The following is a 54,772-nucleotide window of genomic DNA, read 5'->3' on the forward strand; positions in this document are numbered from 1 at the left end:
TTGGACACACTCGTCTCCATCAAGGACGGTCACCTCAGCACCTCGCTTTACCGCAAGCCCACAGATAATCTCACGATGCTCCACTTCTCCAGCTTTCACCCGAAACACATTAAAGAAGCCATCCCCTATGGACAAGCCCTCCGTATACACAGGATCTGCTCAGACAAGGAGGAGCGCAACAGACACCTACAGATGCTGAAAGATGCCCTCGTACGAACGGGATATGGCGCTCGACTCATTGATCGACAGTTCCACCGCGCCACAGCAAAAAACCGCACCGACCTCCTCAGAAGACAAACACGGGACACCACTGACAGAGTACCCTTCGTCGTCCAGTACTTTCCTGGGGCGGAGAAACTACGACATCTTCTTCGCAGCCTCCAACACATCATCAGCGAGGATGGACATCTTGCCAAGGTCATCCCCACACCCCCACTACTCGCCTTCAAACAACCGCGCAACCTCAAACAAACCATTGTTTGCAGCAAATTACCCAGCCTTCAGAACAGCAACCACAACACCACAAAACCCTGCCAGGGAAATCTCTGCAAGACATGCCAGATCATCGACATGGACACCACCATTACACGTGGAAACACCACCCACCAGGTACGCGGCGCATACTCGTGCGACTCGACCAATGTAGTCTACCTCATACGCTGCAGGAAAGGATGTCCCGAAGCGTGGTACATTGGCAAGACCATGCAGACACTGCGACAACGAATAAACGGGCATCGTGCGACTATCAACAGGCAGGACTGTTCCCTTCCAGTTGGGGAACACTTCAGCAGTCAAGGACATTCAGCCTCTGATCTCCGGGTCAGCATTCTACAAGGAGGCCTTCAGGAGACGCGACAACGCAAAATTGCTGAGCAAAAAGTTATAGCTAAGTTCCGCACGCATGAATGCGGACTCAACCGGGATCTGGGATTCATGTCGCATTACATTCGGCCCCCACCAACAAGCCTGGACTTGCAGAGGCCTACCGACTGAACTGGCTTGGGACAATTCACACCTCTTTAACCTGGAGTTACCTCTCTCTCTGCATCTTTGATGATTTGATTGCCTGCAGGTGCTCGCATTCCGGGGCATCTCTGACTGTGTCTATATAAACATTTCTGGAACAAGCCTTTCCATTCACCTGAAGAAGGAGCCGTGCTCCGAAAGCTCGTGTTTGAAACAAACCTGTTGGACTTTAACCTGGTGTTGTAAGACTTCTTACTGTAATATATATATATAGCAGTCCCTATCAATTTACATGAAATTTCTTTCTTTAATAACAATTACAGCTCTTCAATGCAATATTGTTTTGCTGCATTGGTAACAATTTTCCCGCCGTGGTATCAAGCTACAAAAATTCTTAAACGATTGTCATTTATCATGTTGGGGTTCCTCGTCAGTCGCTGCTGTCTGCCGAGACCCTTAATAATTCCACCGTGTAGTACATACCCCGTGGAGACCACAGATCATCCATCAGCTAATGGCCAGTTAGAGATGTCTGACCGGAGGTTTCACTGTTCAGTAATAATTTGATATTTTGATTTGTTTCTAACCCGTAAAGATTTCCTCCGGGCTCTTTCATTTAATTCCCTCAAATTTGTAGCCAATTGTATCATTAGATTTCCCCCAATCCTGTCTAAAAGATTCTTCTCTGGAGCGTAGTTCTCTTTCTTCTTGTAAACTGGTTCGTTATTTTTTTTCCACCTGAAAAATCAAATGAACAGATCAAGGGTGGAGAGGGCCCTATTCTTTAATTTGTACCTTCTGTTTTCATTTGGTTAACCCAGAAGTGCCCTCTCCAGGACTTCCGGATTTCTTTTGCCACCATTTCTTTTTGAACTGGTTTATTTTCCATATCCTTGATGTACATCATACAATTAAGGCCTGTTAAGCCTCCTCCTTCTGTCATTGCACCCCTGAGTGAGATGCGAAGAATCTCAACCTCCTCTTTTGCTCACCCAGTGATCCAATCTGGTCAAAACCATACCCTGATACATTCCTGACATTGCTACTGTATTTACTTTAATTACTTTATTTTGATTACGACTGGATTTTTATGAAAGTAAGATCCAAACATGACATTTGAACTTTATCATCTGTCCAATCAATGCTGCTAACAGGTTTTAATTCACTGTCTTTCCACCAATTGGGTCATGTGTTTTAATTGTGATACAATTTCTTTTGCTCCAGACACCATGCTTCTCTAATTCAACCGTATGTATACCCAGAATCTGAACAATCTTGTCTTTACATTTTACAGCTTCACGGATGATTTTCCCTGCAGTCTTAGTTGGTAGCTTCACCCAAACTTCGTCTCCTACTTGATAATTCCCAGATTCACTTGGGTCCCCTTGTCCCTGGGAGACAGAGGTTCCGAGATTACTATTAAGATCAAATACTATTCTTTCAAAGTCTTTATCCCAGCCTTTATCATTCTGATTCTTTATGATCCAATCCTTTACTTTTCTTACAGACCTCTCAGCCATTCCATTACTCTCAGGTGCATACTTCACGGCCCAATTGATTGTTATTCCTCTGTCAGCACAAAAGTTAATAACAGTATTATTTCTAAAGTGCGGCGCATTGTCCATCCGGATCGATTCTGGTCTACCTCTGGAGGTCATCATTTCTGCCAATACCCTTTTGGTCGTGGCTCCATCTGCTTTGCTGGTTGCTCTAAGGTCAATTTCTCCTGTGCAGCTATCAGTTTTGACTAAAAAGTACAAATTACCTTTGCTGCTTCTGGGAAAAAGTGGTCCTGCATAATCTAATGACCATTCTTGCATTGGTTTCTCAGTTTTTATGCTCCCATATGTTTTATTCCCTCTCTGTCCTCCACAGGCCATACATCTCTCACATTTTCTCCTTACTGCAGTTAAATGTTGCCTCCAATAGGCTATTTTAATTCCCAACTTTTTCAACTCCCTTGCGACTACAACATGACTCCCATGTCCTGTGGCTTTATGTAGTTGCTTAATTACCATTTGAAGGTCGGCTGCTGAGTTCCCAAGAGTCCCCAAGATTATCGTCCTAAGTCTGGCTAATTCATCCACTTCCTGATTCCCCTTACACAGTTCCCCAGTTCCTTTTGTGTGTGCTTTTTGATGAATTGTCTGGATTTCCATATCGGCTAAAATTTTATCTATCTCTTCCCACTGTTCTTTCTGTTCCAGTAGTTTATTTCTACCGTTCGTCCAACCGTTTAGTTTCCAAAACTTCAAATCTTTCTCCAATCCTTGCTGCACGAAAAAGCTGTCGGTTACAACGGTTACTTCCTGCAGCTTTCTCTGCTGACACTGCTTTAACCCTTGCAATACTCCCTCTACCTCAGCTATCTGAGCTGATCCAATGATTATTCCCTGTTCCTCCACTACTATTTTTCCTGATTTTTAAAAAATAATTGCCCATCTGGCTTGTTCTTCGTCCTTCTTGACTTTACTACAATCAGTATATAATACCCAAGCATTCGCCAACTCCGTTTTACGAACTGGTTCATCAAGTTTCTGTCCCTTTTTAATGTTATGAATAAACATTAAGTCAGAGTTTAGAAGAATGGTTTCCTATCTTTCCCATCGAGCTGTATTCGCGCCTTGCTGGCAAATCTGTCCCTTGGTTAGCTCCTTTAATTCCAAAAACTCAGTTGTGACATAAATTTTCTTACCACCCGACAAGTTTTCTATCTCTGCTATTCTCTTTGTTATAGCTGCTAGACATTTCTCGATGTCTGAAAACTTTTGTTCAGCTCTCGACCAGTTTCCTGTCAGATGTTTGATAGGTGTCTGATTGCTATGATTAGCAAGCACCATACCATATCCATTTTTATATATGTCTAATTTAATGCTTAAATCATCCTCTTCTCGTCTCCCAACTAATGGTCCCGATATCGCAACTGCTGTCTTTAACTGATCTAACCCTCTCTGGGCCTCGCTGGTCCAAATAAAATCCCCTTTCAATGTTTCATAAATGGGTTTAGCATAAAGACTAAAGTCCTTCACTACTGGCCTTAAATATCCTAATATTCCCATTATTTTTTTAACCCCTTTTTTCGAAACAGGCGCAGTAATTTCAGCTACCTTCTTCCTCATTTCAATACTGGCCTCTCTACCTTCCTTCGATACTGAATAACCTAAATAGTTGACTTCGCTTCTCCCAATTTGACATTTCTTGAGCCCTATTTTAAAGCCTGCTTCACTAAGTGTCTTAATAATCCTGGCCACTCTTTCCACATGTTTGTCCTGATCGTCATCTCCAATTAATATATCATCGATATATACTAAAGCCAAATCAACTTTAATCAGTTCCCTGATTATTGCCTGAAAGTGATTCGGAGAATTAACATATCCCTGTGGCAGTCTACAATATACATAATGCTTCGTTCCAAAGGTGAATGCTGTTTTCTCCCTGCTGTCTGGGTCTAATGGAGCACTCCAGAATCCTTTCGCCAAATCTATACTAGTTAAGTAAGTTTTTCCGCGACTTGCTCTAAGGTAGCTTGTGGATTTATTAAATATCTCTTGTCCTTCTTTGTGACTTTATTTAGAGCTGTGTAATTTGTTACCATCCTAAATGTACCATCTGGTTTTTTTACTACCTGAAGTGGACTATTTGTTGAGGCATATGTGACCCCTTGAATAATCCCCTGCTGCTCCAACTCCTTGATTATTATCTCCAGCTCGCTCTTAGCTCGTCGGGTCAATGGATACTGTTTTTGAGGTCTGTGTTGTCCACCGTGAATTGTGTGTTGGAACCGCTTGCTAATTAAACCTGTGTCATTCTTGCCTATCGCTAGGTTTGCTCCCATGAATACTTCTTCCATCTTCTTCCAAGCTTCGTCATGTGAAATACTTTTCTCTTTCTGTTGCCTTATTTCCTCTATGTTATCAATTGGTTTTAATATCCTTATTTTTCCAGTATCTATTTTTATTAAATCTTTTCCTGCCATCAGATTCTCATTTCCTGATATTGCAAGTAATTCTCCCAATCTAATTTCTGGTCTAATATCCTTATTCTCTAATGCTCCTTCTACTATGTATTGTTTTCCTGTAAGATTTCCAGCTTCTTCCCTTATCATTGATATCTCAGCCCCTGTGTCCACTATAAATCATTTCCCCCTGTATCCTACTACTAATTCTCCGTTTTCTGTTTCTGTTGCTTGATTTTGGATAGCCTGTTTAAGGGGAGAAGCCGAATCCGTTCAATTTATACAGGGGCCTCCTCTGCCTCTTCCTCGGAATCCCCCTCGCGAGGGTCCCGAGTGCCACTCTGGTGGTTCATTTCTACCTTGCTCAATCCTCCCCTGACCAGCTGCTCTTCTTCTTCTATCCTCAATGAATCTGTCTCTTTCCTCCCGACTGAGGGCTAGGAATTGTTCCCTTGGTAAGTAATTTAGATTTTGTGGTGGAGGTGGCCCTTGTGACCGCAGATTATACCCGTATTGTGGCATTGCTGGTTGGGCTAGATTTTGTTCCGATTTGTCGGGTATCTGTCGATTTGGTGGTCTAGTTAGAGCCTTTTGTGTTGAAACATTATTTTGGGCAGCTGCTGCTCTTTTTTGTTCCCCTTTTGTGTGTTTATCCTTAAATGCTTTGCCTGCCAAATCAAATTTCACCAGTTCTCTTCCTATTTCTCTTCTGGAGGTCGTTATCAGTATTGTTGAGAAGCTATTTCCTCCTGGAATCTTGGGTCCTAATTCCCTCAGGAATCTGACTTAATCGGCCCCCTCTTCCTTATTAACCTCATATATTTGGTCAACATATGTTGTGAGGTGTTCCCCTGCACATGCTGCCTCTGTCATTTCTTTCATTAAGTTAGCGCTCTCATTTCCCAAATCTAACTCATTTATTAAATCTGAGACTTCGCCTGTAACTATTTCTCCCAATGTATGTAAATCAATCAATTTGGTGGATTCTCCTGATGCCCCCATTTTCTTCGCTAACTGTTTTAACCGCTGTGAATACTCAATTCTACTCTCCCATGTTTCTTTGGGCCTGCTGTCTTCATTACGGCTGCTACTATTTTATACGGTACCATACCTCCCTGTCCTTCCTCTGGACCTGGTGTAAATGACTGAACTACTTTCTAACTTCTGGGGCATGGTGTTCTTAAAGGGGCACCTCTATCTCGTTTCCTATATTCTGAGAAATGTATCTGTCGTTGTACCGTTTCTTCCTCAAAATAGGGGGTACCATGTTGTTCAAAATCTTCCACCGGTTCTATATATTTATCAAACATTGCAATTGGTACTTGGCTATCCCGTGGAGCATAACTTGCCCTATCCATAGGAGTAGGAACAGTTATTCGGGGTCTTGGAAGATTATGTATCCTTTCTTGTGGTCTTAATGCTGCTATTATCTGGCCTTGTGTTTCTGTGCTGTTCCTTACTCTACTCATGGCTCTTCCGAAACTGTCATACCCTTTGCTAATTTGCCAAATTTTAGCGTTGGGGGTAACGTTTGGTAATCCCAGTAATTTTGTAGAATCAATTTGTTGACTTCCTCCTAATATTTCTCCTATTTTAAGTCCCCTAGATATAACCTCTCTTTCCCATCCTTCCTGATTTCTATGGCGTACCATTTTTGCTTCTGGATTATACATATAATACGGTAAATCCTTATTTATTGGTCGATAAGTGGAAGGTTGTTGTTGTTTCCAGTAATCACTATAATCCCCTATTTCTAATGGTTTAGAATTTTTTCTATTCCCTATTCTTCTCCTTGGTTTTAATATCTCCTCATTCTCTGATGAGGATGATAATTCTTCCTGTCCCAGCGCAGGAGGCGCAATAATCCCAACTAGGCTTTGTTCCTCTTCACTTTCTTGTGTTTCAAAAAAATAATCGATAAAAGCTCCTTTTTTATGTGTGGCAGATTGCCTAGGCCAATTTTCTTCCTGAAACGGACTTGGATCTGGGTATTGAAAATTGTATCCCTTTGGGAAATTTTCAAAGGGGTCCGAATTCTCTTGGCTATCTGAAGCACTGGGACATGTTTTTTCTATCTCTAACAGGGGTGCTGGCATTTAGTTGAATTGAAATTCAGATTGCTGTCTTGTTCCTGCTGTGTCTAAAAGGAATTGTGGCCATTGCTCTCGCCAAATTTTAATTATCTGACCTGCCCGAGCTGGAGGGGTTAATGCACATATCTTTATTATTGCTCTCAGAGATTCCCTTGAGTTATTTTTGTATATTCCGTCTCCTAATAATGTCATATCAATATCTCTCCCTACACTATGTCTCAGGATCCCTTCCATGTTCGCTTGATTTACTTCTGTCTCCTCCATGACACCATACTGCTGTCCGGAATTGTTTAGTGATACCACATGTATAACCATTGTCCCATGGCTCAGAGTTGTGGCTCTAACTATCCCTTCTTTAAATTCTCCTCTTAGAACTACCTTCTCATCCATTTTTAGCTGTAACTCCGGATTGTATCTATGAGCCAATACCCCGGAAATTCTTGCCCCTAATTTCCCTTTTCTAGTGGAAGGATTAACTTGTACGTCCTTTTGGGCATTTGTAAAATCTCCTTCCACTAAGTGGATCTGCTTTCCTCCTATGTATAATTTTTTTATAAGTCTCGTCTGTTACCATTCATCTGCACTTTTACTTGGCACATTTATTTGAAACCCTACTGTTTTTACTGTGCTATCTGATTCTAGGACTGATTCCTCGTCATTTTCCATTTCTAATGCTTAATTTTTCTGCAGTTGTTTTATATATTTGTTTGCCACTTCAGACTTACTTTTGTGTTCACTAGGAATCTGTATTATTTCTTTCATGTTTTCTTCGTCAATGATTTTACCCAGTTTGGAGCACACTTTGCCCACTTGAGCAGCTGCATGCTTCTGTCTGTGTCCGAACAAGATAGTGATTCAGCTTGCTTTTCAAATGCAAATTTACAAAGTGCTTTAAGAATCCCTACTGGATCTGTATATTGCAGGGCTTTAGGCACTCTAACAAAGAAGGAAATATCTCCGTCTGGATACATCTCTCTATTCCAGGATCTTTTTAGCTCTTTTAATTTCTTCCATTCTTGTTTCATTGCTACATCTCTCTTGACTGTATTCCAGGGCAAGAGAATTACCCTAATTGCCATTTTTCGGATTTTTAACTTCTGTTTCTGGTTGTTCCTTTCAGGTGCATTCTGAAATTAAGGATAAGTACCCTTTCTGGGCCCTATCCAAGGCTGACTAAGGCACTATCTTCCTGTTTTAGTTAAGGGTCGATTGGTTATTGGTTTCTGAAGATTCTAAGCATCCCTATTTTCCAGAAAATATCCGCACAATCTGCCTTACTCTGAGGATGATTTATTCTTTGGCCTCTTTTACCAGTAATGGATGCATGATTTTAGTGCTATCACCAAAATGTCTTGCAGACTTTTTCTCAGGGTCAGTACCTTCTGGTCTACTGATTTTTCACACCCAAACTGAGCTTCAGTCCCCTCGATCCACAGAATACCCTTACAAAAGCCAATCACACATGACTTTCCAAACTAAACTCGGCAGGTAAAGTTTGACTCACACAGACTAGAAACTTCTAATATTCTAGCCTTTGTGCCGGTTAGAAACTTCTAATATTCCAACCGTTTCTTGGGAACTAGAAACTTCTCATATTCTAGCACCTACTCTGCTTAACTAGAAACTTCTAATATGCTAGCCTCGCTTTATCTAGAAACTTCTAATATTCTAGGCCTCCACGCTGGGCGCCATGAATTTAAAACTCACCATTATTCTTAGAATTCCCCCTATACCAAATAAAGGTCGATATTCTAAACGGTGAACATGAATTCTCACTCCCTGACTCCGATGCAGGCTTCGGTGGGTGCTATTTAGGTCAAACTATATTTTCAAGTTATCCCCCAGTATAACCCATACCTTCACCGAAGAATTTTACCTACTTACCCCTTAGTAGCATCGATGTCCTGGGTCCTGCGTTGTTAAGGAAGTAAAGTAGGCTAATGACCACTTTTTCAGGTTAAGTTATTTTATTATTATATTTTTTCTTTTAAAAGCTGCAAACACTTTTTTTACAGAAAGGAAAAAAGATCTTGCTTCGGGATCCTTCTTGTTGGTTGAAGGGACCTTCAGGCCCTGGCCTTGACAATCGATCTTCTTAAAATCTTGTCTTCTTGAGTTGTATTCGCTGGTGAACTCGGTTGCTGTGTCCTATCCTTCCCATGCACCGAGCTGTGAGAGCTGGCTCTGGTGGCTGTCCCCTTTCTTCAGATTTATATTCTCTTTCTAAGAGTCAACAAGTTTTAACGACTTTATTGTAAATGAGCTTGTTTCATTTTGATTGTCAAAAAGTATCCTTGATGCAAACATCCAAATACAACCAACTATTCACTTTGCGCACAACGTCACCTTTCAGATCTGATTTAAAAAACGCCCCGGTTTCAATAGGTGTTACCTCCACTTCCTGCTTTTGAATCGCTTAATTTTCCAATTGCCCCCAGCTCATAACTTTGCCTTTGATTTTGACTTCAAATTGTGTCTCCCCTAGACAGGTCGTCTCCAATTTTCTTTTAATTGACTTGATGTCCATAGAATTTTACACTTTAGAATTTACACCAAATTCGACTGAGCATCTTCCATCCTTTCCAGCTGTTTACTAAGAGTTTATTTCAATTAAGGTGTGAGACTTTGCTTTTAGCTGTATGCTAAAATTTAACTGAAAGACCTGCCTGTTTTAAACATTCGTCAATTGAAACTCTCATCCATGCCTTTCCAGATACTTCCTGAGATAGTTACATTCCATGAAGGTGTGAGACATTGTTTTAGCTTACCACATGAAACCTGTGTGTTTGATAATCTGCATTTTACAATCCTGCTCTTTGCAGCTGCTATTAACCCTTTGTGGGATCTTTCCCTGTACCCTCTCAGACCAGATATTGCCAGACTTCCATGTTGGAAATGACACATTTTTTCTGTATTTTCAAGAACAATGGTGTTCCTGGAGCGAGGGAGGGATAGAGGCGGGCTGGCGCTGCCCAACCTTCTGGGGTACTATTGGGCGGCCAATGTGTCAATGGTGCGTAACTGGGTGATGGAGGGGGGAGGAGCGGCGTGGAAAAGAATGGAGATGGCGTCATGTAGAGATACGAGCCTGGGTGCCATGGTAACGGCGCCGTTGTCGCTCTCCCCTAAGAGGTTTACCACGAGCCCGGTGGTGGCGGCGACCCTACGAATCTGGGGACAGTGGAGGCGGCACGGGGGGAAACAGGGGGCTCGATGGAGGCTCCACTGGGTGGCAATCATTGGTTCATCCCAGGGAACAGGGATGGGGGATTTAGGGGGTGGCAAAGGCGGGCATCAGCAAATTGATGGACATGTTTATTGGCGGGAGGTTTGCGGGCCTGGGGAACTGGAAGATAAATTTGGCCTTTCCCAAGGTAACATGTTCAGATTCTTGCAGGTAAATTCGTTTGCTAGGTGACAGGTAGAGGGATTCCCTTTGCTGCCCTCGCAGGGGACGATGGACAGAGTGCTTTCGTGGGTGTGGGTCGGAGAGGGGAAGGTGTCTGACATCTATATGGTAATGCAGGAGGTGGAGGAGTCGTCAGTGGAGGAGCTGAAGGCTAAATGGGAGGAGGAACTCGGGGAGCAGATAGAGGACGGGACTTGGGCGGATGCCTTGGAGGGAGTCAACTCTTCCTCCTCATGTGCGAGGCTTAGCCTCATCCAATTTAAGGTGCTGCACCGGGCCCACATGTCTGGGACTAGGATGAGTAGGTTCTTTGGGGGTGAGGATAGGTGCACCAGGTGTTCGGGGAGTCCAGCGAACCACGCCCATATGTTCTGGGCATGCCCAGCACTGGAGGAATTCTGGAAGGGGGTGGCGGGGACGGTGTCGAGGGTGGTTCGATCCAGGGTCAAACCAGGGTGGGGACTCGCGATTTTTGGAGTTGCGGTAGATCCGGGAGTGCAGGAGGCGAAAGAGGCCGGTGTCCTGGCCTTTGCATCCCTAGTAGCCCGTCGAAGGATTCTGCTACAGTGGAAGGATGCAAGGCCCCCAAGTGTGGAGACCTGGATCAGTGACATGGCGGGATTTATAAAACTGGAAAGGGTCAAATTTGCCCTGAGAGGATCAATACAAGGGTTCTATGGCAGCCTTTTCTGGACTTCCTGGCTCAAAGATAGGTATCTTGGTCAATAGCAGCAGCAACCCGGGGGGGGGGGGGGGGGAGGTGGGGGGAGGGGTGTTCCTTATTGTAATGTCTATTCTGTAACTTTATATTGTGTTAATTTGCGTTGTTGTTAAAATGCTGTGTTGTTCATGGAGGTGGGGCCAATGTTTATGATTGTTAATATTATTGTTATTTTTGGTATTTTACTAAGGTGCGTTATTTTTGTATAAATTCAAAAATTTTCAATAAAAATTATTTTAAAAAAAGAAACATGTCTGGCTGAATCTCTCTGAGTGGATGGGAATGGGATGAGGCAGAGATTGAGAAGCAGAGAGGGAATCCGGGCTCTGTTCAACTCATTGTTCCACCCACACACTGCTGGGGGGACAGACCCCTTGTGACCTCAGCAGTCAATGACGAACTGAGACTGTTCTTCGCTTATCAATCAGTTCAGCGAGATTCTTAATTGTAGTGGTAACGATTTTAAGACGTTTAATGAAACGGATCAGATGTAATTGTTTCAATCAGCAGAACATTCGATAATCCATGCACGCCAGGTTATGAGAGAGAAAAGCAGGGAAATATCACATTCACTTATTACACTGCCATGTGTTCAAATCTGGACATAATATTCAATAGCAACGTTAAAAATGAAATTATATGTATCTTGAACAAAAAAAATCAGGTATATATGCAAAATGCGTGAATGAAAAATGGTTTGGTTAATTATTCCAATTGTCTCAGTCGGTGCTCCAAGATTCAATGATTCTCGCTGCTTTATGTCCTTCCTGCTCTAGTTCTTCTCAGTCTCTTGAACATTGAGCAGGTGCAGGATGGTCACAGTCTTCTGCATATTCTCTATTTCCGCTCCTAGTACAGCTGAGAGTCACCGAGTGTGCGGTATCCCGTCTACAGCTTCCGGTTGCTGCTGTCGCTCTGACCCAATTGTGTTAATGGAGAAATTGTTGGCTCTGCCATTGGTCGATCAGCAGCGCAGTGTGACGGGGATCCGTATTTCTGTCTCTGACAGAGGATTCCTCTCACTGCAGAGTTCCAGACTCAGGAAGGATGATGGGAAACCGAGTCGCTCAGATGCTCACCATTATCTCACTTCTCAGAAAGTATTTCCTTCCCAGTAAAATTCCATTCTCCTCCTGACTGATGTAACCCTGATGTTATTGTTGGTAAACATAATAGTGGTGGTGAAAATTAAGTTGATCTACTTGGGGCTCATATTGATTGTTGTTCTTAATATATTATTATGTCAGATTGGAGCCACCAGGACACAGTGGAGCAGCCGGATGCTGAAATAAAGATCGAAGAGGAAAGTAATGTCACACAAACCTGCAACTTGAAGACAAGCGCTTCGAACCCGTACGTGTACTGGTACAGTCAGAGTCCCAGGAAGGCTCCACAATACATTCTTCATGTTCTGGGAAAGAACATTTACAGACACCCTGACATCACCGATCGTGTTTCAGCTACCTTAAATCAAACTGCCAAGATTAGCGAGCTAATGATGGGCAACACACTGATGTCTGATAGTGCACTGTATCTTTGTGCCTTGCAGCCCACACTGCTACAGATATAGCGGGTCCCGTACAAAAGCCTAACAGTCAGGGTTCCAGTTAATGCTCAGCAAAGAAACAATAATCCGGCCTCCACGATGACAGTCACAGTAGGAGACCATTAGAAAATTGCAAAACATCGCGCCCTACTGCACAATATTCCAGATGTGATCCCATCCATACCCTGTATAACTGAAGCATAACCTCCATGTTTTTGTGATGAATTCACCTCACAATAAACAACAATATTCTCATTATTTGCTACACCTGTACACTGGAGTTTGTGATTCAAGCACTAGGAAACCCAGACAGAAAGAGGTGTCACTCTAACCTGCACCAATACCGACAATGCTTTATACTTATTCTGGTACCGTCAGTACCCAGACAAACAATCCGCGTTTGCAGTCCGGAAGGACACGGACGGCCGTTCTGAATTGAAGACGCATTTCGCTCAGGACCGGTTTTCAGATACAGTTCAGCAGTCAAACAAGTTGTACCGATTGACCATCTCGGAGATGCGGCTGTCTGACACCGCGGTCTATTATTGCGCACAGACTCTCACAGTGATGGGAACGAGGGAAAGCCTCGTCCAAAAGCTGCCGGAGGTTTGTGGATCACAGCTGCTGTCTGGTGCGAGCTGGTTTTCACAGCGGCTCAGACACTGAAACGTGAATGTTTCCTGTGAGCACAGACCCCCGAGCACAATCCACATAAACACCATCTAAAATGATTCACATCGAAGACAGATTCAGTCCCATTATCGCATTTACTGGGAGCAGAAATAGTTAATGCTGATGTGAGGAGATTTGTGAACTCGTCGCAACCATTGAGAAAACAAACTGAAGGTGGTCGAGAACTATTTATATCACTGACCGTGAATCAGGAAATCTCTGAAGGACCAGTAATTTTGGGTTTGAAATATGAGTCTGTAGTGCAAACCAATGCCCACCGGGTGAGGAAAATCTTAATAATCATAATAACCCGATTTCTCAATGTTAATGTCACTGACATATATTAAAACTGAGAATGCTTAATATGGCTGAAAAAATCCATTTTGAAATGAAAAATGAAATGAAAATCGCTTATTGTCACGAGTAGGCTTCAATGAAGTTACTGTGAAAAGCCCCTAGTCGCCACATTCCGGCGCCTGTCCGGGGAGGCTGGTTCGGGAATCAAACCGTGCTGTTGGCCTGCTTTAAAAGCCAGCGATTTAGCTGAGTGAGCTAAATCAGCCCCTTTTCGATTGTTTCCCCTGACATTGCTGTTCTTACCATTGTCCTGACGAGTACAGGACGATAAACGTCCTGCAATGCTCAGGTCTGTGCTCACAAACAATCAATCCTTAATTTAGAAAATGTACAGGAGTTATTTTCCGTACATGATTAGAAGTTGATGAATAATGCTAAATAAGTAAATTATCCTTAAGGTCAGATTCTAGACACCTCGACTAATGGTAACTTCAAAAGTCAAATGGAAAAGAACATCAGAAAGCACCAGGAGCGCGGTAGCGAATCTGAACACACCGGACAAGACTTTACGCACAAAGTTTTTGTACTTTTGTCCTGAGCTCCACTCAGTGTTATATGCCTGCTACTGCATTTACGCTGTGTGTATCGCTGCTTTAAAGACTGGAACACAATATCAAATATTTTCATAGCATTTTTGTCGCAATATATTTAATTTGGAAACTGGAACAAATGCTCTAAACATATCATAACGTTATGCTCAGAATGTATTCGATGTAAAATGGAGCAGAGGAAACCTCCTCAGCGCTGCCCGGACAGGCGCCAGAGTGTGACGACTAGGGAATTTTCACAGTAACTTCATTGCAGTGTTAATGAAAGCCTACTTGTGACAATAAAGATTATTATTATTATCTATTGCTTGTCAATCATTTGGATTTATTTCAAATCATAAAAATCTGCTGATTGGTTCGCAAAGTCCAGCTTTTCGCCCTTAGCCCTCTGTTCTCTTTGTCACACTGCGGCAGTGTTTTTGTACGAGGCTCTCTCGAGTTGTTGTCACTGTGTCTCTCAGTCCGCAGAAATACACCGCGCTATCAGACAGCCGCAGCTCCCGGATGGTGAAATTCCCCTCACTTTTCGAAGTGTTTATTGATGCAGAAAATCGAGACTCCACACCCACTGCTCTGGGAACGTCTCCGTAGTTATAGATGTAGATCAATAATGCGGGGGCTTTGTTCCTGTCCTGACGGTACAGCTGTAAATAATATGAAGCAGCTGTGATCAAATACCTGTAATTAATGGTCACCGAGTCTCCTTCAAATTGTGTCACTGCAAGCGGCTCCTGAGAGACCGAATCTTCACTTCTGACCGCTGAAAACATTTAGAAATAGAAGACTTTATTTTTTAATTGTCACGATTGTTTCAAGTTAAGGCAATAGATTGCAAACGGAGGGGAGATGCATTTAAATGATGATTTATATGTCGATATCACGAGCAAAGTGAAAATGGTGCAACTTCGGAACTTACCAGTTAAGAGAACTGCGGCTGCGAGAAATGTGTAAAAGATAACAGCCAACATGTTCACAGAGCTGGTGGTGGATTTAAACAGAGTGAGTTGAAGCTGAATTGTTTCAGATAAGACTTGACAAGATGTTGAGTCATATCCCACCTCACGACTGATTGGTTCGTTCCTGACAGAGTCTAAAGACGGCACCCAATCAGCCCTGAGCTCCTGTGCCCTAAATTTCATCCAATCAACTCAAAGTTTCTTTGTTCTCAACTCCATGACGTCAGAACAAGGGTCCTGGAACCACGTGAAACTGTTCTCAGAACAATGAACTGAACTGAATAGCTTCAGAGAATAAGAAACAGGAGCTGCAGGGGACCATTTTCTCCTTCACTTGGGCCTGGTCTGTCATTCAATAAGATCATGGCTGTTCTACCTCACATCTACCCTCCTGCACTATCCACAACTGTCTATTTGCCTTAATATCCGCAGATCTTTGGAACCATCCTTGAAGAAACTCAGCGACTGAACAACTACGTTCTCTGTGCTACAGACTAATAATAAAACGAGCATTAAAACAAATGTTGGTTCTTTATCGGGGTTAACATTCGAGATGGTGCACGGATTGTAACAGTTCATGTTGTTCTGATAACAGAATCAGAGCCTCCCATTTACAGAGCCGCTCGGAGTCCAGTAAATCGGAATGACAAACATTCAGCACCACAGAAAAAGATCATTCGGGCAAGCTGTCATTTATAATATTGTTTTATTAATATTAGCAGTTCACAATTCTACTGACAGATCTGATTCCGTGAAGAGGAGGTGAGAGTGCATTGCAGGTTTTTGTACGGGTTGACTGTGCCTCTGCAACAGTGTGGGGCTCAGAGCACAGAGATACACGGCAGAGTCAGAGACACGGACCCCGGTGATATTTAAAGGAACTGTTTTCCTATCCTGGTCCAAATCAGCAGAAAACCGGTCAGAGAACTCTGGTGACTTATCACCCTGTCCCTTGCTGAACATTTTCAGTAAATATCTCGGAGCTTTCCCCGGGTACTGGATATACCAGAAAAGAGTTGGAGAGGAGAATTGTGCTTTGTAACTGCAGTTCAACATTGCTGTCTGTTCTTCCTGAACCATTAATTCAGGCGGCTCCTGGGAAACTGAATCTTGGCCACTCGTTCCTGTAACAACATATAGAATGTGTCAGAAATCTGGGAGTAAATATAACCCATGAAACACAGACTGAGGATTTGAGTTCCGACTCACCGGGCAGCAAGACCATTATTATCAGTAAAGCACACAGCGAGCACATGGTTCCTGGTTGTAAAATGAACAGCAACACTGTTTCAAATATGTTGGTGCTTCTAGTCTCATGTCACAGAGTAAACTCAGATCAGAGGCAGATTTCACTTACTGGGAATTTGAGGGACGTTCCTCCGTGCTACGATTGGCTTGTCTCGCAGCTTTTATGTCAGCTGTGGACCAGCCTGTTAGTTGAGGACTAAACACAACTAATTCTGTCCAATCAGATTCCACCCCCGGTTGTGTTTTTCAGTTTGTTCCCTTTTCTCTGTCTCATATTATCCGTCATTTTGTCTTTTTCTGGGTGTAACTCGTTTTTCTTCAAAATTAATATTGATCTATTTGTTTCGGTAGATCTTTATCTCTAATCAAGCTGGAAGGTAAAATAAATCATTTTAGATCAGCCTAATGCACAATAATGAACGATTAATGCAATCCAGTGCATGAGCATTATTAATAGTTACTGTTTTGAGGAGACCAGGGATAAATAGTGAATCAACTCCACACCGAGATGCGGTTCCACTCGGGTTACCTTTGTAAAGTACTGATTTCCGTCATTATTTTTACGACAGGATCTTTACAATATGATAACTCTGACTGTGCCATTAGCTCACATTTCGAAGATGCCAACTGACAAATAGGCACCAGACCCAGAGCTTTTGCAAGTACAGCTTTGTGACGTTGTGCGCCAATTCACGTACCCTGAACATCTTTGGTTTGTGGGAATGAGACCCACGCAAACATGGAGAGAATGTGCAAACTCCACACAGCCAGTAACCCGGGGCCGGATTGAACCCAGGTCTTCAATGCCATGCGACAGCAGTGCTAACCACTGCGCTACCCAGTGTTTATACCGAGTTGATACTATTTGCTATTATCTGCGAGTTTATGTGGAATCTCCCATCTAGACACTACATAGATATTACCGATCGTTAATTATATTTTGGCCCATGACTCCTAATAGTTAGTCCGGTTTGATGAGCATTACTCAATGTGCCACAGCGCCGCCAGTATTGCCAGAAACATTTCCAACTTAATCCCTCTCAGTGAATTGGACTGGACTCAGTCAAAGATTGGGCAGGAGAAAGCGAACCAGGGCTCTATTCAGCTCAGTGCAGTGCGCGAGTTGTGGAGGGGAAGTCTATTGTGATCTCATTCGCCTCCCATCCCACCGGAGTTTGTGAGTTTGTGAAGCCCGTGCATGAATTTGGCGCCCTCTGCTGCTGGATTCAGTTAACTCTGCGTCAGAATTCGGCTACTGAGTGGATTCAGAGTTTACTGCAATACACACCAGGGCGGGAAACCGAGCCAGAAATCTACATTTTAAGCTGTTTAGACACTATTGTTGTTACTGTGGGTGTTTTAAATCAGACAATGATGCTTAATTTGTGCAAATGACCGTTGGAGTTCTCTGTTTAGCCCTGGGAGGACGAAGTCAAAAGAATGCCAAGAATTTGGAGGACAGGCGGAGGTTATAAATCAGAATGATAACAGGGCTGAACAGACTAGTTTTGTTCATTTTGATCATAACGAAGCTACAAAAGCGAGTAAACGGATGCTCTCAGAATTTTGTTTTTATCAGAGACTCGATTGTACAGAATTGTTTAATTAGCTGAAAGCACAACGTCCTAAAAAGAAGATAGGAAGGGGTGAATGACAGTTCATGTTTGTGGGCGATAATGAAGCATGACAGATAATTTTCAATGTATCAGTACAAAGTGTTGACGGGGTTAACGCAGCCGCACCGAGGCACAGGCAAGACTTAAACCCGCGACTTTTGGTTTACAAAACCAACGTTTTCCTTCTTGGCCACCGCACCATGCACTATTAAACAGCATTTATTGTACTGTGATTTGATACAATTTGGCGTCTGGCGCCGAAATTGAAGAGGGAAGAAGAATCAATAGAACATGTCAACAGGTAGGAACTTGAGAACGGAAAACATCACGGGGTTGAAATGCAGGGTAAAAAGGGCAGTAGAAAAAGCTCTTTCAAATAGGCATATGTAGTATCAGTTGAATCTGGCCCCTTACGGCCCTTCCGACACAATATTGTTCTCAGTGAGTTGAGCCGTGAGCAGATGCAGGATGGTCAAAGGCGGTTGGATACTCAATTGTCGCTATTTCCGCTCCATCACTTGTGACTGCAGCTGATCATCGCCGCACACATTTTGAACTTTGAGTCTGCGGTGTCCCTGGTCACAGTTTCCGTTTGCTGGTCGCACTCCAACATCATTGTGATACTCGCGACTCTTGTGTCTGGTTGGATCAGCAGTGCAGTGGGACCTGAATCTCAGCTCTGACAGATAATTGCCTGCCCTGAAGAGCGATTGGATCAGGAACTATCGCGGGGAACAGCTTCGCCGCTCTCCTCGTTATGATCTCGCTACTCAGTGTTTTCTTCACGGCAAAACCCCCATTCTCCACTCACTGTGGAACCAGGTATTATTGTTCATTAAATTGTAATGATGCTGCTGCAGGTGAACGTGATGTTGGTCGACATGAGGCTGATTGTGAATTTTGCAAGTATTTTAATTTTCTGTTCGTTTCTATCAGACTGGAGCCACCAAGACCCAGTGGAGCAGTTGGATACTGAAATGTGAGTTGAAGAGGATATTAACGCCACACATCAAGTTTTGGTCTCCTTACTTGAGAAAGGACATACTGGCACTGGAGGGTGTGCAGAGGAGATTCACTAGGTTAATCCCAGAGTTGAAGGGGTTGGATTCTGAGGAGAGGTTGAGTAGACTGGGACTGTACTCGTTGGAATTTAGAAGGATGGGGGGGGGGGGGCGGATCTTATAGAAACATTTAAAATTATGAAGGGAATAGATAGGATAGATGCGGGCAGATTGTTTCCACTGGCGGGTGAAAGCAGAACTAGGGGACATAGCCTCAAAATAAGGGGAAGTAGATTTAGGACTGAGTTTAGGAGGAACTTCTTCACCCAAAGGGTTGTGAATCTATGGAATTCCTTGTCCAGTGAAGCAGTTGAGGCTCCTTCTTTAAATGTTTTTAAGGTAAAGATAGATAGTTTTTTGAAGAATAAAGGGATTAAGGGTTAAGGTGTTCGGGCCGGAAACTGGACTGAGTCCAGAAAACATCATCCATGATCTCATTGAATGGCGGAGCAGGCTCGAGGGGCCAGATGGCCTACTCCTGCTCCTAGTTCTTATGTTCTTATGTAATCGATCCTGATCCTGATACAGAGTCAACATCCGGGCAGCCTGCACGGTTCATGTTCCATCTGATTGTAGAGAATCTGTGTCGCAGCAAATGCAGACGTGATCTCTGACACACTGCCTACCTTTGTTCTGCCATTAACACATTCTGACCGCTTGATGCGCCATCAGCACCTTTCATCGCCTTGATTAGCCTCATTTACATTCCCTTTTTCTTTCTGCCCGAGACATTTTCGTCATTTCCCACCTATTGCTAGCCCTCTATCGAGGCCCAATACAGCACTCCACGACCCCCACCCCCCACCCACTGAATTGAACATTAAGGCCCAAGCACTGAATTTTCGGCAGGCAATGAGAGGTGAAGAATTTTCATACATTGGCACAGCTCGGATATTAGCAGCTAGTTCATCCACAACAGAACTTCAGCGATTTCCAAATGAACATATTTAATCACCATCTCAAACATGTCTAAATGTGTGACAAATGCAACTTACTGCGGATGCTTCAAACGGAAACAAAAACAGAAAATACTGGACAATCTCAGCAGGTCTGACAGCCTCTGGGGAGCGAAATGGCAGCTGTCGTTTCCAGTCAAGTGGACTCTTTGTCAAAGCTGGAGAACTGGAATTGGAGATTCAGACGATTGTGGGTGGGGGGGGGGGGGGGGTGGAGTGCTGTATTGGGCCTCGATAGAGGGCGAGCAATAGGTGGGAAAAGACGAAAATGTCTCGGGCAGAAAGAAAAAGGATAAGTTGATGGAAAAAAACATGTGGTGGAGGGGGAAGTGAGAGTTCACAGTCTGAAGTTGTTGAACTGATAAAATGAAAGGGACAGAGAGCTGTCTGAGTCCACCAGAATTAGTCAATAGAAATGTGAATGCCCACACATAGACAAACTTCTTGGGAACGAATTGGTTCCATGCAGTTTGAGCTCAGCTTCTCAAAGCAAACCCAATGTGAATGAATCCCGCCGTCTGCGCCGCAAAGAAATGAAGAAAACATGCGGTTTGACCAACGGAAAACCTCATCGAAGGGCTCGTCCGAGATTTGAACCCGGGACCTCTCGCAAATTCCGACAGCGGCACACCCAAAGCGAGAATCATACCCCTAGACCAACGAGCCCCGCAAAAAGAGTCAAAGCATACTGTCATTGCCATCGAAAATCAAGCTAACATCTGCGGAGAACGCCAAAAGTACTGCAACATCTCAGGGAGTCAGGCAGCATTTGTCGACAGGACAACAAAGTTCGTCTTTCACCATCACCTTTCATTAAAACCGGGACAGGTTAGAAACGTCTTAACCAAGTGAATTACCGCAGGAAGGAAACAGAACAACAGGAAAGGGCTCTAATGGGGGGCAAGTCAGGAGAGATTAAATGAAAAGAGGCCTTGGGACCCTGGCCACAGAGTTAGATTAGCATCAAATCAGAGAATAATGACACCACAGTATGAGGCCATTCCGGCCGCCGTGTCTGTGCCAGCTCTCTGTTAGCGCAATGGAAGAAACAAAGAAACAAAAGATATGTCTGGAGGAGCTATCGATGGCAGATTGATCGACAACTACCGCCCGGACATAAAGAACAAGTGGAAACAAGATTGAAACCCAAATCTGCGATGGAAGGACACACAAAATGGGTGCAGCATTTACAGTGTGAAACTACTGAACACACACTGAGTGTGAAAGCTGTATTGAGCCCAGTGGAAAGATGCGCTGCTGTTCCTCGAGTGGCTGTTGAGCTTCTTTGGAAAATTTCTCGACGCCGAGGTCCGGGAGGTCAGCGTTAAGATCCAGCTCTCCAGTCAGTTCAATTCTCCACTTTGGCTCTGTGGATTAGATGGGTCACGTCTCTGTGGTCAACACAGATCTGGAGCATCAATTTTATCCAAACGCACTCCAGCTCAGACACTGTCTCTCTCTCTCGAGCATCATCTGTGGGGAGAGAAACGACGTAAACATTCCGAGTCCTGAGAAATCCTTTTCAGAGTGGGCCAATGTAAATCAACACCGCCGTCAGCATCGCAAACAATTCATAATCCCTGACCTGGAGTAAAGAGCCTGTCCTGGATTTAAACCCACGACCACTCCCATAGGCATTGATTGAAAATCCTTAAACGAGAACCAGACCTCGAGAACAAAGGGCACAAATTTAAGACCGACATTAAGCAAAACATAACTTATGTTAATTTCGATATAATTTCTACAGCTCACGGCTTTATATGTTCAGACATCTGTTAATTTAAGAAACAGCTGTCGCTTGCAACAAGGGACCTGGCCTCTCAAACAGACCATCAGAATCTGCAGCAACACAGTGAGGTTGTATATTCCGCACGTCCACTGATTGCCTGCGGTTTCTGTAGTGTAGTGGTTATCACATTCGCCTCACACGCGAAAGGTCCCCGGTTCGAAACCGGGCAGCAAACATTTAGCATTTCGTGTGAGAAAAGTTTGCACAATTATTGGGCACAAAATAATTCTGTTTCCTGAATGTTGCCGGAATCTCGTGTGTTCCAGGACTATGAAATTTCGTCTCACATGAGCCACTACACTGAATTGAACATTAAGGCCCAAGCACTGAATTTTCGGCAGGCAATGAGAGGTGAAGAATTTTCATATCTTGGCACACCTCGGATATTAGCAACTCGTTCATCCACAACATAGTTTCAGCGATTTACAAATGAACATATTTAAGCACCATCTCAAACATGTCTAAATGTATGACAAATGCAATTTACTGCGGATGCTTCAAACGGAAACAAAAACAGAAAATACTGGATAATCTCGGCAGGTCTGACAGCCTCTGGGGAGCGAAATGGCAGCTGTCGTTTCCAGTCAAGTGGACTCTTTGTCAAAGCTGGAGAACTGGAACTGGAGATTCAGACGATTGTGGGTGGAGGAAAGCAAACCCAATGTGAATGAATCCCGCAGTCGACGCCGCAAAGAAATCATGTTGCTTGACCAATGGAAAACCTTATCGAAGGGCTCGTCCGGGATTTGAACCCGGGACCTCTCGCAAATTCCGGCAGCGAATCAGCCAAAGCGAGAATCATACCCTCGACCAACGAGTCGCGCGAAAAGAGTCAAAGCATACTGTCATTGCCATCGAAAATTAATCTAACATCTGCAGAGAACGCCAAAAGTACTGCACCATCTCAGGTAGTCAGGCGGCATTTGTCGACAGGACAACAAAGTTCGTCTTTCACCATCACCTTTCATAAAAACCGGGACAGGTTAGATATCAGAAGGGGGTTCAGTGCAGTTAGATTGCGAATATACAGACCGGACCATGTACCACATACTATGGTATCAGCAAAAGCCGGCACAGCCGCCGAGATTGGTCATCATTAACATATTGACGATGAAGAAAGAGGAGATCTCAGGGCGACATCTGGCGGCTGCCAACAAGTCTAAAAAGAATGGTTATCTCAATATAAACGCGCTCAGTGTGGAGGATGGGGCGGTCTATTACTGTGTAATGAGCACAGTGTCACAAAGCAGCTACAACCACGTACGAAAGCCTCAGAGAGTATTTTCAATTCCAGTAAATTTGCGTTCCTGCCCTTATACCGGAGGATGGTTTGATCTGGATTCAGAAAAATACTCAGGTCTATTTCTCCACAATTGCATTGCCGTCTCTGTCCTTGTATAGGTCAATAGAGGAGCCGTTTCGGATTCGTGAGATTAATCAGCATGTCGCGATGCACAGTAAATTTAAGCTTGGAATATCCACTTCCGAGCAGCAGTAATGAAAGTTCTCAGATGTGGGGATAATAAAATCTTCCAGGACCGTTAACTTAGGTCGACCTTATGCCAACGAGTCTGAGCCCCTAGTAGTCTTCAGCGGAACATCGACTTTCTGATCGAAAATACATCAGATCTATGTTGACACTTCCTGCTTTCTGTTATGGAGGTTCCCGGATAAGGGGCGTGTTTCAAAGAAAGTGTGGTGCTGTCCAAGTGAGTTCTGTAAAATCCACGGGCCTGTGATGATTCCACGTCTCACAAATGTCCATGCCCGCGGGACCATGTGTACGGTCCTTCCAGATATTTTCCGCACTGCCTCAGGGGACCAATATTACCAGCATTCTCATTCGATCCCTGGCAATCAGAGGATTGGCCGTCACTGTTGAAATGCACAGAGTTGTGATCCTGTTTTCGTCTCCGTGGCGCAATCGGTTAGCGCGTTCGGCTGTTAACCGAAAGGTTGGTGGTTCGATCCCACCCAGAGCCGAATTGTTGTTCCACTCCTGGATGATATGTTTTTAGGGGCTGTTTAGGACAGGGCTAAATCGCTGGCTTTGAAAGCAGACCAAGCAGGCCAGCAGCACGGTTCGATTCCCGTAACAGCCTCCCCGAACAGGCGCCGGAAGGTGACGACTCGGGGATTTTCACAGTAACTTAATTTGAAGCCGACTCGTGACAATAAGCGATTTTCCTGTTCTGATGACACGTACCGTGCTCCGGCTGCGGCATGGAATTACCTCTGTCGCTGTAATATCCTTCATAGCGCCGAGCTGGGGAATAGCTCAACGATGCTGTGTCTCCCTCGATAACAAACACCAACTCAGGAGATTGTGACACCTCCTCACGGACCTGCTAACAGACGAATGTTGAGCAGGAGTTGGTTATTCATCCCCTTGAGCCTTCTCCAACATTCAATAAGTTCGTGACAGATGCGAACGTGACCTCAGATTCACATTTCACCTACCCCGGATAACCTTTGATTACCTTTTCAGTTGAGAATCCAACCACATCTGTCTTAAAATCTTCAACGGGCCTATCTCAGCGGTCTCTGGAGAAGAATCCCTCAGAAAAAAAGCCCAAAGATCTACATAACCGGGCCGGGTCGAGCAGTATCTCTGGCCATGATGTGGAGATGCCGGCGTTGGAATGGGGTGAGCACAGTAAGAAGTCTTACAACACCAGGTTAAATGATTCTGTTTTGTGATTCACCTGAGGAAGGAGCTGCGCTCCGAAAGCTCGTGTTTGAAACAAACCTGTTGTACTTTAACCTGATGTTGTAAGACTTCTTACTGTATCTCTGGCAGCAGCGCATCCCTTCCCGATGAACTTAATGCATTCTATGCTCGGTTTGAGCAGGTAACCAACAATCCGCTGTCAAGTGCCCCAGCAGCCCTTAATTCACCCATACCCACCATCACAGTTTCCGAAGTCAGATCGGCTTTCCGGAAAGTGAACCCACGGAAGGCGACTGGCCCGGACGGGATCCCTGGTCGTGCACTCAGAGCCTGAGCATACCAGCTGGCAGAGGTATTCACGGACATCTTTAACCTATCCCTACTCCACTCCGAGGTCCCCACCTGCTTCAAGAAGTCCACCATCATACCGGTACCAAAGAAGAACGAAGCAACATTCCTCAATGACTACCCTCCGGCGGCCCTGACATCAGTTGTAATGAAGTGCTTCGAGAGGCTGATCATGAAGCGCATCACCTCCATACTCCCGGAACGCCTTGACCTATTTCAATTCGCATACCGTCGCAACTGGTCCACATCAGACGGCATTTTCCTGGCCCTACACTCATCCCTAGAGCATCTCGAAAACAAGGACTCCTACATCAGACTCCTATTTATTGACTACAGCTCCGCCTTCAACACCATAATCCCAGCCAAGCTCATATCACAGCTCCAAGACCTAGGACTTGGCTCTCCACTCTGCAACTGGATCCTTGACTTTCTGACCAACAGACCACAATCAGTAAGAATGAACACCAAAACCTCCTCCACAATAGTCCTCAACACCGGTGCCCCGCAAGGCTGCGTACTTAGCCCCCTACTCTACTCCCTGTACACACACAACTGCGTGGCAAAACTTGGTTCCAACTCCATCTCCAAGTTGGCTGACGATACGACCATAGTGGGCCGGATCTCGAATAACTACGAGTCCGAATACAGGAGGGAGATAGAGAACCTAGTGGAGTTGTGTAACGACAACAATCTCTCCCTCAATGGCAGCAAAAGTAAAGAGCTGGTCATCGACTTCAGGAAGCAAAGTACTGTACACACCCGTGTCAGCATCAACGTGGACGAGGTGGAGATGGTTAGCAGTTTCAAATTCCTAGGGGTGCACATCACCAAAAATCTGTCCTGGTCCACTCACTTCGATGCTATCACCAAGAAAGCACAACAGCGCCTATACTTCCTCAGGAAACTAAGGAAATTCGGCATGTCCACATTAACCCGTACCAACTTTTACAGATGCACTATAGAGAGCATCCTATCAGGCTGCATCACAGCCTGGTATGGCAACTGCTCGGCCCAGGACCGCAGGGAACTTCAGAGAGTCGTGAATAGTGCCCAGTCCATCACACGAACCTGCCTCCCATCCATGGACTCCATCTACACCTCCCGCTGCCGGGGGAAAGCGGGCAGCATAATCAAGGATCCCTCCCACCCGCCTTACTCACTTTTCCAACTTCTTCCATCAGGCAGGAGATTCAGAAGTCTGAGAACAAGCACGAACAGACTCAAAAACAGCTTGTTCCCCACTGTCACCAGACTCCGAAATGACTCTCTTATTGACTGACCTCATTAACACTACACCCTGTATGCTTCAACCGATGCCAATGCATATGTAGTTACATTGTATATCTTGTGTTGCCCTATTATGTAGTCACATGTATTTTCTTGTATTTTCTTGAAATTTGTTTAATTCCCTTTTCTTCCATGTACTGAGTGATCTGTTGAGCTGCTTGCAGAAAAATACTTTTCACTGTACCTCGGTAATAAACAAATCCAATCCAACAACCCGTCTTGCTCCATTTTCACATAATAATAAATGGCGATGGTCTTTCTGACCGCCCTCTCGCATCCACCTTGAGAGATGAATATCATGAATATCACCCCCCCCCCCCCCACCACACACACACACACACATATACCCCTACACCTCTTGGTGTCGGTTTGTTTCTGGGACCCACTGCCTTTCTGCTAGAATGTGTTTGACGGCACAGACACATATGGGGATCTCTATATTTGTGTGCTGGTATTTCTCTATATATGTGTCATATTGCGATCATTTCTACATTTGCTGCTACGCAGATTCTCACCAATCAGACGGAATATGAACCGTGCAGGCTGCCCGGATGCTGACTGTGTATCAGGATCGTCAGTATCGATTGTACTGCTGTGTGGCGTCAGTATCCTCTTCAACCCTCATTTCAGCGTCCAGATGTTCCACTGGGTCTTCGTGGCTCCAGTCTGATAGAAACGAACAGAAAACAATAATAATCTCAAAATTCAGAATCAGCCTCATATTGACCAACGTAACGGTCACCTGCACCATACTCATTATTATTTAATTAACAATAATATCTGGTTACTCAGTAAGGGGAGAATGGGGGTTTTGCAGTGAAGGAAATACTGAGTAGCGAGATCATAACGAAGAGGGTGACGAGGCAGTTCCCCGCGATCGTTCCTGAATCAATCGCTCTTTAGCGCAGGCAATTATCTGTCAGAGCAGTAATCCAGATTCAGGTCCCACTGCATTGCTGATCCAACCAATGACAGGAATCGAGCAGCGGCAGCAGTATATTCCAATGTTGGAGCGAGGGTATCAAACGGAAACTGTGACCGGGTCACCGCAGACTCAAAGCTGAAAATTGTGGGGCGGTTATCAGCTGCAGTCACAAGTGATGGAGCGGAAATAGCGACAGTTGAGCATCCAGCAGCCCGTGACCATCCTGCACCTGCTCAACTCACTGAGAACAATATAGTGTCGGAGGGGTGGGGGCAGATTGAACTGACGCTACCTGCGCCTATTTGAAATAACTTTTTCTATTGCCCTTTTTACCCTGCATTTAAATCCCGCGGGGTTTTCCGTTCTCAAGTTCTGACAATGCTTTTTGAAATTTTCTATTGATTCTTCTTCTCTCATCAATTGTTGCGCCAGACTCCAAATGATAACAACTCACAGTGCAATCAACCTCACTTGCTTGCATGAGGTGCGGTGGCCAAGAGGAAAGGCGTTGGGTTCGTAAACCAAAAATCGCGGGTTCAAATCCCGCCCGTGCCTCGGTGCTGATCCATTCAAAGACGTTTCATTGTCTCGCAAACGCTTGCAGCATGAAATATCATTCACCTATCTTCTTTATAGGACATTTAACCTAATGAAAGTCAATCTGGTCTCTGAAAAAAGCGATGTTCAGAGCAGTTCCCCTTTTGTACCTTCTTCGTCAGAACCACAATAAACTGCTATTATTCTGAGTTCTAACCTCCGCATGTCCACCAAAATCTTGGCATTCTTTCGACTTCATCGCATCCATGGTGTGAACCGAGAACTACAGATTAAGCATCATTTTTTGATTAGAAACACCTATAATGACAAAGATAGTGTATTAACAGCTGAAATTTAGATTTCTGTCCAGGTTTCTCGCCCTGATATGCATTGCACTGAATCCACTCAACAGCCGAATTCTAACACGGAGTAAACCGAATCCGGCAGCAGAGGGCGCCAAATTCAAGCACGGGCGTCAGAAACTCACCTGATGGTGTCGGCCAAACCGATAGGATGGGAGGCGAGTGATGTCACAATAGACCCTCTCCCTGCACTGCACTAAGTTCCCTCTCTCCTACAATCTATTTCAGTTCACTGGGAGAGATTCAGTCAGACATGTTAGTGATAATACTGGCGGCGCTTTGGCACAGTAAGTAGTTACAGTGTTAATTAAACCAGATTAGCACATTAATACACATAGGCTATGTGTAATTAACGATCGGGAATGTCTATGAAGTGCCTGCATCAGAGGTCCCAAAAAATGCCGCAGATAGAAGTAGATTTATATCAACTCTGTTTAAACTCAGGGCGGCACGGTAGCGCAATGGTTGGCACTGCTGCCTCGTTGCACTGAGGACAAGGGTTCGATCCCGGTCCCAGATCACTGCCCGTGTGGCGTTTGAACATTCTCACTCCCACAACCTAGATGTACAGGCTAAGTGGACTAGCCACGCTAAAAAGCACCTCTTAATTGAAAACAACTCTAACTTTATAAAGGAACAACAATCTGTTCATTTCATTCCTTCACTTTCGCAGGCCGGCTATATGTAATCCAGTAGCCCAGTCAGCAGTGACAATAACTGTCCCAGAAGTGGGTTCGGTGAAGTTAAATTGCCAATATAAAGGCCCCAACATGTACAAAATGCAATGATATCAGGAGAAACCGGCACAGCCACCGAGATTGATTATCACCAACACCTTAGTAATGAAGAAAGATGTTGGTTCAGGACGATATCTGGCGGTTGCTGACAAATCTAAACAGAACAGTTACATCAGTATAAGCGCATTCGATGCGCTTATACTGAGGACGGGGTGGTCTATTACTGCTCACCGAGGAACAGCGTTAGAGAAAACCTAAAGCCCCGTACACAACGCTGAGTGAGTGTTTACAGCATCACTGAGGTTCCTTTCCGAGAAGGAATTGATCCCAGGCTCAGGCAAGCAATCATGTCTATTTACCGGACATGTCTCTGTCCTTGCGTAGATCGACAGAGGAATAGTTTGGGAAATCCTGAGAGCTTTGGCTGAAAATATCAGCCATGATTGAATGGCGAAGCACACTCGATGGGCCAAGTGGCCTAATTCTGCTCCTGTGTCTAATGGCCTTATCATCTTATTATTGTCTATTATACTGCACATTTTATTGTAACTTTAAAACCGGGGGATCTAACTACCAGCAGAGGGAGGCACTCAAATGAGGAGTTGAGATGGACGAAAATCATGGCCTGCTCTCGCAGATGAGTCCAAGGGCAAAGACGCCTCGTTACCCGTTCCTGTAACGAAATGCAGAATGGATCAATATCTGCTGCGGTACTAAATGTACAAGGTACTTAATGGGCGGCACTGTGGCTCAGTGGTTTGCATTGCTGCCTCACAGCTCCAGGAACCGGGGTTCGATTCCCGGCTTGAGTCACTGTCTGTGTGGAGTCTGCACATTCTCCCACTGTCTGCATGGGTTTCCTCAGGGTGTTCCGGTTTCCTCCCACAATTCCCGAAAATACATGCTGTTGGGTAATTTGGACATTCTGAATTCTCCCTCTGTGTACTCGAACAGGCGTCGGAATGTGGTGACTAGGGGATTTTCAACGTAACTTCATTGCAGTCTTAATGTTAAGCCTAATTGTGACACTAATAAAGATTATTATTGAACAACATGAGAATTACTATCAGTCTGGGACATGGGAAGCACATGGTGCCAGGTTTAGACCTTAATAGATATCAAGTTGTCGATCGAAAATACCCGAAGTTTCTGTTGACACGACATGTTTTATGTTGGATTCCCACGCAGATCAGGGACAGACTTCGTCCAATTGAGACGAAGGGGCGCTAAAGGGCAATTTAGCAAGGCCAATCCAGATTTCCTCCACATCTTTGAACTGTGGGAGGAAATCGCTTCTCGGACTTTTTGCTAAGATGACCGTGAGGTCAGGTGGAATGCGTGGATCTGGTATGTCTCTCTTCTGGGGGCCATGAATTGGATTCAATTTGAATTGGTTTTTGGAGCAGGCATGGAGCTGCATTACGGATTTGCCCCTGTCCACACTCTGAGCTCTAGCTTTGTAACTCTGATAAGGTCTTAAAAAAAACTTGAGCAGCCGGAGGAAACCCTCGCAGACATGGGGAGAAAGTGCAAACTGCACACTCACGGCCGGAAGTGAACCCGGGTCCCTGGCGCTGTGAGGCAGCAGTGCTAACCACTGTACCACTCCTGTTCCACCGCACCATCCCTACTTGCAGGACAATAGAGGCATGGATTCTAAAAGCAGGGAGATCATGTTGGAGTTGTACAGAACTGTCGTGAGGCCACAGCTGGAGTACTGTGTGCAATTCTGGGCGCCACATTATAAGAGGATGTGATTGCACTGGAGGGGTTGCAGAAGAGATTCGCCATTATGTTGCCTGGGATGGAACATTTATGTTATGAAGAGAAGTTGCATAGTGTTGTGTGTACAAGATTACGAGGGTCATGGCAGGGTGGATAGGGAGGCGCAGTTCCTCTTAGTTGAAGGGTCAGTTGCGAGGGGACACAAGTTCAAGGTGAGGGGCAGGAGGTTATGGGGATCTGAGGAAAATCTTATTTATTCAGAGGATAAAATCTATAGTAAATCCAGATTTACTATCTGGAGTAAACTACGTGGGAGGGTGGTAGAGGCTGTGTGCTTCACATCCATTAAATAGTACCTGGATGAGCACATTACATGTCTTCACATTCAAGGCTATGGAACACGTGCTGACAAATGAGGTCCTGTAGTTAGTCCTGTATTTTTCACGTGTTGGTGCAGACTCGACTGACCGGAAGGCCTCATCTGAACTGGTGGTTCTGTGTATCTGTGATTCTGAGTGCTATAACATTCCTGGCACTATAATAATTCCGCGAGTGACAAACTTCCAGGATTTCCGCGTACATATTTATGTCCAGGTATTGGCTGCCCAATTTTATTTGCCTTGTCTTTCACTGGCGTGTCACTGGCAATCAGAGGAATGCATTTCTCTGCTGCAATAAAGCAAGATGTGATAATGTTAGAATAACCAGTACCGTGAGCCGGTTGCGGCATTGGGATCGCCACACCATTGAAGGATACGGCCTGCTGGTGTGGGGGCTCAGCTCAACGATTCTGTCTCGCTCAGTAACAAACACTGACTCGGGAAAATGCAGGGCCTTTTCATTGCCATATGAGCATCCGACTTGGGAGCAGGGAGTTGGTCAATCGGCCACTCGGGTCTACTCCACAATTCAATGAGATCAGGACTAAGGTGACCATGGCCTCAGCTCCACATTCCGTGTAACCCAAGGACGCTGGTAGAGGTATAATCAATAAGTTCGCAGATTCCGAGAACATTGTTGATGTGGTTAATAATGAAGAGGAAAACCTTAGAATAGTGGCAAATGGCCTCTGAAAATTTGCGAGGTGATGCAATTTGGGAGAACTAGAAAGACAAGGGAATATATAATGAACAGTAGGACGCTGGGAATTACAGTAACCAGAAGGACCTGGGATGCGTATCCGTAGAGCCCTGAAAGCACCAGGACAGGTAAATACGGTGGTTAAGAAAGGCTTATGAAATATTTGCGTTTATTTTCCGTTCAACATAAGAGCAGGGAGGTTATGATGAAGCTGTAGAAACGCTGGTTAGGCAACGACTGGATCCCTGTGTGCAGTTCTGGTCGCCGTAGTACAGGAAGGATTTGATTGCAGTAGAGCGGGTGCAGTGGAGATTCCCCAGGATGTTGCCGGGGATGGAGTGTTTCGGCTATGAAGATGAGGAAATGAATAAATGAATGTGATAAAATTAGGCACTAGGACCCTGAGGGCACTGTGGTCACAGACAGAACAAAGGAAAGCAGAAGTTTCATGGCTCGCGGGGGATGGTAACCTCGTGGTCAGAAGGAATCAAAGATGCTGGGGTTACAATGCAAAGTGACCAATTAGGATATAGGGCCAGGTCAGGAGGTGTATAGAATGACCAATGGGAAGCTTATATGTGAATCTTACTGTGATTTTGAATATATCAGCAGAAGCTTCTTTGTATTCTGTCTCTCTTTATTCTGGGTTCTCAGAAGACAGTGTGTGTGTCCTGAGGTCCTATGGATTGAGTCAGCCTTGCAAGTTGGTTATTATTAAATGATATGATACCTGCAAATCCATCTCAGATTTTATTGAATCTAGACTGACAGCAAATTAACGAGGAATCCACAAAGACAGGCTGATTGGCTTAGGATGGTTTTCCTCAGAGCAGAGAAGGCTGAAGGGGGGCCTGATTCAGGTTTATTAAATCTATCTAATCCACCTATTCTGCATATTTTTGGATTGTGGGAGGAAACCGCTGCACACGGAGGAAACCATCACAGTCCTGGGGACAACGTGCAAAGGCCACGGGCTCGTCCAAGGCCAGAGTAGAATCCGGGTTCCTGGCGCTGTGAGGCTGCAGTGCTAGCCATTGTATCGCCCCAAATAACCGAACTCTTTGAGCAGGTTTTTGACCATTTGACCTAAATGCTCCACTGAAACTCCTTTGGACATGTAATGATGTGAAAAGCTCAACATTAATTTAAATTGTTGCATTTGCTATTGTCCAGTGAGACCTGATAGTTTACTGAATGAGTGAGTCTGTACACCAATATATGAACAAGAAGCAGGAGTTTTGGAATCACAGATCGATTCGTCAATCTTACATCTGTTATGAATGCAAGTTGCAATCGTAAACTGGTTTAACTGTGCAAGTGGACCTCACCTCTTGCTATTTTTGAGATGTTTTGTTACAATGTTTGTCACTCACTCTGTAAATTGAACTGCCCATGAGGACGCGCCCCCTGCTGAGCAGCAGCTGGAACTGCCAGTCTGGGGTTTTTGTACGGGATCCCCCATATCTCTGTAGCAGTGTGGGCTGCATGGCACAGAAATCCACGGCTCTGTCGGAGATCATTGTGTTACTGATCGTTAGCTCGGTAGTCTTGTCTTTTTTATCAAACGTAGAAGAAAACCGATTATTGAGGTCGGTGTTCCTTTGCACCGTCTGTCCAATAAGAAGAAACATATACTTTGGAGCTTTCCCGAGCTGCTGACTGTACCAGTACACATAAGGGTTAGCAGCACCTGTTTTCAAGGTGCAGGTTAACGTGACTTCACTTTCCTCTGTAACCGTTATTTCAGATTCCTTTTGTTCCACGGTGTCCTGGTGGCTCCATTCTAACAGAAGTAACAGCAATAATGACAATCAGAGTTAGCATCGCATTCAGTAATACGATCATCAGCAAAATAATCTCTGTCATTTTACCAACAATAAAATCAGGGTTACTGCATTCAGGAAGAGAATGGAGTGTTACTGGGAAGGAAATACTGACTGAGAAGTGAGATAATGACGAGCAGCGAAGCGAGATGGTTCCTCATGATCCTTCCTGAGTTTGTGATTCTGCAATGAGAGACATCCTCTGTCAGAGACAGAAATACAGATCCCCGTCACACTGCATTGCTGAACCGGCCAATGAGAGGAATGAACCAGCAGCAGCAATCTCTCCACAATTGGGTCAGAGTGAGAGCAGCAACCGGAAGCAGTGGGCGGGGATACCGCAGTCTGAATATTGAGTGACGTGTGCGGTGACTCTCAGCTGTACTCGGAACTGATGGAGCGGAAATAGCGACGGTTGAATCTTCACTGCACCGTGACCATCCTGCACCTGCTCACTGTTCAAGTCACTGAGAAGAAATATATTGGAAAGGACATGACGGACTAGAATCTAGAATCTTCGAGTCAGGGATGAGGCTACACGATCTATATTGCCCGAGACACTTTGAAATGGTTACCTTATTCTTCTTTCAAAAATAGCATTTTCTACATAGCCAGGTAATTGCCTTTACATTTCCTTCTTAAAGTTATTGTTGAATTTTCTTCCTTTTCTTAGACACCTCTTCTGTAGTTCAGCAAATCGCAGTATACATAATGAATGGAACTTTCCTGGGCTTTATTTCTCCCCGATCTTTGTACTATCCAAGGATCTGCTTGAAACAGTTCCGTTTCATCTTCATTGACAGATCCTCTCACCTTTCAGCAACTCAGTACAGTCTCTCCTTTACTTTCTTTGACCTAAGGAGAGGTGGCCTTGTGGCGTCATCGGCAGCTTCCGTGCCTCTGGCTCCTTAGTCGTAGAGCTTTACGGCAAAGAAGAGGCCCTTTGACACATCGTGTTTGCCCCGGCCATCAAGTACCGATCTAGTCTAAACCAATTTCTGACACTTGACCCGGAGCCTTGCATGCAATGGCGTTTCAAATCATCATCTAAACGCTTCTTTATTGTTGTGAGAGTTTCCGCCTGGACTAGCCTTATGGGCAATGAGTTCCAGGTTCTCACCGCGCTCAAATTCCCTCTAAACCTTCTGCTTCATACCTTAAATCTATGCCCCTTCGTTGTTGACCCTTCTGCTAATGGAAAGGTTTTTTTTAACCCCTCGATTAGGTCCTCCTCAGTATTCTCTGCTTTAAGGTCAATATCCCAGCTATCTAGCCTCTCCTCAGAGCTGAAACATTCCTGCCCAGAAAACCTCCTGATTAATCTCTTCTGCAGCCTCTCTGCTATAATCACATCCTTTCCGTCAGGTGGCGACCGGATGTGCACAAAATACTCCAGCTGAGGACTAACCAGCATTTTATACGGCTCCATAATAACCTCCCTGCTCTTATATTCCATGTCTCAGCTAATAAAGGCAAGTATCCTGTATGTCTTCTTCACCACCTTATCTACTTGTCCAGTTGCCTGCGGGGATCTGTGGGCATGAATACCAAGGTCCTGTACTTCTTGGCGTCCTGCCATTCATTGTGTGTTTTCTTGCAAAGTTCGTCCTCCCAAAATGCATCAGTGTTAAATTCCGTTTGCCACTGTTCTGCCCATCTGGCCCTTCCGTCAATATCATCCTGCAATCTATACCATTCCTCCTCGCTATTTAGCACACCGACGATTTTCATGCGGTGTGCGAACGACGGTTGGGTATAGCTCAGGAGATTGGAAAGCCAGAAGGGTCTGGATTCCTGTTCCAGCTCTGGAGTGGCTGCGGCCTGCCTCCCAGTGACGTTGCAATGTATTAGACCTGCCTACCGACAGATAGCGCCAGAGAAAGAAGTAACGAGAAGAATCCAGATTTGGATAGTCAGTTCTCATTCCTGACATCGATGTTTTCACATACAAATCAATGATCTTAAATCCATTCAGAAACCCCCAGTGTGAACCGGGTTGGACAGAATCCTCCAGCAGAGGGCGCAAAGTCCAGGCATGATAGTTAGAAAGTCACATGAGACCAAAGCCAGACGCATATTCAGTGATGTCACAGTGGGCCTGGTTCCCGTGCTGTGTCTGGGTGGGACATTGAGCTCAACAGAGCCCGAGTTCCTTTGCTTTCTCAATCTCTAACTCATTCCATTCCCAATCACTGAGAGATTCAGTCAGACATGTTTCTAATAATACTGGTGGGGCTCTTGCATATTAAGTACTGGATTATGCACCATGGGACCCGTGCTCTCTGGTTGTGACTTCTAAAGAAATAAAATGAATTTAAATGGATTCTGACCCTTCTTTTCTGATATGAAAGAGGAAACGCAAATCACGAACAGGCCTCACTCATTGCAGCATATCCATGGAAGTGTTACTAAAATGCCTGCTCTCGGATAACTGCACAGGCTACACACTTTCAGAATGACCCGGCAGGTTTTTGTACGGCGCTGAATGGCTTTCAGTTCACTGTGCCTCAACTGCACAGAGATAGGTGGCGGTGTCTGTCACTCGAACGTCACTAACATTCAGAGAGCTGTGTTTCTCTGCTGAACTGAACTGAGCTGTGATCCGGCCCTGAGCACTGGTACCGCTCGCCAGGTGCTGCATGGTTCCATCCGGGTATTGTCTGTACCATTGGAGGATCTGTCCTGCTACTGTGGTGGAACAGGCCAAGGATGCAATGTCTCCCTCGGGAACCACCATTGACTGTGGAGACTGCGATAACTCGTCACTGCCAGCGGCATCTGAGATGTAAAATAACATGAATAATTTAATATCACACAGACGGCGAGAATATAAGAACATAAGAACATAAGAACTAGGAGCAGGAGTAGGCCATCTGGCCCCTCGAGCCTGCACCGCCATTCAATTAGATCATGGCTGATCTTTTGTGGACTCAGCTCCACTTTCCGGCCCGAACACCATAACCCTTAATCCCTTTATTCTTCAAAAAACTATCTATCTTTACCTTAAAAACATGTAATGAAGGAGCCTCAACTGCTTCACTGGGCAAGGAATTCCATAGATTCACAACCCTTTGGGTGAAGAAGTTCCTCCTAAACTCAGTCCTAAATCTACTTCCCCTTATTTTGAGGCTATGCCCCCTAGTTCTGCTGTCACCCGCCAGTGGAAACAACCTGCCCGCATCGATCCTATCTATCCCCTTCATAATTTTAAATGTTTCTATAAGATCCCCCCTCATCCTTCTAAATTCCAACGAGTACAGTCCCAGTCTACTCAACCTCTCCTCATAACCCAACCCCTTCAGCTCTGGGATTAACCTAGTGAATCTCCTCTGCATACCCTCCAGCGCCAGTACGTCCTTTCTCAAGTAAGGTGACCAAAACTGAACACAATACTCCAGGTGTGGCCGCACCAACACCTTATACAATTGCAACATAACCTCCCTAGTCTTAAACTCCAATCCTCTAGCAATGAAGGACAAAATTCCATTTGCCTTCTTAATCACCTGTTGCACTTGTAAACCAACCTTCTGTGACTCATGCACTAGCACACCCAAGTCTCTCTGAACAGCGGCATGCTTTAATATTTTATCGTTTAAATAATAATCCCGTTTGCTGTTATTCCTACCAAAATGGATAACCTCATATTTGTCAACATTGTATTCCATCTGCCAGACCCGAGCCCATTCACTTAACCTATCCAAATCCCTCTGCAGACTTCCAGTATCCTCTGCACTTTTCGCTTTACCACTCATCTTACTGTCATCTGCAAACTTGGACACATTGCCCTTGGTCCCCAACTCCAAATCATCAATGTAAATTGTGAACAATTGTGGGCCCAACACGGATCCCTGAGGGACACCACTAGCTACTGATTGCCAACCAGAGAAACACCCATTTATCCCAACTCTTTGCTTTCTATTAATTAACCAATCCTCTATCCATGCTACTACTTTACCCTTAATGCCATGCATCTTTATCTTATGCAGCAACCTTTTGTGTGGCACCTTGTCAAAGGCTTTCTGGAAATCCAGATATACCACATCCATCGGCTCCCCGTTATCTACTGCACTGGTAATGTCCTCAAAAAATTCCACTAAATTAGTTAGGCATGACCTGCCTTTAACGAACCCATGCTGCGTCTGCCCAATGGGACAATATCTATCCAGATGCCTCGCAATTTCTTCCTTGATGATAGATTCCAGCACATGATATAGCACAATCAACTACAACATGACATAACAATATATACAATAAAGGAAACTGTACGTCCCTATAACATGACATGTCTGATGTGTGACATATTCCTGCCAGATATAGTGATTACACTCACACGGAGAGAAGAGTAAGAAATTCAGGGAGATAATCACTAAAGTGAAGCTCAGCTTCATGTTGGATCCTATCGATCTGTGTTCAGTAGCTCTCGGTAGTGTTCAGGACCAGAGACAATGCTCCGGAGGTAGCGCTGTTGTCCATCAAACTGAGTCTAATACCAACTGCACCGTGCCCGCCCGAGCCGGGTCTCAGGGGCTTGTGATCACAAAGTGAAGCTGTGAAGGAGATTCAGCATTGGATGGGGTGTGGGTCGAAGAATGCGCATGCGCAGAGCACCGCCTATGTGGAGTCAGACTGAGGACACGTGTGATGTTTTCCTGCAGATTTAGTGACGTAAGTCTGTAAACCGACTGACGTTAATGGGACTGGTTGAAGAGTCAAAAATATCTTTCCCGGAGCTGATCTGAACAGCCAGCCCTGAGTTTTAGAGAATTAACAGCTGATCAGAAATAGCAAGGCTGGGTTACCCTGGAGACTCGTTTGATGACGGATCTGTCGGTCGGATCGGATTCTGCAGTGTATTTTTACTGCCGCTGCTGGTAACAGGTGGGTTAGTTTCATTCGAGGTTAATGTGGTCCCCTCCCCCGCCCCGGTGTGGGTTTGTGTGGCTGACATCGCCGCTGCTCGATGGCTCCACATCATGTCTGCATCTGCCCGAGATTCTGTCGAAACTCCAACAGACAGGAGCTCTCAGACACAGTGCAAAATACGGGACTGTTGTCCACCATGAACTCAGTCTGTGAGTCCTGCTCCTGAGTAACTATTCAGAGCCACTTTCTCTATCCAGAGATGGAGAGAGGTTTGGCTGCCTGAGCGGTGCTGTTGCTGTTTTGTTTTTTGCCTCACTGCTTGTCTGCTGACATGAGTAACATAGCACAAGTGAAAGACTGAAACTTTCTCCTGAACACCACACGGACTGCAGCGGTTCAAGAAGGCAGCATCAAAGGTTAAACTAAAAGCAACTACTTCTTCTGTCTTAACATCAGACGGCAGTAGCCGAGAAACAGAATTCCCATCACTCAGATCAGAAATACATGCTGAAACAGGAAATAATCATCTGTTTAAAATTCCGATTGAAACCATGATTTCAAATGCGATGAAATGTGTTTGTTCCACAATTACTTTCCGAAATGCCCCGCCCGCACCAGCCCCATACAACCCAGATACTGGGTGGCCGCATTGTCGCCGTCTGATTTGTAAAGGTTGAAATTCGAAGCAACACCTTCTATTCCGCACCATCAAGAATCGGTTGTCTTTCTCAGCATTTTCTCACTTCACTTTCTTGCGTCTCCAATGACGGTTTAAGACCTGTAGGTGGGGAACTGCCCGTCAGTGAATGGGAACAATCCGAGCTGGGATACAGTCAGTACCTTATAAGAAGAATCGCTGCATATTTCCAGACGGAGTTTGGAATGGGTTTGCTGGTCTGGTTATTGTAGGACGGAAAAACATGTTTGTGAATTGTGTTAGAAAACATTAAACAGACATTCGAAAGGAGAATTAATATTGGAGGGACTCGGACCTTGGCGTTTGTTATAAAGTCTGCAACCACTGCCTCATGAAATGTGCTAATTTTCTACAAATGTCTGTGAACCAATAAAATACACCAGTCATCCAGACTCTGTGTATCGGCTTTGATCAAAGGGTCCTAGAAGGGGAGAACTGAGATGGAAAAGGTTCACACAATAATTCAGACAGAAATGGAAAGATCATAAACAGACTAAGTGTGAGTTAACGAACCATAAATTAACTTGTGAAATTCATTTCAGTACAAATGCAAGTTATAAACTAACGAATATAAGTATTCAGTTCCTGCTCACTTGTTCGTATTGAGTGTTGTGTTTGATTTTGATGTTGTATTAATGAGCCTGTGACCCTCACAGGCTGAGTAGTTGTGTCTGTCTATCATTGCGAGAGCGCCCTCTGCTGCGAAGTAACTGGAACTCCCAGTGCGAGTTCATGTACGGGACCCGCAATAACTCTGCAGCAGTGTGGGCTCCGTGGCGCAGAAATATACGGCACTGTCGGAGAGATCAGCTCCGGCGATACTTAAAGGAACCGTTTGGTTTTCTTTGTGTAAAACAGCCGAGAACCTGGCTGGGAAATCTGGAGACTTATCTGAACTGCCCGTGCTATGTATTTTCATTACATTCCTCGGAGGATCCCCGGGATACTGAATGTACCAGAACAGAGTATCAAAAATAGCTGTCGAGTATCTACAGTCCAGGTTAATGCTCTGTCCTTCCAGAACCGTTATCTCAGATCGATCCTGGGACACTGAATCTTCACCATTTGTTCCTGGAACAAAACACAAAATGTACTCAGTATCTGGGAGTGAAGATAACACACAGAACACATGGTGAACATTAGAACATCGACTCACCGGGAAGAATGGCCATTATTATCAGTAACCAACATGGGGAACACATGGTGTCTGGATTAGAGTTCGGCAGAAATAAATCCGATTTGAAATATGTTCTGGTATTAAAGCAGAAATTCAGATCAGGAGAATCTTCACTGACTGGGAGACTGAGGGGCGTTTCCCAGCGACATGATTGGCTGGTCTGTCGACCCTGATGACAGTTGGGCGCCAATCAGTGTTAGTCCTGGACGAATAATATCTTCTGATTCTCTCCTTCTCCCTGTCTTTCACTGTCCCTCCATCTCTGTCATTGTCTCAAGGTCTGCCCCGCCCTATCGCTCGGTCTCTATATATCTGTTTCCCCTTCCTCTGTTTCTGACCCTCTCTCACACACTTCCTCTGCCTCTTTCTCCCGTTTTCCTTGAAGTTTAGACTGTAGAAAACCCAATTCGTCCAACTTCCTCATTTCAAGGAGTTCATCAAAGTGTTCAGTTAATAGGAGCAGCTGAAACAGGTAAAATATAATATCCACTGCTCAGGATTAGGATAAACCTGGCATCAGTTACATTTAGATCCCAAAATAATACAGGATATTTGTGTGAATTATGGTCATATTAACATATTTTCGATGTATTGGTATTTTAGAGTCAAGATCTCTTCGTGATCTCCGTGATTTCATATTGTTTAAAACCAGCTTCCTTAAACAATGTGACTGAGATATCACACTAAACAACGGTATTCGGCAGGATTTAAAGCAAAGTTGGAATTAGCTCCATGTATAACTTTATAATCATTGAAATAAATTGCAATAATAAAAATATGAACCAAAAATAATGTTACGTCATTATACATCAACATCCTTCAGTAATTTGAGAATTCGATAATTTTCCAGGAAAGCGCCATATACCTCAGATCGCCACCAGATGGAGCTCGCTCACCATGTTTTTCTGTTCACTGCACTCGGTATAGGAGAGACAACATGGTGTTTGTGCGACGAGTCTCGTCATCCAATGCGTCAAATGGATCTCGGAAATGATTGTTTCCTCATTGCTTCCGCACTTTTTAAAGATTTACCTGAATATTTACCATTCGATCTCCTTCTGACTGTTTGAGGGTCTGTAATGCACTCCCAGTAGCATGAGAGCGCCTTTATTGGCCCTACACTCAATCGGTGTGTCGTCAATTGGTCATCTTCCAACATATCATCCCTTGTCATTTCTGTAATTGATTATCTAACCAATTTAGCCACCCCACCCTTTTTATACCCTGTCTATCTCTGTCTGAAAACCCTGACAGGAGGAATATTGAACTGCCATTCGGTCCCTCTCTATCTGTTTCTGCAGTAACTATTAATTCATACTCTTATCGGTGCCCTAAACTGGCCTATTTTGTTTACTGTGCTCACCATATTGAATTATATCCCCATTGCCACTGTCAAATCCTCCTTTTTATTTTCTATCAATGGATTCCTTTGTTGTCCAGACGCACCCAATGATTTTCCGCCTTCCAGGCCCATTCTTGATTATTCCACATCTGAATTTACCAATCAGTCCCCACCCTCCTGCCAAAGCAGTTTACCCCTTCCCAGCAGCACTCGACAAACGCCCGACAGGAAACCACTTTACCGCCACCTCTGAGTCAGTTCTGCCAGTCGGGCAGCACATTCTCGGGGATGTTGACGGTGGACTCTGCAAAATGAGCGTATGTTTCAGTGAAAATTGTTATTTTGGAACTTGAGGCTGTCAGTGGGGAGGTGGTGACCTCGTGGCATTATCACTGGGTAAATAAATCAGAAATCCTTGTTTGAATCTCACCATGGCGGGTGTTGGAATTTAAATCATTCAGGTTTGTTATTGTAAAAAATACAGTTCTACAGGAGACTGCAGATCCACAGCAATGTGATTGACTCTTTTTCACAAATACTTTCATTGGGATTTTTAACATTTAGTAACAAGATGTATGCACAACATGAGACAGAGCCATTGGTAAGAATACAAAAGAAGAAACAAAGCAACAGCAACGTCATAAACATCTGTAAAACAGGTCGTCACTTTCACTGTGAACCAGGTCTGTGCTCACATTCCCTTTTGTACATTTATATTTACAATCAAAGTCAGAACTTTTAACTTTATATTTACGCTCATTTTGAACGGCGAAGTGGGGAGCGGGTGGTGGGGTGGGTGGGGGGGGGGGTGGTGTAGAAGTCCTGTTCCCCCATTGAGTTTTCGAGGGAGGCTCGGATGGTCCATCTCCTCGGTTTTCCATGTGTGTGTGTTGGGAGGTACTCAAAAGGACAGACACAAACGATACTGTAACTGGCTTAGAGGAAATGCCAGAGACTTAACTGAACCAACTTTGAGATAGAAAAAACGGTCTTCCTGATGGATAAACAGGAAAAGCCAGTGTGGGAATCCAGGCTCAAAGTTGATTTATAAGTACCCCTCCTTTCTTCTACATGAATGGTATTTAGGCTGCAGCATGTTACACACCAAAACACAAAGAGGTCAAATATAAGAAACACATAATTGTCAATTCTGAAACTCAACTCAAGCATTGAATAACGAAACAAATATTGTGTAAAGTCGGTTGCTTTGTTCTGTAGGATTTAAGAATGCTGCATTAATAATAGAAGAGAGCATTTCGCCGTTAGAGATTTGCTGAACAAATTCTTCAGTTCAATATAAGTTCTTCTTCTGGCTTGTAAGTTTAAACATCTGTTTTAAAGAAATAGACGTGTTCTTTCAAGAAGTGGCATGGCCTCTCAGCAAAGCTGAACCATGCAAAGCTGTTTCTGTGGTGTAGTGGTTACCACATTCGCTTTACACGCGAGTGGTCCCCAGTTCGGAACCGGGCAGAAACATCTGGTGTTTCCAGTTTAGTCTGTTGCTGAATATTACCTCAATCTCGTAACTGATCTTCATCATCGAGGAATAGCACGAGTTTGGAATTTCTGTGGGCCAGTGGCGCAATGGATAATGCATCTGACTACGAATTAGGAGATTCCAGGTTCGACTCCTGGCTGGTTCGCAGTTCCTAGTGTTGGAGTCCCCTTTAGTTCAGTGGGTTGGACAGCTGGTTCCCGATGCAGAGCAAAGTGAGCAGGGCATCATCAATTCTCGTTTTAGCTCTGGTTATTTATGAAAGCCCTGCCCTCTCAATTTAGCTTCAAGCAAAACATAACTTATCTCCAGTTCAGCAAAGTTCAATATCTGATCCTTTGATAAGTTGAGACATCAGTTTTAAAGAAACGGGTTCTGGCAATAAGTTACATGGCATTTCAGCGGAACCATTAGCAGCTGCAGCAACACATTGAGGTTCAACATTGCACAGGGCCACTGATTGCAACACTCCCAGCAGTTTCTGTCGTGTAGTGGTTATCACATTCGTCTAACACGCGAAAGGTGAGTAGGAATGTCAGGATAGATAGGATGAATGCGTGGCTCGAGAGATGATGCAAGAGGGAGGGATTCAAATTCCTGGGGCATTGGGACCGGTTCTGGGGGAGGTGGGACCAGGACAAACCGGACGGTCTGCACCTGGGCAGGACTGGAACCGATGTCCTGGGGGGGTGTTTTCTAGAGCTGTTGGGGAGGGTTTAAACTAATGTGGCAGGGGGATGGGAACCAATGCAGGAAGTTGGAAGGTAGTAAAACAGGGACAGAAGCAAAAGGAAGTAAGGGGAAAAGTGCAAGGCAGAGAAGACATAGTCAAAAATCTAAAAGGGCGACAGTGACTGAGGGGAGCTCAGTGAATAGGCCCAGTAATAACAAAAGGAATAAAACTGGAGATGTAATTAGAACAGAGAACAGCACAGCACAGAACAGGCCCTTCGGCCCCAGATGTTGTGCCGAGCAATGATCACCCTACTCAAACCCACGTATCCACCCCATACCTGCAACCCAACAACCCCCCCTTAACCTTACTTTTTAGTACACTACGGGCAATTTAGCATGGCCAATCCACCTAACCCGCACATCTTTGGACTGTGGGAGGAAACCGGAGCGCCCGGAGGAAACCCACGCACACACGGGGAGGACGTGTAGACTCCGCACAGACAGTGACCCAGCCGGGAATCGAACCTGGGACCCTGGAGCTGTGAATCATTTATGCTAACCACCATGCTACCGTGCTGCCCCAAACATGCAGCTTGACCAACGGAAAACCTCATCGAAGGGCTCGTCCGAGATTTGAACCCGGCACCTCTCGCAAATTCCAACAGCGATACACCCAAAGTGAGAATCATACCCCTAGACCAACGAGCCCCAAAGATGTTAAGATTCAAAACAGAGGTAAAAAAAACCAACATAAGTGTACTTTACCTGAATGCTCGTAGTATTCGGAATAAAGTAAATGAGTTGATGGCACAAATCATCGTGAATGAATATGATTTAGTGCCCAATACTGAAACATGGTTAAAGGATGCTCACGACTGGGAGTTAAATATCCGAGGGTATCAAACTATTCGAATGACAGAGTGGATGGTAAGGGAGGTGGTGTTGCTCTATTATTTAAGGATGACATCCGGGCAATAGTATGGGATGACATCGGTGCTATGGAGGATATCCATTTGGGTGGAAATCAGGAATAATAAGGCGAAAAAGTCACTGATAGGAGTAGTCTATTGGCCACCAAATAGTAACGTTATGGTGGGGCAGGCAATAAACAAAGAAATAACTGATGCATGTAGAAATGGTACAGCAGTTATCATGGGGGATTTTAATCTACATGTTGATTGGTTTAACCAGGTCGGTCAAGGCAACCTTGAGGAGGAGTTTATAGAATGTATCCGCGATAGTTTCCTAGAACTGTATGTAATGGAACCTACGAGGGAACAAGCGGTCCTAGATCTTGTCCTGTGTAATGAGACAGGATTGGTTCATGATCTCATAGTTAGGGATCCTCTCGGAAGGAGCGATCACAATATGGTGGAATTTAAAATACAGATGGAGGGTGAGAAAGTAAAATCAAATACTAGTGTTTTGTGTTTAAACAAAGGAGAGTACAAGGGGATGAGAGAAGAACTAGCTAAGGTAGACTGGGAGCTAAGACTTTATGGTGGAACAGTTGAGGAACAGTGGAGAACCTTTCAAGCGATTTTTCACAGTGCTCAGGAAAGGTTTATACCAACAAAAAGGAAGGACGGTAGAAAGAGGGAAAATCGACCGTGGATATCTTAGGAAATAAGGGAGAGTATCAAATTGAAGGAAAAAGCATATAAAGTGGCAAAGATTGCTGGCAGATGAGAGGACTGGGAAATCTTTAGGGGGCAACAGAAAGCTACTAAAAAAGCTATAAAGAAGAGTAAGGTAGAGTATGAGAGTAAACTTGCTCAGAATATAAAAACAGACAGTAAAAGTTTTTACAAATATTTAAAACAAAAAAGAGTGGCTAAGGTAAATATTGGTCCTTTAGAGGATGAGAAGGGAGTTTTAATAATGGGGAATGAAGAAATGGCTGAGGAACTGAACAGGTCTTCACAGTGGAAGACACAAATAACATGCCAGCGACTGATAGAAATGAGGCTATGACAAGGCTATGACCTTGAGAGGATTGTTATCACTAAGGAGGTAGTGATGGGCAAGCTAATGGGGCTAAAGGTAGACAAGTCTCCTGGCCCTGATGGAATGCATCCCAGAGTGCTAAAAGAGATGGCCAGGGAAATTGCAGATGCACTAGTGATAATGTACCGAAATTTAATAGACGCTGGGATGTCTCTTGAGTAGCTCGCCGTGATCGTATAGTGGTTAGTACTCTGCGTTGTGGCCGCAGCAACCTCGGTTCGAATCCGAGTCACGGCATTGCGGGAATGGCAATGACACGGCATTGGGAGCGCCATTATTTTAGCTGGGGCTGGTTTAGCTCACTCGGCTAAATCGCTGGCTTTTAAAGCAGACTAAGCACGGTTCGATTCCCGTACCAATAGGGGAATGGGGAGGGGAGACAATGGAATGGAAGACTTATCAGTGGAAGCAATGAAAATAAGTTGTGGTGAAGCGAGAAGAGTGCGAAGTTGTTGAGCCTACTGTAAAATCCGCAAGGCTGCACCGTGCCGATTCGGAGGATGGGGGCTGTTCCTCGGCGTTGTGCTGAGCTGCATGGGAACATTGCAGCAGGCCAAGATCGGACATGTGAGCAGGACAGTGAGTTCAAATAGCAAGCGACAGGAGAGTCTGCCACCTGTAACTGGCTTAGAGGAAATGCCAGAGACTTAACTGAACCAGCTTTGAGAAAGAAAAAACGGTGTTCCTGATGGAGAAACAGGAAAAGCCACTGAGGGAATCCAGGCTCAAAGTTGATTTGCAATTACCCCACCTTTCTTCTACATGAACGGTATTTAAGCTGCAGCATGTAACACACCAAAACTGTGTGATGCTTCGAGAAGTTGAGACATCAGTTTTAAAGAAACGGCTTCCTGCAATAAGTTAAATGGCCTCTCAGCTTAAAAAAATAGAAGCTGCAGCAACACATTGAGGTTGAACATTGCACACGTCAACTGTTTGCGATGCTCCCAGCAGTTTCTGTGGTGTAGTGGTTGTCACATTCGCCTGACACGCGAAAAGTCCGCGGCTCGAAACCGGGCAGAAACGTCCCGTACTTCTCATTGTGTGTGACGAATGTTTGCACGAAATACGTTTGTTTCTCAATCTCGCGCGTTCGAAGAAGTTCCCAGTTGGTCTCGCATAAGGTATTAAAATTCCTGCAACAAAGTCGGAAATACTGAATTTTCAAGACGCGGGGGGAATAAAATCCTTTCCTATTTTGCCACAATTCGGATATTAGCAGTTTGTTCCACCACCACAGAATCTATTGGGTTTACAGATGCAGATGAACATATTTAATCACCATTTCAAACATGTATAAATGTACGATTAAAGCAACTTACTGCGGATGCGTCAATCGGAAACAAAATCAGAAAATTTATTTGCGCCGCAAAGAATTCATGTTGCTTGACCAAGGGAACACTCCATCGAAGGGCTCGCCCGGGATTTGAACACCCGACCTCTCGCAAATTCCGACAGCAAGACACCCAAAGCGAGAATCATACCCCTAGACCAACCAGCCACGCAGATGCAGGCAAAGCATACTGTCATTGCCATCGAACGTCCATCTAACATCAGCGGAGAACGCCGAAAGTACTGCAACAACTCAGGGACTCAGGCGGCATTTGTCAAGTGGAAACAAGATTGAAACCCAAATCTGCGATGTAAGGACACGCAAAATGGGTGCAGCATTTACAGTGTGAAACTGCTGAACACACACTGAGTGTGAAAGCTGTATTGAGCCCAGTGGAAAGATGCGCTGCTGTTCCTCGAGTGTCTGTTGAGCTGTTTTGGAACATTTCACGACGCCGAGGTCCGGCAGGTCAGCGTTAAGATCCAGCTCTCCAGTCAGTTCAATTCTCCACTTTGGCTCTGTGGATTAGATGGGTCACGCCCCTGTGGTTAACACAGATCTGGAGCATCAATTTTATCCAAACGCACTCCAGCTCAGACACTGTCTCTCTCTCTCGAGCATCATCTGTGGGGAGCGAAACGACGTCAACATCCCGAGTCCTGAGAAATTTTTTTCAGAGTGGGCCAATGTAAATCAACCCCGCCGTCAGCATCGCAAACAATTCGTAATCTCTGACCTGGAGTAAAGAGCTTGTCCTGGATTTAAACCCACGACCACTCCCATAGGCATTGATTGAAAATCCCTAAACGAGAACCAGACCTCGAGACCAAAGAGCACAAATTTAAGACCGACATTCAGCAAAATATAACTTATGTTAATTTCGATATAATTTCTACATCTCAAGGCGTTATATGTTGAGACATCTGTTAATTTAAGAAACAGCTGTCGCTTGCAACAAGGGACCTGGCCTCTCAAACAGACCATCAGAATCTGCAGCAACACAGTGAGGTTGTACATTCCGCACGTCCATTGATTGCCAGCAGTTTCTGTAGTGTAGTGGTTATCACATTCGCCTCACACGGGATAGGTTTCCGGTTGGAAACATCGAACATTTAGCATTTCGTGTGAGAAAAGTTTGCACAATTATTGGGCACAAAATAATTCTGTTTCCTGATTGTTGCCGGAATCTCGTGTGTTCCAGGACTATGAAATTTCGTCTCACATGTGCCACTGCACTGATTTGAACATTATGGCCCAAGCATTGAATTTTCGGCAGGCAATGAGAGGTGAAGAAGAGGATGCTTCAAACGGAAACAAAAACAGAAAATACTGGATAATAGGTGGGAAATTTCGAAAGTGTCTCGGGCAGAAAAAAAAAGGGAATGTAAATGAGGCTAATCAAGGCTATGAAAGGTGCTGATGGCGCATCAAGCGGTCAAAATGTGGTAATGGCAGAACAAAGGTAAGCAGTGCGTCAGAGAACAATTACAAACAGGGATCAGATTGCTGAAGTAGGATGGGGAGGGGGGGAATGCTGAGGGTAAAACATATCAATGGAAGGAATGATAAGTTGGGTCAAGGCGTTCCGGGAGTATGGAGGTGATGCGCTTCATGATCAGCCTCTCAAAGCACTTCATTACAATTGACGTCAGGGCCGCCTGCTCCAAAAACTAATTCAAATTGAATCCAATTCATGGCCCCCAGAAGAGAGACATACCAGATCCACGCCTTCCACCTGACCTCACGCTCATCTTAGCAAAAAGGCGAGAAGCGATTTCCTCCCACAGTTCAAAGATGTGTAGGAAATCTGGATTGGCCTTGCTGAATTGGCCCTTAGCGCCCCTTCGTCTCAATTGGGCGAAGTCTGTTCCTGATCTGTGTAGGAATCCAACATAAAACATGTCGGGTCAACAGAAACTTCAGGGATTTTGCATCGAAAAATTGATTTCTATTAAAGTCTAAACCTGGCACCATGTGCTTCCCATGTCCCAACTGATAGTAATTCTCATGTTGCTCGGCGGTTATTGTACATAATAATAATAATCTGACTTCGGAAACTGTGAAGGTGGGTATGGGTGAATTAAGGGCTGCTGGGGCACTCGACAGCGGATTGTTGGTTACCTGCTCAAACCGAGCATAGAATGCATTACCTTCATCGGGAAGGGGTGCGCTGCTGCCAGAGATACAGTAAGACGTCTTACAACACCGGGTTAAAGTCCAACAGGTTTGTTTCAAACACGAGATTTCGGAGCGCAGCTCCTTCCTCAGGTGAATCACAAAACAGAATCATTTAACCTGGTGTTGTAAGACTTCTTACTGTGCTCACCCTTGTCCAACGCCGGCATCTCCACATCATGGCCAGAGATACTGCTCGACCCGGCCCGGTTATGTAGATCTTTGGGCTTTTTTTCTGAGGGATTCTTCTCCAGAGACCGCTGAGATAGGCCCATTGAAGATTTTAAGACCGATGTGGTTGGATTCTCAACTGAAAAGGTAACCAAAGGTTATCCGGGGTCGGTGAAATGTGAATCTGAGGTCATGTTCGCATCTGTCACGAACTTATTGAATGTTGAAGAAGGCTCAAGCGGATGAATAGCCAACTCCTGCTCAACATTCGTCTGTTGGCAGGTCCGTGGGGAGGCGTCACAATCTCCTGAGTTATCGAGGGAGACACAGCATCGTTGAGCTATTCCCCAGCTCAGCGCCATGAAGGATATTGCAGCGATAGAGGCAATTCCATGCCGCAGTCGGTGCACGGTACGTGTTATCAGAACAGGAAAATCGCTTATTGTCACGAGTCGGCTTCAAATGAAATTACTCAGAAAATCTCCTAGTCGTCACATTTCGGCGCCTGTTCAGGGAGGCTGTTACGGGAATCGAACCGTGCTGCTGGCCTGTGTGGTCTGCTTTCAAAGCCAGCGATTTAGCCCTCTCCTAAACAGCCCCTAAAAACATATCATCCAGGAGTGGGACAAGAGTTCGTCCCTGGGTGGGATCGAACCACCAACCTTTCGGTTAACAGCCGAACACGCTAACCGATTGCGCCACGGAGACGACAACAGGATCACAACTCTGTGCATTTCAACAGTGACGGCCAATCCTCTGATTGCCAGGGACCGAATGAGAATGCTGGCAATATTGGTCCCCTGAGGCAGTGCGGAATATATCTGGAAGGAGCGTACACATGGTCCCGCGGGCATGGACATTTGTGAGACGTGAAATCATCACAGGCCCGTGGATTTTACAGAACTCACTTGGACAGCACCACACTTTCGTTGAAACACGTCCCTTCTCTCGGAACCTCCATAACAGAAAGCAGGAAGTGTCAACATAGATTTGATGTATTTTCGATCAGAAAGTCGATGTTCCGCTGAAGACTACTAGGGGCTCAGACTCGTTGGCATAAGGTCGACCTAAGTTAACGGTCCTGGAAGATTTTATTATCCCCACATCTGAGAACTTTCATTACTGCTGCTCGGAAGTGGATATTCCAAGCTTAAATTTACTGTGCATCGCGACATGCTGATTAATCTCACGAATCCGAAACGGCTCCTCTATTGACCAATACAAGGACAGAGACGGCAATGCAATTGTGGAGAAATAGACCTGAGTACTTTTCTGAATCCAGATCAAACCATCCTCCGGTACAAGGGCAGGAACGCAAATTTACTGGAATTGAAAATACTCTCTGAGGCTTTCGTACGTGGTTGTAGCTGCTTTGTGACACTGTGCTCATTGCACAGTAATAGACCGCTCCATCCTCCACACTGAGCGCGTTTATATTGAGGTAACCATTCTTTTTAGACTTGTTGGCAGCCGCCAGATATCGTCCTGAGATCTCCTCTTTCTTCATCGTCAATATGTTAATGATGACCAATTTCGGCGGCTGTGCCGGCTTTTGCTGATACCATAGCATGTGGTACATCGTCCGGTCTGCATATTCGCAATCTAACTGCACTGAACCCCCTTCTGATTTCTAACCTGTCCCGGTTTTAATGAAAGGTGATGGTGAAAGACGAACTTTGTTGTCCTGTCGACAAATGCCGCCTGACTACCTGAAATGTTGCAGTACGTTTGGCGTTCTCCGCAGATGTTAGATTGATTTTCGATGGCAATGACAGTATGGTTTTGCTCTTTCCGTGAGGCTCGTTGGTCTAGGGGTATGATTCTCGCTTTGGGTTTGTCACTGCCGGAATTTGCGAGAGGTCCGATTTTAAATCCCGGGTAAGCGCTTCGATGAGGTTTTCCGTTGGTCAAGCTGCATGTTTCCTTCACTTCTTTGCAGCGTAGACGGCGGGATTCATTCACATTGGGTTTGCTTTGAGAAGCTGAGCTCAAACTGCATGGATCCAGTACGTTCCCGAGAAGCTGGTCAATGTGTGGGCATTTACATTTCTATTGACTATTTCTGGTGGACTCAGACAGCTCTTTGTCCCTTTCATTTTATCAGTTCAACAACTTCAGACTGTGAACTCTCACTTCCCCCTCCACCACATGTTTTTTCCATCAACTTATCATCCCTTCCATTGATATGTTTTACCCTCAGCATTGCCCCCTCCCCCCAGCCCATACCATCCTACTTCAGCAATCTGATCCCTGTTTGTAATTGTTCTCTGACGCACTGCTTACCTTTGTTCTGCCATTAACAGATTCTGACCGCTTGATGCGCCATCAGCACCTTTCATAGCCTTGATTAGCCTCATTTACATTCCCTTTTTCTTTCTGCCCGAGACATTTTCGTCATTTCCCACCTATTGCTAGCCCTCTATCGAGACCCAATACAGCACTCCACCACCCCCACCCTCACCCCCCACCCACAATCGTCTGAATCTCCAGTTCCAGTTCTCCAGCTTTGACAAAGAGTCCACTTGACTGGAAACGACAGCTGCCATTTCGCTCCCCAGAGGCTGTCAGACCTTCTGCGATTGTCCAGTATCTTCTATTTTTGTTTCCGTCTGAAGTCTCCGCAGTAAGTTGCATTTGTCATACATTTAGACATGTTTGACATGGTGATTAAATATGTTCATTTGTAAATCGCTGAAATTCTGTTGTGGATGAACTCGCTGCTAATATCCGAGCTGTGCCAAGGTATGAAAATTCTTCACCTCTCATTGCCTGCCGAAAATTCAGTGCTTGGGCCTCAATGTTCAATTCAGTTTCGTGGCTCATGTGAGACGAAATCTCATAGTCCTGGAACACACGAGATTCCGGCAACATTCAGGAACAGAATTATTTTGTGACCAATAATTGTGCAAACTTTTCTCACACAAAATGCTAAATTTTCCATGTTTTGATCCGGGGACCTTGAGACGAATGCGATAGCCACTGCACTACAGAAACCGCTGGCCATCAATCGACGTGCAGAATGTACAACCTCACTGTGTTTTTTCCATCAACTTATCATCCCTTCCATTGATATGTTTTACCCTAAGCATTGCCCCCCTCCCCCCAGCCCATACCATCCTACTTCAGCAATCTGATCCCTGTTTGTAATTGTTCTCTGACGCACTGCTTACCTTTGTTCTGCCATTAACACATTCTGACCGCTTGATGCGCCATCAGCACCTTTCATAGCCTTGATTAGCCTCATTTACATTCGCTTTTTCTTTCTGCCCGAGACATTTTCGTCATTTCCCACCTATTGCTAGCCCTCTATCGAGGCCCAATACAGCACTCCACCACCCCCCACCCCCTGCTGATGGTCTGTTTGAGAGGCCAGGTCCCTTGTTACAAACGACAGCTGTTTCTTAAATTAACAGATGTCTCAACATATAAAGCCGTGAGATGTAGAAATTATATCGAAATTAACATAAGATATATTTTGCATAAAGTCGGTCTTAAATTTGTGCTCTTTGGTCTCGAGGTATGGTTCTCGTTTAGGGATTTTCAAGCAATGCCTCTGGGAGTGGTCGTGGGTTTAAATCCAGGACAGGCTCTTTACTCCAGGTCAGAGATTATGAATTGTTTGCGCTGCTGACGGCGCGGTTGATTTACATTGGCCCACTCTGAAAAAAATTTCTCAGGGCTCGGGATGTTTATGTCGTTTCTCTCCCCACAGATGATGCTCCAGAGAGAGAGAGACAGTGTCTGAGCTGGAGTGCGTTTGGATAAAATTGATGCTCCAGATCTGTGTTAACCACAGGGGCGTGACCCATCTAATCCACAGAGCCAAAGTGGAGAATTGAACTGACTGGAGAGCTGGATCTTAACGCTGACCTCCCGGACCTCGGCGTCGTGAAATGATCCAAAGAGGCTCAACAGACACTCGAGGAACAGCAGCGCATCTTTCCACTGGGCTCAATACAGCTTTCACACTCAGTGTGTGTTCAGCAGTTTCACACTGTAATTTGTCAGCACGTGTTCCATAGCCTTGAATGTGAAGACGTGCCATGTGTTCAGCCAGGTACTATTTAATGGATGTGATGCACACTGCCTCTACCACCCTCCCACGTAGTTTACTCCAGATAGTGTAAGGGAATTTGTACTGGATATTGTATGAGTTAGGTACCAAGTTTAGAATCATAGGTTTTAGTGAAATGATAAAGTAGATTTAGGTGAGTATTGAGATGAGTGTGTAACCCAGGGTAACTTTGTGTGACCTAATGTAATCAAGTATAGCTAATGTAATCAAGTATAGCTAATGTAATCAAGTATAGCTAAGGTAATCAAGTATAGCTAATGTAATCAAGTATAGTTAATATGATTAAAGCAGAAGACCCAGAAAAAGAGTATAGCTTTACTTAACATTTAAAATACAACAGTCACTTGGGAAAACAATGAACACGGCTCAGGGCTTAACTAAAATGGTTGGCCATAAATAAGGGCCATAAAAAGACAGGAATGAAGGAAGCCTGTTTTTGTATACATTCGGCCTTGGTCCGCAGAACTGTCTGTTTCACAAGAAGAAAGTTTAGACAAAGATGAGATAAGAACTGACTTATGGCTGCTAGGCTGAGAGGCTTAATGTAAACAATAGTGGCCAAAGTAAGGAAAGCAGATAAGACGGCTGTAAATTAAGATAAGAGCTTGCATCATGGGGTTAAAATGAACATAAAAGGCGGTAAGCCCTGAAGCTTTTTAGATTGCTCCGGACAATCTCAGCTCTGTTTTTCTTATGCTAAGAAAAATAAAGTTCACTGCTTGGAAGATCGCTCCTCAGACTCTCTGTGTTTTAATATTTGAATAGGTACAAACAAATTGTCGTCCTGGGGAACCACGACAAAATTGGCGCTGCGGAGCAGGGTTGGTGAGAGATCGCCCAGAAAAGCATCTGGAAGGAGTGGCGGAGGCGAAGGTTCGACCGGGGCTGGACATCCCAAGCCGGCATTCTGACAGCAAGGTAAGCAGATTTGTATTGCACGTAAATCCTTGTTGTCAGAAAAGGGATCTCGAGGCCCGGCGCACTCAGCTCTTTGCTGGTCTTGAATCTCCCCAACCACAAAGATATCCTGCGTGATTAAAACCAAATTGGGTAAAATAGTTTTGAGAGACTGAAACTGATCTGAAGAGTAGAGTTTTGCATGCAAAGCGCACTGTGAATACTGTATTGTCTGTGAGTGGGTAAAAAGGGAGACGGGAAAAAGGCCGAACGCTAAGGTAATGCAATTAGGTTAAGTCAACCGGTTTGGAGCGGGTTTTTCCAGGATACGACTTGCCCAGAAGAGAGTAAGTGTGGGGAAAATCTGCCAGTCCAAACCTACCCAGGACCTCGGGTAAGAGACGTCAACCGAGAGGGAGAGAGATCAGTGAGAGATCACTCTCTGACCTAATACGGTAGTCAAAAGCATAGGAGGGG

The 54,772-nt window shown here is 44.8% G+C and overlaps 5 non-coding genes and 1 gene segment (V, D, J or C); 3 read left to right on the forward strand and 3 right to left on the reverse strand.

Moving 5' to 3' along the window:
* Positions 1-15,946: 15,946 nt before the first annotated feature.
* On the reverse strand, positions 15,947-16,478 carry LOC119961293. The segment is given in 2 exon segments: positions 15,947-16,347; positions 16,433-16,478. Coding segments are annotated over 2 exon segments (447 nt in total).
* A 4,202-nt stretch (positions 16,479-20,680) lies between these two features.
* trnap-ugg lies at positions 20,681-20,770 on the reverse strand. The gene is given in 2 exon segments: positions 20,681-20,716; positions 20,735-20,770. It is a non-coding gene; the product is annotated as a tRNA-Pro (tRNA).
* Positions 20,771-21,995: 1,225 nt separating this feature from the next.
* On the forward strand, positions 21,996-22,069 carry trnav-cac. Its single transcript has one exon. It is a non-coding gene; the product is annotated as a tRNA-Val (tRNA).
* A 1,733-nt stretch (positions 22,070-23,802) lies between these two features.
* trnan-guu lies at positions 23,803-23,876 on the forward strand. The gene has a single exon. It is a non-coding gene; the product is annotated as a tRNA-Asn (tRNA).
* Positions 23,877-45,809: 21,933 nt separating this feature from the next.
* trnah-gug lies at positions 45,810-45,881 on the forward strand. The gene has a single exon. It is a non-coding gene; the product is annotated as a tRNA-His (tRNA).
* A 4,076-nt stretch (positions 45,882-49,957) lies between these two features.
* On the reverse strand, positions 49,958-50,031 carry trnan-guu. The gene has a single exon. It is a non-coding gene; the product is annotated as a tRNA-Asn (tRNA).
* Positions 50,032-54,772: the final 4,741 nt, after the last annotated feature.

This window comes from Scyliorhinus canicula, unplaced genomic scaffold (assembly GCF_902713615.1).
Source record: "Scyliorhinus canicula unplaced genomic scaffold, sScyCan1.1, whole genome shotgun sequence".
Taxonomy (NCBI): domain Eukaryota; kingdom Metazoa; phylum Chordata; class Chondrichthyes; order Carcharhiniformes; family Scyliorhinidae; genus Scyliorhinus; species Scyliorhinus canicula.